Source organism: Piliocolobus tephrosceles, chromosome 8 (genome assembly GCF_002776525.5).
Source record: "Piliocolobus tephrosceles isolate RC106 chromosome 8, ASM277652v3, whole genome shotgun sequence".
Taxonomy (NCBI): Eukaryota; Metazoa; Chordata; class Mammalia; order Primates; family Cercopithecidae; genus Piliocolobus; species Piliocolobus tephrosceles.
Genome location: NC_045441.1, coordinates 64,143,960 through 64,215,889, shown reverse-complemented (window position 1 = coordinate 64,215,889; position 71,930 = coordinate 64,143,960). Strand labels below are relative to the sequence as shown.

The following is a 71,930-nucleotide window of genomic DNA, read 5'->3' as shown; positions in this document are numbered from 1 at the left end:
TGTAGATACTCTCTTCTTCTTTTGAAATGTATATAAATCCTTTTGAAGACTAGATTGAGGTTTCCAGCTTTATGACCTAGGAATGCCTTTTTCAAGGAACTGGGGGCCATCACTTTGAAATGTAAACATCGAGGGAGATAGCACCCTACATGCTGGTTTCAGTGGAGATTATTTAGGTGGGCACCTTGCTTCAAGTTGCACAACTACCTCTTGTCATAAAGAAAGGAGAAGTTTGTTTTTCCTCTGTGATTTTTTTTTTTTTTTTTTTTTTTTTGAGGCGGAATCTCACTCTGATGCCCAGGCTGTGATCTCAGCTCAATGCAACCCCCATGTCCCGGGTTCAGGTGATTCTCTTGCCTCAGTCTCTTGAGTAGGTGGGATTACAGGTATGTGCCACCACACCCGGCTAATTTTTGTACTTTTAGGAGAGGCAGGGTTTCACCATGTTGGCCAAGCTGGTCTCAAACTCCTGACCTCAAGTGATCTGCCTGCCTTGGCCTCCCAGGGCACTGGGATTACAGGCATGAGCCACCATGCCTGGCCTGCCTCTCTGTGATGCTTTTTTTTTTTTTTTAAAAAGAGGGGTTCAAACATCTTGCGATCTGAGACACCAAAACAGATTCCCCTTTATCAACTAAGAGGAACTCTACAGTTGAGGAAACAAAATCACCTATAGGAGTTAAGGGTTCAGGGCTCGGCTGGCAAGGCAGATTTCTAAATCCTTATGGCTCTAAACTTCCTAACAATAGGAGCTACTGGACCTCTCCTAACTGTGATTTATAACCCAAACCACTACACTCTGATTGGACAAAGGATAGACATCTTTTCTGATGAGCTATTGCAGACTTTAAGCTATTTCAGCCTGTTTATGGAGCCTGCACACACACACAAACTGTCTCTGTGTTCATCTTTTGAGATAAAGAGCCAAATTTCACTTCATTTTAATGGTAAAACTTCACCACAAGGTGAACATGGAATGTACATGACATATGTATTTACTCACTGTGCATGCACTCAGCTCCTCTCCTAAATGTGTATAGCTTTCTCTCCCAACCTGTTGAATATGTATGACTCTATTGTGTGATACAGGCCCTGTGAGGCATAAAATCCAACCTGTCCTTCTCCTTTTCCAAGAGAGAACACCTTTGGCACATGCCAGAGAATGTCTCTTCCGAGTCTGCAAACCAGTATTGCCCAAAAAGCTCTCCTTTCTGCCATTTAACCATCCTGGTAGTCTTTTGGATGACATTCTGGATAAAGTCAACTAACTAATACAGATAATGTGATATGGTAAAATACATATTTGGTTTTCTTCCTTGTTTCCTGGCATACAACTCTTAAAATTCTTAGATACTCCGAAGTGATGTCTTTTTGTGTGATAGTGAGTTGACTGATGGCCCCTAGGTAGCTTCAGGATGGGAGTTGGTCACTGGAAATATTAAGGCAGAACTAGAGGACTGGGACTTTCAGCAACACCCCCCGCCTAAATTCTGGGGAGGAGAGAGGGGCTGAAGGTTAAATTGATCACCAATGGCCAATGATTTAATCAATCATGCCTATGTCATGAAGCTTCCACGAACACCCAAAAGGACAGGGTTTGGAAAGCTTCCTGCAGCTGAACAAGTGGAGGCTTACAAGAGGGTGAACAAGAACTTAAGCATGTGCAGGAAGACGCGGCACCCCAAGTCCACGGGGACAGAAGCTCCTGCACTCAGGACACTTCCAGACTTCACCCCATGTGTCTCTTCATCTGGCTGTTCACTTATATCCTTTAAAATATCTTTTATAATAAACTGGTAAATGCAAGTAAATTTCCCTGAGTTCTGTGAGCCACTCTAGCAAATTAATTGAACCCAAAGAGGGGGTCATAAGAACCCCAACTTGAAGCTGGTCAATCAGAAGTTCTGGAAGCCTGGACTTGCAACTAGTGGGAAGGAGGGGATAATCTTGGGGACTGCGCCCTCAACCTATGGGATCTGAGGCTATCTCCAGGTAGATAGCATCAGAATTGAATTAGAGGACATAGAGGACACCCTGCTGGTGTCTGCTGCTTGGTGTAGTGGGGAATCCCCTGCCCCATTTTTTCACAGATGTATTTTGTGTTGATCGTTGTATGAGACCAGAGAAAAAACACAGATGGTCACCCCAATTGCTAGGTAAAGTAGGATAAACTATGGTGTGACAAATGGTGTTGGCAGTCCTCTTATTTGAAAACTACTTGGCTAGGCATGGTGGCTCATCACCATAATCCCAGCACTTTGGGAGGCCAAGGCTGGAGGGTCGCTTGACTGCAGGAGTTCGAGACCAGCCTGGGCAACATAGCGAGACCTCATCTCTACAAAAGCTAAACAAAATTAGCCGGACATAGTGGCACAGACCTATAGTCCCAGCTACTCTGGAGGCTGAGGTGGGAGGCTCTCTTGAGCCCTGGAGGTTGAGTTTGCTGTGAGCCGAGATCATGCCATGGCACTCAAGTCTGGGTAACAGAGTGAGACCCTGTCTCAAAACAAAAGTAAATTATTGCTTATCTTGAAAATATGTATGTAGTGGATGATATCTGGTTGACGATATAAGAGGGTGAGATTACTTTTTGTTTTTGCAATCTCTTAGAAGATTGCCTATGATGTACACCGCATTCTGATTTAATGTTTATTCAGTAATAAAAGTGTTTTCTTTCTTTCTTTATTATCATTGTGATTATTTCTGGTTTGGGAGAACATTTTTTTACTAAGTTGATTTTTTCCCAGTAATTTACACCATGATACAGTAGCCATAGTTTAAAGATAATGTTCAGCTAATTTTAATTCCTTCCTAGTATAATTAGTGGTGCTCACCAATTATTCCATCCATTTGATTCATTCTGGCCAAAGGACTGTGAGCCAAGTTGCATGAATCACTTTTGAGTGGAGGTTTTGACGAGCATGTGTGTGTTCTCCAGGCTCTCTCCCTCTGGTGTGATAAGATAGAAGCTGCTCAGATTGCTGGGTCACTGTACGAAGGAACGCTGCTCTGACTCAATTTTGCACGTGGGAGGAATAAACTTTCTATTACAGCATAGTCTACTGTAACTGACTAATACAGAGCCTAACCCAGGCCTAGGAGTTATAAAGGCCAAGAGTAAAAAGAATATAAGAGAATTAAAGATAGTTTAGTGTGACTGGATTAAAGAGTGCTTGAAGGTCAGTAAGAAGAATTAGGTTGAAAGATAGATAAGGTCCAGGTTTTGAAAAACTTTGTAAACTATGTTAAGGAATCTTTAAGATGGCAAAGAGCCGTTGAGGATTTTAAGCTAGAGTGACAATCAGGTCAAATTTATTTTTTAGAATGATTTCTTTTGTTGAAGGGTAGAGAATAGATGGAAGCAACTAAAGTCTGAGATAAGAAGATGACTTATAGATGCTATCGTAGCATGTCAGAAGAAAGTGATCCTGAAATAGGCAGGAACTGAGGGTATAGAACAGGAAGGCTTTAAAAGATTATAAATAGATCTCTTCCAAGGCCTTGGGAGGGATTCTGGGAATGTGTTCACACAGTCGTATGCTTTTGTAAAATTTGCAAACTTAAGACATTTAAATTTCAAACTGTTAAGGCTGTTGACTCTACTACAACTTCACCTCTGCCAGGTGGCTTTATAGAGGCCATCAACATATTGGGATTTAGTTAGGGGTAAGTTTAGTTAGGGATATATTTAGTTTGGACTTAGTACAATGTAGTTATATAGCCTGCAGTCACTTCCATATATAGTTAATTTGTTGTTGGTCCCAGGTATGAAGGTACTTCCACTGTGTCAGTTCATGTGGTGAAACACAATGGTGCCATGCCAGAGATCATAAAGAAATTTGTTAGGGTGTAGTAACTAGTCTCAAAGATGGCCCCCAATGTTTCCTGGTATTAATGTTGTTGTGTAGTCTTCTCCTCTTGAATCTTGGCTGGCCATAGTACTTTATTTTGACCCAAAAACTGTGGTAGAAGGATTGGGTGACTTCTGAGACTAAGTCCTAAAAAAGTCTTGGAGCTTCTGCCTGGATCTCTTGAAACATGCAGGGGAAGCAAGACATCATATAGGAAGTTCAACTACCCTGAGATTGTCACACGATGAGGAAGGTTAAGCCAATTATGTAGAGAAGGCCAGTATACCCCAGCTATTGCAGCCATCCCAGCTGAGGCTCCAGAGAAGTGGTAAGGAGCCCATCTTCTATGTCCAGCCCATTAGAGCCTTCAGAGGACTCTACCCCCTGCTTCCAAGTAACTGGAGCAGAATGAGGAATCTCAAGTGAGAAACACTGAACTGAGTCCAGGCAATCCACAAAATTGTGAAAGATGATAATAAATTGTAGTTCTAAGATTCTGTGTTTTGAGAGTAGTTTGCTAGGTAGCAGTAGATAACTACAACTGAATCACTGGCCACAAAATCTTTGCTACAACTCCTACCAAGAGGTTGAGTCTATTTCCTCTCTCCTTGGACCTGTGCTGGCCTGTGACTGCTTTGCCCAAAAGAGTACAGCAGAAGTGACCCAATGCCAGTGCTGAGGCCTGTCTTTAAGAGTACTGGCAGCTTCTACTTTGTCTCAGCACAGTGAGCCACTGTGTAAGAAGTCCAACTGTGCTGGAGAAACCACATGGAGAGGTCCTGAGGCTGTATAGAGAGGGAGAAGATCCCAGTTGAACCCCAGCATGTGAGGCTGGACCCTCCAGACCAGCCTGAGTGTCACCTGAATACCACAGAGTGACCCTGTTGACACCATAGGGGTAGCATTGGCCCTCCAAGCCCTGCTCAAATTCCTTACCTACAAAATCGCGATGTATAATAATATGGTTAGCATTTTAAGCTGCTAAATTTGGGGGTAATGTATTATATAGCAATAAATAAATGAGACAAAGAATTTCTGCAAAGTTATATAGTATGACTAATAATGAATTGTGACTACAAGTTGTAAAGAAGAAAACAGTTAACGTAAATTACTGATAATAAATAGCTTTAATTAACCATGCTAGAGGAAAGACTTATTTTTCTATTCTCTCTGGAAAATATTACAAAACTATTGTCATACGAAGAAGATATGAAAAAGTAAGCAGCCGAAAAGGTATTAAATGCTGGATGTGGTGGCTTATGCCTGTAATCCCAGCACTTTGGGAGGCTGAGGAAGGTGGATCGCTTAAGCCCAGGAGTTAGAGACCAACCTGGGCAATGTGGTGAGCAGCCTGGGCAAAATTTCTGAAAAAAAATCAAAAAATTATCTGGCATTGTGGAACATACCTGTAGTTCCACTACTCAAGAGGCTGAGCTAGGAGGGTCACTTGAGTCCAGGAGGTTGAGGTTGCAGTGAGCCGTGACCATGATCTTGTCACTGCAGCCTGGGAGACAGAGTGAGACCCTGTCTCAGAAAGAAAAAAAAGAAAAAAATAAGGTAGGAAAAAATGTATTATAGAGCTATTTGCATATTACAAGGCAGTTAATTAGTACAAACTATATAATATTTTTTCAGGATTTTGTGAAGGAGGCTTGTGGTATATATAATTATATCATTTGTTTTGAATATTTATAATTAGCTGTTTTTTAAATGTAAATATTCACATTTGTACCAAATTTTGTACTTTGTACTTTGTATTCTTTTTCTGCAAGAGCTTCAGCAAATTTTCAGAACACTGCAATCGAAGTCAAGATTCTACAAACTTCCGAAGGGAAGGAAAAAAAAAATAATAAAACCAAACCCAAATCACCGCATACAAAGAATCAACATGGCTTTGGACCTTTCTACACCACTGGAAGATAAAATTTAACAGCCAAAAGCCCTCAAACTTTTAGCAGGAAATAATTTCCAACAGTGTAGAATTTATTACACTGTGAAACCCTTGATCAAAAGAGAGAGAATAAAAATATTTTCTGACGGGTGTATAGGGCTTTAAACATTTCAACCATTCACCTTATTTCAGGAAAGTACTAAACAATGTGTTCCAGTGTATTTGCACTTGTGTAAACAGGATATGACTTAACTCTGACACACTTTTATTTCCAAAACCTCTGTGTCTTTGCCATAGGTTGTATCTAGTAGACTTTGTCAGAAATATGACGAACACACAATTGGTACATTTTGACAGTAACAGCCAATATGCAAAGTCCTCTGAAGTGAAATGAGAAAAGTCACCTCACCATCTGCATTCTTTAATAAACAGCTACTGTTCTAAAGAAAAATGTGTGTAAGAAATTAAGTTTGAAAAAGTACACAGATGATTTTACTATTTTTTTCTATGATAATTTTGTATAATCTAAAACTCAGATTACTGGCACATTAGGCTATAAGTATTTATCTTACCTACTGTGGTCTCTTTTATAGCTTAATCATAAAGTAATCATCTGGGTACATTATCAACATGCAGGGATTCAGACCCTGTGGTCCTTTCCAATTACTATTTTCCCACCCCTGGACCCCTGAAATGCGTGACTCTCCTGACTTTTATGATTATCTGGCCCTCACTTTTATTTATAATTTCACTCTTTAACATTCATCCCTAAACACTGTAAGTTTATATGTTTTTGTTCTGTAAAGAGAATCATACAATATATATTTTTGTACTTCTGGTGTCTTTTTCTCAACTCTATCTTTGTAAGACACATTCATATTGTTGCTGTAGCTACATTTGTTTGTTTGTTTGTTTGTTTCTAGTATTGGATAGGTTTCTGTTATGTGAATGTACCATTATTTAGTTATCCATTTCTACTATTAATGAATATTTGAGTTGTTTCCAGTTTGGAGGATTGCCAGTACACCAGGAGCTGCATTAGACTGATCAATCTCCCTTTTAGGACTCAGAAATTCTTCATAGATAAGAGACAGAAAGATGTTTTTATAACATTTAAGAACATGTAATCACTCTTATAAACGCCAAGGTTACTTTCATTTTCTTAAACACAATGACAGCTTATTTAAATAAACTCAGCCGGTCACTTGAATTGCACTTTCCCCTGTTCGTTCTTACCTATTACTCTCTGATTTATGTGTATTAATTGAGGCAGTATTGATGCAGGATTTTTCTTGGCCACTTTGTCAGCCAGGGACCTCCACAACTTTTGATGGCCCTCTCCCCTCTGTTTTTTTTTTTTTTTTTTGAGATGGAGTCTTGCTCTGTTGCCCAGGCTGGAGTGTAATGGTGCTTTCTCAGCTCACTGCAAGCTCCGCCTCTTGGGTTCACGCCATTCTCCTGCCTCAGCCTCACGAGTAGCTGGGACTACAGGCGCCCGCCACCATGCCTGGCTAATTTTTTGTATTTTTAGTAGAGACAGGGTTTCACCGTGTTAGCCAGGCTGGTCTCAATCTCCTGACATCGTGATCCACCAACCTTGGCCTTCCAAAGTGCTGGGATTACAAGCTTGAGCCACCGGGCCCAGCCCCGCCCCTCTTCCCTCACCTGGGCCTTGCTCAGGCCCAGGCCTGCCACTGGAGGCACTCCACCCACTTGGCCCACCTGTGCTATAGCTTGTACCCATGTTCAGTGGCTCCTGAGCACTTGTCACACGTCCAAGAAGAATGAGGATACACTGACAATTGAAGGGTGAAGATGGGCAGAAAATAATTTTATTGAGCAACGAAACAGCTCCCAGTGGAGAAGGGAAGTGGTGGGGGAGGTGGTCCCACCCCCACAGTCGGGTGATTTATCTCCCAGTGTGGCTGAGGCCAGGACTTCTACGGCCTCAGAATAGGGGAGTGTGTACTGATTGGTTTGTGAGTATGTAGAGAAAGCCTAAAGCAAAGGCACTACTCAAAGGTGGGCACAGCAGGGGAGAAAACAAATTCAGAAAGGGTAGGCATATGTAAAATAGGTGAAGGGTGGAGATCAATCAGAGGAAAGCAAGCCAAATAGCAAGACAGGTTCTCAATCTGGTCTGTGGATTTACCCCGGACTTTTAGCTAGGCTTAAACTGTCTTTGGCTTGAAGGTTGGGTTTCACCGGGGAGCCTCCCCTATCTTCTTAGGCATTTGCCTGCCTCCTGTCACCATCAGCATTATTAGCTTTCAGAGACAAACAACGTGCATCTATTTAAGTGGCCCTTGGACACAACACATTGGCCCACAATATTCAAAATGGAAACAGATTCAAGCCTCAGAATCCAAAGTGAGTAAAAGACCAGTGGGAAGTGAGGATGCAGAGAATAAAGAGGCAAAGAGTAGATGGATTATTCAGTCATTAAAGCTGATTGTCCCCCTCACTGAAGGCAGGTTGTCAGTGGCCAGGCTGGATTTGTCTGGTTTCTGAGCTGGATTTGCTCTTTAGGCTCTGGAATTATATGTAATACTGTAGTAGCTAAATATACCACTAACAATACTCACTTCTAGAAATTTAGAATTGAGATGTTAGTGCTAATATAATCTAACCAGATGGTCAAATAGATATGTATGTTTTACTCTTGATCATATGAAGGAAGGAGAAAAAAAGAATTTACATCCAACATCTGGCTGGTAAAAGCCAGAAAAAAACTTCACATTTAATTTGTGGTTGGAAGAAAAACATTTTCTGAAATTGAATTCTGGTTTGAAGTCCTCTGGTATGAACAGGGATACATCCTGCACAGCAAAAGGGAGACTTAATATTATTGTAGGAGCAATGAATGTGTTGCATTTAATTGCTAATGTTTGGCAATACATTAAAAAGAGTAGGATAACACAGAGAAAATACAGCAAGCCATAGACTTAGAAGGAGAGAGACTTCTGTTGTTGATCAGCTTCTTTGTCTCATTGTCAGCCAAGAAGCTCCCTGCCCATGCTTCGTTCAATCCGAAAGATTACAAATCATTACAAAGGAACGTTTTCAGTTCTTTTCTTTGTTTGCTTAGGAAGCAGAAGAATCAGAGGAAAAATGGAAAAAAAAAGTAATAAAAAATCTCTTTGTCATTAGAAATAATTTAACCAAATCAATCCACTTAAAATCATTGACAGATGTTTTTAAAATTTTCACTTAATTTATTTAATAATAATATTTTATTGGCTAAGGAAATATTACACTGAAGTTTAGCGATAGCAATGTGGACTACAATTGAAGCAATTTAAAATTAACTATACCACTGATATTTTATGCGACTGTAACTTATCTATGATAAACAATTAGATAAGCGATTATAAATTTATCTAATTTCATGTTTATATTTCGGAGAAGTCAGGAAAGTATTTTGGTAGGGTAGGTAACAGTGCTGTATAACAGTTTAGGAGTAAGTTTGCTTAGGATTTATTGGGGACGATCAGATCCTAGTGTTCAATTATTATTATTTTTTTCCTCCTATGGTCTTGTCTGAAAAGGATTGAATAATATTTGGGATTTGTGTGTGTGTGTGTGTGTGTGTGTTTGTTTTTTAGAGAAAGGGTCTCACTATGTTGCCCAGGCTGGGTTCAAACTTCTGGGCTCAAGTGATCCTCCCACCTCAGCCCTCTGATTAACCAGGACTACAGGCATGTGGCACTGCACCTGACTGTCATGTTGAATTCTTTAAAAATAAATGTTGACCTTACGTTTGAATAATAAGAATTTCACAAATTCAAGTTAATGTCAAGCTAAACCTTAACCGTGAAGAGTTTTACAATAAGAATTGTTAAAATTTGGCCAGGTGTGGTGGCTCATGCCTGTAATCCCGGCACTTTGGGAGGCGGAGATGGGCCGATCAACTGAGGTCAGGAGATCAAGACCAGCCTGGCCGAAGTGATGATACCCGTCTCTACTAAAAATACAAAAATTAGGTGGGTGTGGTGGCATGTGCCTGTAATCCCAACTAGGCAGGAGGATAGCTTAAACCTGGGAGGCAGAAGTTGCAGTGAGCCGAGATCGCACCACTGCACTCCAGCCTGAGCGACAGGGCAAGACCCTGTCTCAAAAAAAAAAAGAAAGAAAAGAAAAGAAAAGAAAAAAGAGTTGTTAAAATCTGAAATTGATTACCCAGTGAAGTGAGAGAATTTCTTCCCTGATAAAATGATGAAGACTCCAAAACTGAAAGATGGCTTGAAATGTGACTAGAGAAATCTTTGTAGAATTCAGGGAAAAAATGTAATCAGAATTATTTTTCAAGAAAATACACTTCTAAGATCTATTATGGGGAGCATAAATGAAGCCAGTCCCATGTTATGCTCTGAAATCCATCACAGCATTTGTGCTGATATATCCAGCCTGTGACAGTGTAGCAGGGACACTAAGACAGGGTCATTCCAGGAGAGCATGTGAGATTTCTCTGACATCTGGCTTGGACTCCCAGTTGGCCTTGCCAAATCTCCTTAAAACTGCACTGCAGTCATAGACCCTTTCTTCCTTCCTCTCTCTCCCCTTCCTTTCTTCTCTTCCCTTCTTCTCTCTCTCCTTCATAGAAGTTAAACCTGCATTGTGGTCTTTTAGCTCTCCCAGCCTCCAAGAGCTCCCTTCCTATTTTCCCTCATGGACATTTCTCCTAATTAATTGCTTGCACATCTAACCCAGTTTTGGCATCTGCTTCTCAGAAGATCTGGACCAATGCACAAGAATTCTCTCATTGTCCTGACTCAAAAACATGTATATATATTTTTAAAAATGTATATATTTATATTTGATTATTTTTATATTATTTATTTATTTATTTTTTTGAGAAGAGTTTTGCTCTTGTTACCCAGGCTGGAGTGCAATGGCACTACCTTGGCTCACTGCAACCTCCACCTCCTGGGTTCAAGTGATTCTCCTGCCTCAGCCTCCTGGGTAGCTGGGATCACAGGTGCCCACCACCACACCCTGCTAATTTTTTGTGTTCTTAGTAGAGACAGGTTTTCAGCATGTTGGCTGGGCTGGTCTGGAACTCCTGACCTCAGGCGATCCACCCACCTTGGATCCCTCCCAAAGCGCTGGGATTAAAGGTGTAAATTACCATGCCCAACCTCGAAAACATATTAAATGAGCAGGAAGAGGAAGGAGGAGGAAGAGAAGGAGGAGGGCAGGAAGGGGAGAAGATGGGGGAAAGGAGGAAGAGGGGGAGGAAGGAAGTATACCAATCTCCGAAATTGTTAGAAGGTCATCTCATATTAAAGATTTATTCAGGGCCGGGCGCGGTGGCTCAAGCCTGTAATCCCAGCACTTTGGGAGGCCGAGACGGGCGGATCACGAGGTCAGGAGATCGAGACCATCCTGGCTAACACGGTGAAACCCCGTCTCTACTAAAAAAAAAAATACAAAAAACTAGCCGGGCGTGGTGGCGGGCGCCTGTAGTCCCAGCTACTCGGCAGGCTGAGGCAGGAGAATGGCGTAAACCCGGGAGGCGGAGCTTGCAGTGAGCTGAGATCGCGCCACTGCACCCCAGCCTGGGCGACAGAGCCAGACTCCGTCTCAAAAAAAAAAAAAAAAAAAAAAAAAAAAAAAAAAAAAAAAAAAAAGATTTATTCAGAGACTAAGAAAGTATATGTAAAATGGATGTTTGTCTTTGTTATTCCTAGTTGGAAATTGTTAAAAATAGTTTGCTTATGTAGTACACGTTACAATTTTATGCTGCCATGGCCTACATTTTGAAGTTGGACTCATATCAGAAGCAGGGCTCAGTTTCCAGTTCTACACCTTCCCAGTTTCTCAATGTGGCCAATCCAGACATCCGCCTTATACAACTTCTTCCTGGTGACCACCTCCCAGTGGGACGGCTATTAATAGATGCAGCCTGCCTGACTGGCCCGCTGAGCCTCACACCCTGCATGGACTGTGCAGACATGCCACAGTGACCGCTTGTCAGTCACTGTGTGACCTCCTGGAAGTCGCGCCTGCTTGTTATGAACTCACTAATTAAAACTCCTCATGGGAAACCCCTGGAACCAATAAGGGCATTTGCCCACAGGCCCCCATCTCTCACCCTGCTCAGACTCCCAGATATCTCTGTGTGTGGCCTCCAGGCATGCCAGGTACCCAGTAAGTAATAAAACCTTAATTTCCATCTTGTATCTCTTCTAATCATTGGAGGGGTACTCTGCATCTTAAAGACCTTAAAACAGTTTAGAAGACCCAGTTTTTAAGAAATAAATTTCAATTATCCATTCTATTGATTTTGTGGATAAAGACAACTTTATTGTACAAAAATAAAACCTTGGCCAGGCCTGGCATCTCACGCCTGTAATCCCAGCACTTTGGTAGGCCAAGGTGGGTGGATCATCTGGGGTCAGGAGTTCGAGACCAGCCTGGCCAACATGGTGAAACCCCATCTCTACTAAAAATACAAAAAATTAGCGGGGCTTGGTGGCACGCATCTGTACTCTCAGCTACTTGGGAGGCTGAGGCAGGAGAATTGCTTGATCCCGGGAGGTGGAGGTTGCAGTGAGCCAAGATAATGCCATTGCATTCCAACCTGGGCAACAAGAGTGAAACTCCATCTCAAAATAAAATAAAATAAAAGCTCTCCTTCCACTCAGAAATATGCATAATCTCATAGCTTAGTCTCCAGTATAACTGTAATATAACTGTAGTCCAGGGACCCGTTCTTTTTTTTCACTTTAAAAAAAAGCAGTTTTTCATCAAAGGAGCAATATGGAGGCATAATATGAAATAAGGACATTGCCTATGGCAGATTTTATTTTCTAAAGACATCACAGTATGTTTCATCACATATGCTCTTCCAAAATGTGGCCTTGCACCCTTGAAGGAAAATAGAGCCTGAAGTAAATAATATTTACCCCCAGAAAATGGCACCTCCCTTATTCTGTCAGGCTGCTGGTATGGGTGCCTAAGTCCATCTAAACTAGTTAAGCTGGATAGGGTTTGTTATAGGTTTAATAGATTCAGTTCATTATTGGCTTCAAATATTCTTGAAGTCGTGATCAAGACTTTCCTTTTGCAGAAAGGAGGTCTGCGTAGAGATTTCTTTGTGCTTTGCAGCCTAGCCACCAGCAATCTGAGCCTTGGGAGATCTCTGTGCTTTACAACCTGTTACCTTTTTGTTTGCTGGGGAATAGTCTTTGCTCTCCACTCACATCCTTGGCTTTCTGTATCTTGTGAGCTCTCTTGCTATTCTGTGGTTCTGTTCCAGCCATTGGAGGGCTCTTTCAGTGTACCATAGAGAGAATTTTCTTTTCTGCTGCTATGTTAGCCCTGGAGTTAAAGAGCCAGATTGCTTTATTGGAATTTTTCTCATTTTTCCTCACTTAACCCCAGCTTTTAGCCACTATCTTGCATTTGGGGAAGGCCTACGCACCTTGAAATAGCTGGAGATGAAGAATATCTATTAGAACTTGACACGGTTTGGCTGTGTCCTCACCCAAATCTCAGCTTGAATTCTATCTTCCAGAATTGCCAGATGTTGTGGGAGGGACCCAGGGGAGGTAACTGAATCATGGGGGCTGGTCTTTCTCATGCTATTGTCGTGATAGTGAATAAGTCTCGTGAGATCTGATGAGTTTATCAGGGATTTCTGCTTTTACTTCTTCCTCATTTTTCTCTTGCCACCACTATGTAAGAAGTGCCTTTCGCCTCCCGCCATGGTTCTGAGGCCTCCCCAGCCATGTGGAACTATAAGTCCAATTAAACCTCTTTTTCTTCCCAGTTTTGGGTACATCTTTCTCAGCAGCATGAAAACGAACTAATGCAGCACTCTTGCCTGACCACAGCCTTTGTAGCTTATATTTCCTGTTTTAAAAGAAGGCCTATGGGTTACAGCTGGCAAGTAGTTGCAGAGTCATTCTGTAGCTGGGGCTCTGGATTATAAACTGTCACATAGTCCAGGTAGGGGCATTAGAAGATGCTTAAATAGTCATTTAGTTCCTCCTTATCCCCCTCAAAGGTAGTGTCTCCCTTCCATAGCCAGTCTATAAGAGATGAAAGTGACTATGGGTGTTTTTTCCCCTCTAATAAAGTCTCATCACTTCTTGGATTTTAGTTCCTTTAGATGCCATTAGCCCCTCAGCTCTTCGATAGTTTTTTGTTGTAAGTATGATTTTGTAGCTTATCTAGCTCGTTCTTACTTACCTTGAGACGGGGTCTTGGTCTGCACCCCGGCCGGAGTACGGCGGCACCATCACAGCTCACTGCAGCCTTGATCTCCTGGGTTCAAGCAATCCTTCCCCCTCAGGCTCCTGAGTAGCTGGGATAGCTGGGACTACAGGTCTGCACTACCACACCCAGCTAATTTTTTCAATTTTTAGTAGAGGTGGGGTCTCACTATATTGTCCAGGCTGCTTGTTCTTATTAGGGTGGGAGCAAATGATCTTTTGAAAATTTCTATATCCAAATCACGAGAAATCGCAACACATCCATTTGTTTTCGTTTCCTACTTTCAGTAGTTGTTTTGTTTCCTCTATCAAAAGCCGTATCTCCTATCAGACAACTCTCCTACAATTATAGCTCTTGCCTGGCTTCTGTAACTGTTCCCTTAAATTACCTCCTTAGTCTTAGGGGTAATTAGAACTTCCTGCTCTTACCATCTCTGAGCTGACTCATCATCCTTTGTTGGTTTCCTTTTTTTTTTTTTTTTGAGACAGAATTCCACTCTGCTACCCAGGCTGGAGAGCAGTGGCACGATTTTGGCTCACTGCAACCTCCACCTCCTGGGTTCAAGTGATTCTCCTGCCTCAGCCTCCCAAGTAGCTGGGATTACAGGCACCCGCTATCACGCCCAGCTAATTTTTGTATTTTTAGTAGAGATAGGGGGGTTTCACCATGTTGGTCAGTCTGGTCTCGAACTCCTGAGCTCACATGATTCACTACCCTCGGCCTCCCAAAGTTCTGGGATTACAGGTGTGAACCACTGCACCCGGCCGGTTTCCTTCAACTTCATCCACACTTTTGAAAATAGTCCCTTTATGAAATTCTTCTCAATTATGCTATTTGAATGAGTCATCTCCTTTTTGCTGGGACCCTGACTGATAGGTGGTACTTCTCTGGGAAAAGAAAGTGATTCAGCCTATAGGGAGATAGTAAAGAGTATTATGCAGAAGCCAAAGACAGAGTTGCAATAGTTGGTTGAATAATAGTTGAAGTGGTATTTATATTGGTGACACCTAGGAATAGGAAGAGAATGAACAGATTTCACTGCCAATGCCTCATCTTTCGTAATCCTCTGGCTATGAAAAAGGAAAGTTGAGCATCATCAAAGCATTGCTTGTGTCTGAGGATCATTTTCCAGGTTAGTTTTTGGAATATTTCTAGCTGTATATAAAAAGTGAATGTGGAATACAAAACCTAACAAATCAATGAGGTCTTGTTGGTATGGTGGGGTCAGGGGAGGAAAGGAGAGGCTGCAAGAGGGAGCAGAGAATTCTAAGAAGACAAATTATTTTATTTCATTATTATTATTTTTTTGAGACAGAGTCTCACTCTGTCGCCCAGGCTGGAGTGCAGTGGCGCAATTTCGGCTCACTGCAAGCTCCGCTGCCCGGGTTCACGCCATTCTCCTGCCTCAGCCTCTCCATTGGGACTATAGGCACCCACCACCACACCTGGCTAATTTTTTGTATTTTTAGTAGAGATGGGGTTTCACCGTGTTAGCCAGGATGGTGTCGATCTCCTGGTCTCGTGATCCACCCGCCTCGGCCTCCCAAAGTGCTAGGATTACAGGCATGAGCCACGGCGCCTGGCCGACAAATTATTTTAATCAGCTGCAATGTTTAATACAAATTTAGCATTTGCAATTACATAATTTACTCCATATGAACCTTTAGGTTAGATACAGTATTGTAAACTTGCAAATCTCTTTATAAAACCTTTTTCTTTGGTAGAAGCTACTATAAAATAACTAAACCTCTATTGCCTTAGCTTAGGGCCTGGAACACAGTAGGCCTTTACAAAATGTTAGATCTATGAATACCAGCTGACATTTATTGAGGTCTTACCCTGTGCCAGGCACTATGCAAAAAGTGCTTGACATACTTTTAAAATCCCAATTTATAGGTGAAGAATTAAGGATACAAGATGCATTTCTATAGTAGAGAAGCAGTAAACTGATAACGAATTAATTGGGGTGAAGTCTGAGTTATTTGAAGATTTTCAGTTATTTTTGTGAAAAAGTAAGTTTACCGAAATTCACAACCAGTACATAAACAATCTATCTTGATTTTCTTTTTAAATTTTTTTTAAAAACCTTTTGTTGACACATATAAGTATATATATTTACGGGGTACATGAGATGTTTTGATACAGGCGTGCAATGTGAAATAAGCACATCATGGAGAACGGGGTATCCATCCTCTCAAACATTTATCCTTTGAGTTACAAACAATCCAGTTACATTCTTTAAGTTATTTAAAAATACACAATTAAGTTCTTATTAACGATTGTCTCCTTATTGTGCTGTCAAATAGTGGGTCTTATTCATTGTTTCTATTTTTTTGTACCCATTAACCATCTCCACCTTCTCCCTCTCTTGATTTTCCTTTGCATGCATGTATTCGTAAAGTTTATTAGTATTCTGCAAATCTTTATAGGATACGTCTGACCTGTCACAGGTCACAATTATAGGGCACATATCTTATTTTCTGAGAGAAGCAGGGATTTTATTCTTTTTTAAAAAAATTGTTTCACTTATTTTCTCCCTTTCATTTCCCTCTACTTCGTTCTCTTTTAAATCTTTCACATGTTTTCATTCATTACTTGCTTCCTGCCTTCCTTCCTTGAACAAGACCAGGTGCTTAGTTTTGAAATCTCATTCAAAATGGTGCCACGTCATCTGCCAGGACCAAGAATCCAGAGGTGCTGTCATATTTCTCCTTGCCAGCGTGGATCTCCTCCGAGCCCCGCCCTCCCTCCTCACCTGCTCCTGGGGAAACCACACCGACGCCGCCAACACCAGTTCTGGCCTGGGGCTCCCTCCTACACTGCCTTGGCCCCTTCCCCCTCTCCCGGGGACCGCTCCGCCCCTCCCGGATCCCGGCCGGCGGAGCGCATTTATTTGCATATTTCTACCTTTGTTCCCTGCCAGCGGCCAATCAGCGCGCGGGGCGAGACGAAGGGGCTGGGCGGGGCTAGGGCTCCGGCTCCGATTCAGCTGCGGCGGCCGCAGGTTCCAGAGCTGCTCCGAACGGCCGCGCGCGACCCGCGTATTGCAGCCCCCAGGCCCCGGCCCCGGTCCCCCACCCACGTCCGCGCTGCTGCCCCTCCTGGGCCAGGCCCCAAAGGCAAGGACAAAGCGGCTGTCCGGGAACCTCTGCGGGAGTCGAATTTACGTGCAGCTGCCGGCAACCACAGGTTCCAAGATGGTTTGCGGGGGCTTCGCATGTTCCAAGAACTGCCTGTGCGCCCTCAACCTGCTTTACACCGTGAGTATCCCCAGTTCGTTCCTGCCCGCTTGGGGGTTTTCACCTGCTTGGGCGCTCTTTGGCTTCCCTGTCTGGCCAGCGACTCACTCGTTGCATCCCGCGCCCCCTTCCCGGCTTCCCACGCTCTGCGCGTCTCCGGCCTCACCATCCGTCCCCGCCGGGGACCGGGCGCCGGCGCTTGTCGCAATCTCTTCCTTTCGTTCATTGTGAAGCCGCCGTCTTTCAGGCTCGCTGGCCGCGTCTCTGCCACATTGCTCCACCCTGCCCCCTCACCCACCGCCTTGTTTTTCAAACATTTAACCGGACCTCCCCGCTTTCCCACCCCAACCCTTCTGCCGCTCGCTTCTGGCATCCAAACGCATCTGGGCCAGGCGTGGAGGCGCGAGAGCGGTCCGGGCTTGCGGACAGTTTTGCAGAATGGCGTGGCCTGAAACTGACGAGGCGGCATATGGCTGGTGTGCCTCTGGGTTAGCTCTGGATTTTAATTGAGGCCACTGAGTAGGTTCACAGGATGTCCGCCGCTTCCGAAGTTTGTTTCGTGCTCGCAGTAAAGGGATGTCTTTTTGTTATTGTCAGTTTTGCTCGTACATGGTGCTTTTTCTGCGTGTCTTGTCCATGATCTATAATATCCTAACTCCATTTTAAACCAAGTCCTCCAGGAAATAAGCGAGCCCCCACCCAAGTCGTTTCTTTCCCTGCTAACCAGCTTGGGCCTCTTAGTTTTAACGCTGCAGGCTATCTTTGTGATTTTTTGAGGCGCAATTCTGGGTGAACAGAAGGATGGGCAGGACAGATCGACGTTTATTGAATGCCTATCACGTCCCAGGTTTTACGTACACAATGCTCGTTCATCATGCTGCCAACCTTCAGAGGGAATGGGGCATTGTCTACATTTTATACATAAGGTAAACGACCAAAAAGGTTTTAATAAGTTTATATAGCTGGTAGTTGACGAGTCAGGAGTGGAACCTAGGCTGTGGAATCCAGATCTTTCCACAGGCTGCCTCTACCAGGCGGAAGAAACTTCCTCTTCTGTCATCATCCCTCCATTGTAGTCTAGCTCCCTTCTATAAATATACCTGGCGCTTTGCAGCACCCACCCTGAAAACGAACCCAGCACCCGTGCATTAACAGAGAGCTAGGCCATCTGTGCAAGCTTAGATTACATCCTTGGAATAGAGAGGCTGCCTTGTGGTCACCAACAGGAGAAGGAGGTTGGGTCATTTTACCATTACTCTTCCTTTGTATGTGAACATGATTGCAAGCTTTGAAGTCAAGACAGAAACAGGCGTTGAGTATACTTTTATGGCTAGTTAGTAAGAATATAGTCAATATGGCCATTAATAGTAGACTTGGGGGAAAAAATTTTAGAACACCTGGTGATACAGTTAGTTCCTTGGAGACACATGTCAAGTTTCAGATCAAAATTCATCTGTATCAACCTGAGGCATGCTTATCACCGTAGCTGTTTATTAAGTAAATGCTGACCAGTTCTCTAGTTTTTTTGTTTGTTTGCTTTTGTTTTTTTTTTTAAATCAATGTGAATGGCCTGCTTAGAACTTTAAATTCCTTATTTTGTGCCCTGAGTTCTGTTTTTTTTTTCTGCCAATGATTTAGTCGTCTGTTTGCCAGACACTTAATCTTGCAGTGTCTGCTTACACAGAGTGGAATGTCTACTTTGCATACTTACTTGACTGAAGGGTCTATATAAATTAATGTGTAATTTTTTTAGAAAGGCAAGTTATTTAAAAATGAAGTTCCACTGCTTTCTAGACTTACCATTTTTAGTTGTATTTAGAGTATATCGGGAAAGTGAGGCAAAAGAAAGGTGATTCTAAAGGGACATATTAAGACTATTTAATATCTATTCTAAATCATTGACCTTCAAAGTGTGTATTCTATTGGTTTTAATAGCTGCGCAGTAAAACTTAATGAATTGGAAATTCACAGGACAATAAAAATGGCTAGCCCTTTTAAATCATAGACTTTTTAGACAAAGGGACATTTTTTGAAATGAATTAGTGACTACTTGGTTCTTTTACATTGTAAATAGGCTTAAATAAATGTAACAGTTTAAAGTGGAGGCAAGTGACAGGTAAGGTGGATCAAGTCTTAGATAGATGCTGAAAATGTGCTATGGCCATTATTTAGCTTCTATTTCTCCCCTGATCTCTTTCTCAACATTTTAAGATGAAAAAAATGTGAGGCAGTTGGGGATGGTTTGAGCATGAAGATTTGGGAGACATTTCTTTATAAGTCATGAATAGAAACACTCTTTGTAGGTTCTAATCCCACCCTGGTCACTGTCTCTAAAATGTGCTCAACACTACAGGATTACATTTGAGGTCATTTCTAAAAGTGTTGGTTAAACCAGGATTGCATATGGGAACAGCAGGTGCAAAAACCATGGCTGCCTGAAGCATCATCACTGCTGTGTTGAAGCATTTTCTCGAGGAACTTAGGATTCTATCAGCTGAACTGTCCGCATGCTCTGGTAGCTTGCTAATGAGCCTGAGATTCGTGCCACGTTCATGGTCAGCTCAGAAAGCATGTCACTAAAAACAAGTTGCAAGTCCCAAACAAGGAAATGTGATCACTAGGCAGAATGTTTTTTTTTTTTTTTAAGATGGGGTCTGCTCTCTTGCCCAGGCTGGAGTGCAGTGGCATGATCTTGGCTCACTGCAACCTCTGCCTTCCGGGTTCAAGCGATTCTCCTGCCTCAGCCTCCTGAGTAACTGGGATTATAGGCGTGCACCACCATGCCTAGCTAATTTTTTGATTATTAGTAGAGACAGGCTTTCACAATGTTGACCAGGCTGGTGTTGAACTCCTGACCTCAGGTGATCCACCTGCCTTGGCCTCCCAAAGTGCTGGGATTACAGGCGTGAGCCACAGCGCCCGGCTGGCAGAATGTTAGCAATTGATTTTTGTTGTTGTTCATGGCTTGATTATTTTAGTTAATAGGATCGCCAGTACTGGGCAAGCTTAAATTAGTGTAGTATGTGTTAACAATTTGTAAATATAGAAGAAAAGGGGGAAGCTACATTCCCGAATTCACCTTCACGGCATTCTAAGAATGACTTGCCTCAGAACTTCCTGCATTTAAAGAAACTTTCAGTTTCTTCATTCAACAAATGCTTGAGTACCTACTGTGTGCCAGGTGCTATTCTCAGTTTGGAAAAACAGCAGCAAACCAAACAGGGCTTAAAAATCAATATGCTTTTATGAAGCCTTGTTTTTATTTACTCCCTTTTCTACACATTTTCAGGAGTTGTATTCAGTCAATAAACATTTGCCTACTGTGTGCACTCTTTTGAGAACTGTGGGAAATAAATACCTATAAAGGCAAATGCACTCTGAAGACAGGATCTAGATGAGAGATATGGAGTGGGAAAATTAAATGGCGTATAAGGAATATACTGACGTTAGGCACCATAAAATTTAGGAATGTGGGAGATATTTGTGGGTTAGAGAAGTAGGGGGAATAAAGGAGGTGTGATTGAATCAAGAAAATGTAGAAATAGTGTGTGGGTCTTTTTGATACCATTTAGGATATACATAAAAATGAAAACTATTTGGGAAAATGACTTAATTTTAATAGTTTATAGGAATATTTTAGGCCAAAAAGAGTTTGACAAATAGTGAAAAAACTTTTGAAAATTATGCTTAGCAATTTGTGGGAAATTTTAGAAAATATGAAATAAATTTTGTATGAAAATATGCAATATTTTGAAGCTTTGTAATATGTCTCCTTGTGCTTCTTAACCAGAGAAGAAAGCTCTATTGAAAACACCCAACCAGAAAAAAGGTAGCTGACTTTGTTAAATAGAACCAAACTGAAAAATATGACCAAGCGTCTATTTACTGGGACTTTTTAAGAGTTGCCCTGCCGGTTTTAAAATCAGGAGGGAAATTTCAGAAGTTTCTGTTTTGTTTCTCCTGTGTGTGTTCATTCTTCTAACGTCTGTCCATGTTTGTTTCTTTCTCTTTATCATGATGCTTTTTCCTTATACTTTTGGTTGTTTTGAGAAAAATTCTCATGCAGCATAAAAATTATACCGAATTACATTTTTTTTTTTTTTTTTTGAGACGGAGTCTCGCTCTGTCCCTCGGGCTGGAGTGCAGTGGCCGGATCTCAGCTCACTGCAAGCTCCGCCTCCCGGGTTTACGCCATTCTCCTGCCTCAGCCTCCCGAGTAGCTGGGACTACAGGCGCCAGCCACCTCGCCCGGCTAGCTTTTTTGTATTTTTTAGTAGAGACGGGGTTTCACCGTGTTAGCCAGGATGGTCTCGAACTCCTGACCTCGTGATCCGCCCGTCTCGGTCTCCCAAAGTGCCGGGATTACAGGCTTGAGCCACTGCGCCCGGCCCCCCGAATTACATTATTTTGAAAACACATTAATTTATATTTTTATCATCTCTGAAATTGGGATGCATTTTATTGTTTTTATTTTTATTTTTGAGATGGAGTTTCGCTCTTGTTGCCCAGGCTGGAGTGCAGTGGTGCAATCTCGGCTCACTGCAACCTCCACCTCCTGGATTCCAGCGATTCTCCTGCCTCAGCCTCCTGAGTAGCTGGGATTACAGGTGCCCGCCACCATGTCCAGCTTATTTTTTCTATTTTTAGTGGAGACAGAGTTTCGCCATGTTGGCCAGGCTGGTCTCGAACTCCTGACCTCAGGTGATCCCCCCGCCTCGGCCTCCCAAAGTGCTGGGATTATAGGCATGAGTCACTGCTCCCAGCCTGGGATGCATTTTATGGTAGATAAAGTGTGCCGTATCTATTAGATAAAAAATTATGACCATACAATTTATGGGAAGAAAATTCTGTTTTTTTTTATCTGTTAGATAAAAAAATATGTCCATACAAATTATGGGAAGAAAGATCACTGGATTAATGAAGAAAACTGAAACTTTTCCAACTCTATTACTAGACAAACAGCTTACTTTGAATTTCAGTTTCTTCATGTATAAATTGGTGATGATATTTTTCAGTCTTCCCTCATGAAGCTGTGTACGGATAAAATCAGATAGTATATAAATGCTTTAGATGTATAATAGAAATAAAATTAAGTTGTTACAGCTTCAGGTGGAAAAAGTTGAATTTTGCTGAATTTATAGACTTGGCTGTTTCTTTCCAGCTAGTCTTCACAGGTAAAACTTGCATAAAGAAAATGCATTCAAAACAATGTTTTGTTTCTTTTAGCCTATGGTGATCAAGATTAAATGCAGAAGCACAGCTAAATATTTTAAAGCATGAAAGTTAGCATTAGGTTAAAAAGTAGTAATATTAAGTAGGAATTACTTTTATTTATCCACTGTAGAATCGGATATTTCTTGTAATATCCTTTTTTTTTTCCCATTCTTGGCCAACTTTTCAAACATGTCTGTGGCTTTCCTCTACCCTTTCTCTTGAACAAATATACTTCCTGTAAAATTGTATTATAATTGTAACTGGTTGGGGTTATTTGTGAGTCTAATGTAAGTATAAGATGTGCCCAAGTTATTTTCTTTCTGTTCTTTATTGTAATCATGAATATTAATTGAGTATCAGTAGCAGTGAATGAAACCCCAATGGCTTACCTTCATGGAGGTTACGTTTATGGGGCAGACAGATGATAAATAAGTAAGTAAATTATGTATCATATTAGAAGGGAAATAAGTGCTATGGAGAAAAATAAAGCAGAGTAAAAGGAACGATGGGTGGGGCAGTGGAGTGGATGTGGGAGGATGAGTACACAGCTTCACATGTGGTGGTCACGCTTGGCCTGCATAGAAAGAAAACAGTGTAAGAAAGGTGTTAAACTGTTCTTGCATTGCTATAAAGAAATACCTGAGCCGGGCGTGGTGGCTCAAGCCCGTAATCCCAGCACTTTGGGAGGCTGAGACGGGCGGATCACTAGGTCAGGAGATCGAGACCATCCTGGCTAACACAGTGAAACCCCGTCTCTACTAAAAAATACAAAAAACAAGCTGGGCGAGGTGGCGGGCGCCTGTAGTCCCAGCTACTCGGGAGGCTGAGGCAGGAGAATGGCGTAAACCCGGGAGGCGGGGCTTGCAGTGGGCTGAGACCCGGCCACTGCACTCCAGCCTGGGAGACAGAGCGAGACTCCGTCTCAAAAAAAAAAAAGAAATACCTGAGACTGGATAAAGAAAAGAACTTTAATTGGCTCGTGGTTCTGCAGGAAACATAGTGCTGGCATCTACTTCTGATGAGGGCCCCAGGAAGCTTACAATAATGGCGGAAGGGGAATGGAAGCCTCTGTGTCACATGGGGAGGGTGAGGGGGAGGTGCCAGACACTTTTCAAACACTTTTAAACAACCAGATATCACGTGAACTCAGAGGGAGAGTTCACTTATCACTGACGGGATGGTGCCAAACCATTCATGGGGGATCCACCCCTACGAATCACCTCCCACCAGGCCCTACCTCCAACATTGGGGATTACATTTCGACATGAGATTTAGAGGAGACAAATATCCAAACTGTATCAAAAGGCTTAAAGGAGATGAAGAACAGTTATCTGGGAAAAGTGTTTCAGGTAGAGGAAATGGTCTTTGAAAAGATCCTGATGGAAGAATATTTCTGCTTCTTTTTTTTTTCTTTTCTTTCTTTTTTTTTTTTTGAGATAGGGTATTGCTCTGTTATGCAGTGGCATGATCTCAGGTCACTGCCGGAGAGCTGTCTCCTGGGCTCAAGTGATCCTCCCACATCAGCCTACCGAGTATCTGGGACTACAGGCATGTGCCACCATGCCTGGCTAATTTTAAAAACTATTTTGTAGAGACAGGGTCTGTGTTGTCCGGGCTAGCATTGAACACCTGGCCTCAAGCAATCCTCCCACCTTGACCTCCCAAAGTGCTTGGATTACAGGTGTGAGCAACTGTGCCTGGCCAGGAGGAGTATTGCTGGTTTATGCAAGGGACAGATGAGTCAAATATGAGTGTGACAGAGCAAGCAGGCAGTGCAGTGTAGGAAATGAGGTCAGAGAAGTAATGGGTGGACCCAGGAGAGCACTACAGGGACATGAGCTTTTATACTAAGTGAAATAGGGAGCCAATGGTGTGTTTAGGCTTGAGGGCTGATATAGTCTGATTTTTATATAAAAGGCTATATGACTCGAGTTAAGAATAGATTATAGACGGCACAGGTGGGAGCATTGAGACTAGTTACAAGGCTATTGCTATAATTTGCGCATGAGATGATGGAGGCTTGGATTAGTATGGTGGCAACAAAATTAAAAGAAATAGATTCTGAGACTGTTTTGGAGGTAGGGCGACCTGATTTACTGAAAGAGACAAGTCACAGATTACTTATGATTTGTGGCTCAAGGAACTGGCAGGATAGATTTGCCATTAACTAGGATGGAGAAGATGGTAGGTGGAGCAGGCTTTGGGATGAATTAGAGGATTCAGTATTAGATGCGATGCCAAAGAAACCCAAGTGGAAATGTCAGGTAGCACTTATAGTAACCACACTGTCATTCAGGGGAGAGGACTTTCTGGAGATTTAAGTTCAGGGAGCCATTTAAAGAGTTGGGACTGGATGAAATCAACAAGTTAGTGAGAGTAGATAGAGAAGGGCAGTGGTCCATGGATTGAAGCAGTGCCATTCATACATCAAGAGATGCAGGAGATGAGGAACATTCAGCAAGGGAGCCTGAAAAGGACTGGCCAGTCAGGTAGGAGGAAAATTGCAGAGAGGTTGGTGTCTCAGAAGTCAAGTGCAAACCCTTTCAAGGAGATGGGGACCAAGAGTTGGTTCCTGAATTTGTCAGTGAAGAAGTCATTGAAAAGAGCAATTACCGTTTTATTTTTCTTATAATCCTCTGAACAATAAAGGCCATGTCCCAGTCATTCTGGCTTTCCTGCATGCCCGCCACAGCCCTGGCATGTGGTTGGCATTTAGTTAATTGAATGCAGGAATCAGTACAGGGTTCTTCTACTCATACTTCATTTCTTGACTCCCAGAAATGCTCCAAAGAAGGAAGTGATAGGTGGGGTTGGGACTTTGTTGGCAGCTGTGGAAGTCACCTCAACTAGTTACCCTTGGAAAGTGACAAGTGGAGGTCCTTTACTTTCGTTAGCTTTATCTAATTTCCATATACTTCGTATTTTTTGTTTAGTAAGTATAAAAGCAATGGCATCTTAGAGAACCATAATGAAGAAAAATATTTGCAAGAGCACTTCAGGCTTTCTGTGTCATTTGAAGAATATTCATAAAGCAATCAAAGAACTGAGGTTTTGGCTTCAACACTCAATGTCTGGCTATTTAGCAAAATCTAGATTATTTATAGAGTTTTCACATTTCCATCCAGATGTTTGGCATCGTAGAAACACATGCTTGATCTTTTCTGAATTGCTCTTTAGTTTTCCACATTAAGCAGAAGTTCAGAAGAGAGTTCAGTATTCACACGTAATTCCTCATTGTGAGTATTGAGGCATATTGAGGAAGATAGTCTGGGGCTTTGTTTTCTTTTTTTAGGGGCAAGGTCTCACTCTGTCACCAAGGCTGGAGTGCAGTGTGTGATGATAGCTTACTGCAGCCTTGAACCCCTGGCTCAAGCAATCCTCTCTCCTTCTCTCCTTCTGAGTAGCTAGAACTACAGGCATACTCTACCCTACCCAGCTAATTAAAAAAATTTTTTTTGTAGAGACAGGTCTTGCTATGTTGCCCAGGCTGGTCTTGAACTCCTGACCTCAAGCAATCCTCTTGCATTGGCTTCCCAAAGTACTGAGATTACAGATGTGAGCCATTGAACCTGGCTACCTTTGTTTTCTTTACATGTCTATGGATGCCATATTACGTTTTGTTGGTAGAGTCCTTCTGTATCTTACTGCTGTTTTAAATTTGCTTGCCTTCCACTACCGTCATAACTTCTCTCTTGCTTTAGTGCTAACAAAACATTTTTGAATAATTTACAACATCTAATCTGGCTTTTTCAAATGTTTTAAATTCTTTCATCCTCAAAGCAATTCACTTACCTCGGAAGAATTTTGATACTCAAAAAAAAAGGTAGTTTTCACAATATTAAAATCTGCCTTTTCATCTTGTTTTTGAAATGTGGTGGATATTTGATGAAAGATTGAAGGTTACGTAGACAGAGAATAATATGGAACATCATTAGACTGACTTTCTTCCCCTCCAAATATTTTATAGATTGGAGAATTAGCATTTCCTTGTCCTGAAAGGGTAATGAGCAATATCATATGCTCTTTCATTCAACAGCATGTTTTGAGCACCTCTTCTGCTTCACAGTCTTAGCCAGGTGCTAGGAATATAAGATAACTTGGGCCTTGATTGTCTGGCGCTTAAAGTGTAGAAGGCCCATCAGAAGAATTCCAAGGATGGCTGGGAGGAGGAATGGTGGCTAATGAATAACCTTGGGCGATAATCCAGGCCCTTCACATCTTGGGATTTGTCAGCCTTGGAGTATGGACTTTATCTCGAGATCAGAAACAAAGGACAGCCAGCGACTTGATCTGATTGGCTTTAAAACAGAGACCACAATGTTAGGAATAGAGTTTAGCCCAAAGTAATAGAAACCCAGCTATCACTGCTTAAAATGGTAAGGTTTATTATTTTCATGGAAAAAGAAGTCAAGACCCAGGTAACCCAGGGCATGTGCACAATTCAAGCATATTGTCATGGGCCCGGTCTCCGTCAACTTTCCTGCCCAACTGTCCTTGGCATGCCACCAAATTACATACAAAACTCTAGGTACCATGAATTGTTCCATACCAGGCAGAAGATGGTCTAAAATGTCTTTCCTTGTAAAGCTTTGTCTTTTGGGGGAAACAGATCTATTGAAATATTGACACATTAAGGTGAATATACTTAAAGTGTAACATTTGGTAAGTTTTGGCATATGTATACACCTGTGAACCCATGACCACATTCAAGACCCCTGAAAATCTCCTCATCCTTCTTTGAAATCCCTTTTTCCCACCCCTAAACCCCCCTCCTAGTCTGCAGGCAACCACGGACCTGCTCAGTGGTAAAACTTATATCGGTGTTAAATTTAGGAACGCCAAGGAGGGTATTTGTAGAAAAAAGATGGGACATTCCTCTGGCTCATTGATTCCATTCTTCTTTTGATGGCAGAGTAAGAAGCTTTCGGGATGTCTTTTCAGCTAAAAGGGAGTGCTCATGGTTTTAAAAACTTATTGACAAGGTGAGAATTTAGATTTGGGGTTGGTAAGGAAGGTGGTCTCAATGGTGAAGGTAAATAGGGTCAGTGCAAATTTTCAGGTATTAAAAAATTGTGATAAACACAAGGTGAAGCTTGTATTAATCAGGATACTTCATGGGTTATAGACGTTCTTGAAACAATCATATTGGCTCATATAACTGGGACATCCAATAGTTGGGTCATAAGGTTTTGCGGGATCAAGTGACTCAGAAGTCGCTCACCCCTTTCATCTGCTTTTCAGCGTAGCTTGCCTCTGCTTGGTTTCTTTTGGGGGCTAGATCTTTCCCTGTACATGATGGCCACTGGCAGAATCAGTGTTGTCCTTATAGCTTGCTAGGTCAGACGAACCTGTTGTTTTTTCCTTTCGATATTCCTTTACCGATCTTACAGGACATACCTATTGACCCTGTTGGCTTATGGACCCATCCCTTGGATCAATCACTGTCGATAGAAGGATGGGCAACCATGATTGATTGGTAGGCCAGAATTTTGTGTGTCTGCTGCTGCTGATGGTCAGAGGGGCCAGTCATTAAGGGTCATACTGGAAATATATGTGTTAGGTTGCAAAAACAACACATGTCTAAGACAGAGGTCATTCTTCTTCTGGGCAGCAACTTTCCCAGTTCTTCTATTCTTAATTCTAGCGTATCCTAGCAATTTCTTCATCATCTGCAAGGCTTAGTATAGTGGTTTAATATTTCAACACCTGCATATACTGGATTATAAAGAACATTATGCATATATCTTTCTTTGTTCTTTATTTTTATTTTTATTTATTTATTTTTTTGAGGCAGAGTCTCGTTCTGTTGCCAGGCTGGAATACAGTGGCGCGATCTCAGCTCACTGCAATCTCTGCCTGCCAGGTTCAAGTGATTTTCCTGTCTCAGCCTCCTGAGTAGCTGGGATTACAGGCATGTGCCACCATGCCCGGCTAATTTTTTTTTTTTTCTTTTTATATTTTTAGTAGAGACAGGGTTTCACCATGCTGGCCAGGCTGGTTTCGAACTACTGACCTCGTGATCTGCCCGCCTCAGCCTCCCAAAGTGCTGGGATTAAAGGTGTGAGTCACCGCGACTGGTTCTCTTTGTTCTTTAATACCATTATTGTATATATCAATCCGAAAGATACATAAACACTTGTTGCTTAATGTTAAAACAATGCTGTTTGCTAGAGTGATCTCAAATATATTAAGTTTCTTAATTCCAAGTAGAATTTCTTGTTCTTCTATTCTAGGCAACACACAGTATGCTCTTCTGCTTGTATGTGAATGTACGTGTATGTGACAAAATTTCTGAATCAGATAAAAGTAAAAAAGTACAAAATGAATAAGCTTAACATTTTGTAGTTAACTAATGGAAAGGTCATATGAGTGGAGGGCATTACTGGTGCTTAACACATCACTGTGTGACCAAATCTCATAGGAAGTAAATTAAAGAAATGCTATTCAAATACCTGTTGATATGCCTATAAAGCAGGAACTACAATTTCTTATGCATTATAATAGTGTCTTTAATATTACATCTTAGTGTAAAAAATTTCTTAAATATATTCCTAGGCGCTATGATGCAGTTCTATAGGGAGAAAAAAAGTCACATTACTCCTCACCTATAAAATGAAAGGAACAGATTAGGATCTCTAGCCAGGTACTTCAGTGCCGTGGTGTCCTCTCTCTCTCTCCTTTTGTTTTTGTTTTGAGACAAGGTCTTGCTGAGTTGCTCAGGCTGGTCTCCAAACTCCTGAGCTCAAGTGATCCTGCCTCAGCCTCCCAAAGTGCTAGGATTATAGATGTGAACCACTACGCCCCACCTATGCTGTGGTGTTCTGTGTTTGTGCTGTGAGCAGTGGCTAAAAATTTCTTTCTTTCTTTTTGAGACAAGGTCTTGCTCTGTTGCCCAGGCTGGAGTGCAGTGGCATGAACACAGCTCCCTGCAACCTTGACCTCCTGGGCTGAAGCTATCCTGAGTCAGTCTCCCAAGTAACTGGGACCACAGTTGGTTGCCACTGCACCTGGCAATTTTTTTTATTCTTTTGGTAGAGACAAGGTCTCGCCATGTTTCCTAGGTTGGTTTCAAACTACCTGGGTTCAAGCAATCCTCCTTCCCTGGCATCCCAAAGTGCTAGGGTTACAGGCATGAGCCACTCTGCCTGGCCTGACTGAGAATTTCTATGTTCCTTGCTGTAGCACCTTCCTGTTTATTCACTTTCATTAGACTCTATTCACATGTACACTTGTAGTTTTGCCATTGCCACTTTCTCTTGGGGTTTACTTGAGGAAGAAATGCTAGTTTTAGACACTTTTTATGACCAGTTTTATGATCTTGCTTTCGTGTACCTTTTCCATTACAGCTCCTTTAGTTCTCTTTTTAAAATTCTTTTAATATGATTCGTCTTTCTTTGTCTTAAAGAGAAAACGGGAAAGGTTGGTGCTTCCTTGCTTATATAAACATTACTAGCAATGAATTAACAGATGCTGCATAATTCCTTTTTTATCAGCATTGTATCTCCCAAAGGGAAGGAAACTGTTTGTCATAGGTGTACATTTACTTTCTATTACAGTTGATTTCATAAGGAAACTGTTATTATAATAGAACAAAAGATTCTTTGGAGTCCTTTTGTCTAGCAAATTCTAGTGACAAACTTAGGCTTTTTAATTATGCAGTTAGAGTTAACTATTTGAATCAGCAATTTTTAGATCACTGGTTTGGAAGACCTCATATAGTCTTATTCTCTTCACAGTTACAAACCAACCATAACAAATAATTATCACTACTGAGAAATAAATTGTTTTATTATTATCTTTAAAAGTCTTCTTTTTAGTAAAGTTAAAGATACACTGATAATCAGATCTTATTAGAGGCATATTATAAATCTTTAGGTGTTATAATTTTAAAAATTAAATTGGGTATTTGGGGGATTTTTAAAATACTGTGTTAGAAACACCAGTCATACACAAGAAAACACATTGTTTTTGACTTTTTAAATGAACAAATCCAACATACTTTTGGTTGTTTATTAGAAAATTGGTTAGCACAAACAAGTTTATGATGTACAGTTTCACTGTTGCTGTAATAAGTGCAAAATTTGTTTTGGATTAGACAGTTGAATCTATGTTTTCTTTTACCTTTGGGAATGGCCCTTACAAATGAGAATGTGTATTTGCATGTGCATGTGTGTGCGTATGTGCACCTAGGAGTTGGGCATGAAAATGGGGTAGGGCAGTATCTAGGTTCACATTTGAGACCATCTGAGTGTGATGAACCTAGAGCATTGCCTTCTGTTATAAACATGTGGAGAATCAGCAACTTACTGCCTGTTGCCTTCAGTTGTATACCACCTTCATTCCCAAACCTCCTCTTTCCTAAATAGGAACAAATTATAGGAGGGAATGTGGACTGCACTTGAATATACATAGATGGGAATCGATGTGAAATATTTGAGAGAGAAGTGAGAATGTCTAGATTTAAGTAGCTGGGTTTGGGAGATCGTGGGAGCTAAGGCTGGATGAGGAAAAGTTGGACTAATTTACAGAGGAAAGCAAAGCAGAAGAATTTAGAATTGGTGACTTAGTAAGAAGGGGGTTGTTAGATTTTTCAAGGCTAGTTTTAATTAGGAAATTTCATATGTGCAGGAAATAATGCGGTAGACCCCTCTGAACTCACTGGCTTTATAAATTTCACGTATGCCAGTGTTTTTTTTTTTTTTTTCTCTCTCTTTTGAGATGAGGGTTCTCTATGTTGCCCAGGCTGGAGTGCAGTGGCTATTCCCGGGTGCAGTCACAACGCACTACAGCCCAGGACTCCTGGGCTCAAGCGATCTGCCTCAGCCTCCCGAGTCCCAGCTACTGTTGAGACTATAGGCACACCACTGAACCCAGCTAATCTCTCTTTTAAGAAGTTAAATGTTACTCTATAACTAAAGGTCCACTCTCCAGTCCCTTTCCCATTTTCCCCTCTCAAAGGTAGTCACTGTCCTGAAATCAAGATCTGTCATTTCAGTGAATATGCATGACAGTGTCATATATTACATACATTAATCATCTACAAATAACATATAGTATTGTTTTTTGTGTTTGCAAATTTATATAAATGATATGTTTTATCTGTATTTATGCAACTTGTTGGATTTTCTTTACATTTTTGAAATTTGTCAATTTAATAGAAATAGATAAGTCATTTGTATTCTATTGTGTGATCACACTGGAGTCTGTGAATTCCCTAGTCATGATGTTTGCAAATGTTTTTAATTTTTTACTGTAACAAACAAGGCTTTTTTTGGCAGAATCCTGGTATATGTCTAGTTGGGGACATAGGTGTTCTCTTGGGGATTAACCTAGAAACAGAATTGCTGGGGTAGTAAAGGATACATATCTTTAATTTTCCTAGGTGTTGTTAATTTGTTACATAAAGTGGCTACAACAATTTATATTTCTACTCATACATGAGGTCTAGGTTCTTTACATTCTTGGTGTCATCCAGCTTAGTTTTTGCCAGTCTAGTGCATGTGAGATAGTATTTCCTTGTTTTAATTTTTGTTTTCCTGATTTTTGATGCGATTTAACATTTTTCATGTGTTGGTTGACCTTTCAAATTCTTCTTCAGTGAATTGCTCTACTGCCTTTGACCACTTTTCAGTTTGCTTTTTGTTTTAAGTTCATTTGTAGGCATTTTTATTTTATTTTTATTTTTATTTTTGAGATGGAGTTTCACTCTTGTTGCGCAAGCTGGAGTGCAGTGGTGCCATCTTGGCCCACTGCAACCTCCTCCTCCTGGGTTCAAGCGATTCTCCTGCCTCAGCCTCCCAAGTACTTAGGATTACAGGTGGGTGCCACCACACCCAGCTAATTTTTTGTATTTTTAGTAGAAACGGGGTTTCACCATGTTAGCCAGGCTGGTCTTGAACTCCTGACCTCAGGTGATCTACCTGCCTTGGCCTTCCAAAGTGCTGGGATTACAGGCCTGAGCCACCGTGCCTGGCCTTGTAGGCATTTTTAAATATTCATGTGTGCTGGAAATATATTCTCCTAGTCCTAGGCTTCTCCCACATTTGTCTTGTAGTTTGTACTGTACAGTACAGAAGTTTAAATTTGTAACAGGTAGGATGGTGTGGTAGGCAAAAAACACATATCTACAGCCAGGTAGCCTGGGTTCATATCCCAGCTCTATCCTTTCCTTGCTGTCTGACCGTGAGCAAGTTACTTAAGATCTCACTCTGTGCACAGCTTTTCCCATCTGGAAAATGGAAGCAGTAGTACCTACTTCTTAGGAGTTTTGTGAAGATTAAATTAGTTAATAAATGTAAAATCCTTATAAATCCTTATAATACTTTCTTAAACAGAGTAAATGCCATGTCAGTGTTATATGTGCGTTTTTTGAAACTTGTTTCAAAGACATTTTTCCTTACCCACAAAGTCATTAAAATTTTTTCTATACTTTTAAGTTGTGCTTTTAAGCCCAGAGTTTATGGTTTGAGGTAGGGATAAATAATATCAGTTTTCAAAATGAGAAGGTGATTGTCAGAAGGCTACTTATTAAAGCCCACTCTTTCTCTACTGACTTAGAATCTTGCCTGTCTCAGAGACTACGCTGCTGGCTTATTTAGATCTGTATCAGTTACCTGCTTTAATGACTGAACCATTAAAATGAGGTATTTGTCATATCTCTTATTTTATTTTATTTTTTTGAGACAGAATCTTGCTCTGTCACCCAGGGTGGAGTGCAGTGGTGTGAGTGCAAACTCTGTCCCCCAAGTTCAAGCTATTTCTGGCTAATTTTTGTATTTTTAGTAGAGACGGGGTTTCACTATGTGGGCCAGGCTGGTCTTGAACTCCTGACCTCAAGTGATCTGCCCGCTTTGGCCTCCCAAAGTGCTGGGATTACAAGCATGAGCCACCATGCCCGGTCATTATAATAAGTTCTGATATTTTTAGATGGTTTTTAACTTACTTAGTTTTTAAATTTTATGTATTTAATTTTACTTAAAAAAAAAAGGAAATACATCCAAAATTTGTAGAGTCAGGCTCAAGTTTTACAGACATGGGTGAAAACAACAACAAGGGTGACATTCGGGACAGTTAGATTGAATCACTGACAGGACTTATTTGCTACCCAGGAGCATTTCTTCTTCATGGTTCTGGTGATAGTGCAGCTGGGCTGAGAAAACGTGCAGCAGATACAAGCTTTTGTCCTTAATCTTTATCTCTGTTTATTTTAGGTCTTTTTTCATGTGCTTCAAATACATTTCACAATTTTCTTCATGAAAATCTTGGACTACTTTTGTTGGATTTCTTCATATATACCTTATATTTGAGGGGCATATTACAAATTATAGACTAAAAAGTACATGAAAAAAATTTTTTTGGTGCATCGGCATGTTGTTAATTTTTGTGTATTGATTCTGTTTCTAGCAACTTTGCTGGTTCTTACCAATTTTAATTTTTTTTTTATTTTTTGGATTTCCTTTGTAGATACTCCTAATAATTTGTGAATAATGAAAGCTGTATTTCTCTCCTCCCATTGTTCTTCTGTATTTACACTTAGTTGTCTAAAACCCCACTACAGTGCTGAATAGATGTGGTGAAAGCCCACACCCTGTCTTACTCCTGAGTTTTGGAGAAAATGTTTACGATTTATTTTTATCTTTCCGTTGGCTAGAGTAATCTTTCCTGTCTTTTGTCACTGAGTTTGATTTTTGCTTTGGGTTTTTGATAGGTGTTTATCAGTTTAAAAATTTGGAAGGATTTATTATTAATCTTTCTCTTAAATAATTTTGCCAAGGGCTGTTACTTTTTTCTCCTTCAATGAAGCTTTATGTATTCTTTCTGTTGTAAGTTTCTCTTCTTTCTCCTGCCATTGGGTTTGTTTTATGTGGCTCTTAAGATTGCGTTTGTAAAAATATCATTTTTTAAATAGTTTTTATTCCCCCTTTGACTTTTTATTTTATTTTTTCTTTTTAATATATTTAAATTTTTTATTATTATTATTATTTTTGAAATGGAGTCTCACTCTGTCACCCCGGCTGGAGTGCAGTGGCACGATCTCTGCTCACTGCAACCTCTGCCTCTTGGGTTCAAGCGATTCTTCTGCTTCAGCCTCCCAAGTAGCTGGGATTACAGGTGCCCACCATCACACCCGGCTGTTTTTTAAAAATATTTTGGTACAGACAGAGTTTCACCATGTTGACCAGACTGGTCTTGAACAACTGACCTCAAGTGATCTGCCTGCTTTGGCCTCCCAAAGTATTGGGATTACAAGCGTGAGCGACCACGCCCAGCCCCCTTTGATCTTTTTAGTCAGTTTAAAATGTTTGTTTTAGTCTCCTTCAGTTAGTTCTGTCATCTCAAGTTCCTGGGAGCTTTTATCCTTCTTTTGTTATATTTGTCCTATCTCTCTCATGGTAAATATTTTTCTTAGTCATTTTGTGATTTATTGATTGGCACAATGTTTTTATTTTTTTCTTTGGAAATCCTGTAAGGGCTGGGATTTGGAAGGGTCCATCCTGAGCAAATTTTGGATATGCTTTTATGAGCTTTTCTCCACAAGGTGCCATCAGCTTTTATTTGAAATATTTGTCTTGAGGATTCCTGCATGCCTGAGGCAGTGCACGCTTAGACTGCAAGCATGGGCATGGTAGGCTCTTGTTTGATAGGCTCGTGTTTCTCTTTCTTGCAGACTTTTTGCAGAGACTGACAAGTCTTTACTGTCTTTCTGGATAGATTGTTGTGGTTTTTCTCTAACCCCTGACACTAAAAAGACAGCTTTCTGGACATCCCAGTTATGCACGAGTCTCAGTTACACTTCCTAGCTCTGCTATGAAACCTAAATCCATTCCCATTAGGGACTGTTCTGACGCAGGAACTCCTTCCCCACCTGCTCGTGGAACCCCAGAGCACCAGCTGTATGCTTGCAGTTCTAGCTTTCAGTTCTCCTTTCATTTCTGACCTGTAGGAATTTCCCATAGTTTCTCTGTGCTCAGTTACATATTTAAATAAAATGTTACAATCTTTTCAGTGTTCTAAAATATTTGTAGCTGAAAAGATTCTATGGTAGCTCAGTTGTCCATGTTCCAATAACCCTCTGTGGTGGGCTAACACACTCCAAAAAGTCGTTCATATCCTAATCCTTGAAACCTACAAACATGTTACTTTATGTAACTAAAAGGACTTTGAAGATGTGATTAAATGAAGAATCTTGAGATGGGGAGATTATTCTGGATTACCTGGCTGAGCTTTATGGAATCACACAGGTCCTTAGAAGGGGGAGGAAGGAGGGTCAGAGTCAAAAAAGGATGCGTATATTTGAGGGGTTTGAACATGGTATGCTGCTGGCTTTGAAGACAGAGGAAGGGGTTATATGCCAAGGAATGCGGAAAACCCCCAGATTCTCCCTCTGCAGTTTTCAGGAGTATAACCTGACCAACACGGCCTCCAGAACTGTAAGGCACTACATTTGTGTTGTTTTAAGCCACTACACTTGTGTTAATTTGGAAAAGCAGCGATAGGAAACCCTCTTTGATGGTTTTAGAGGACTGCCTGGTAGTGGTAATTAGGGTGGATGGAAAATTATATAGAAGACACAGCAGAATCAACTTGGTGAGGAATGCCCTTGACAGAGGGTTATATAGAAGGAAGCAGCCTCTTTTTTCCCCCTATCTGCAGGAAAAGAAAAAAACAGAACAGAGGTACTTGTGAATATTCTAGATAACATTCTCAATAATAGCATAATGCCTAATCTGAGAATTAAACTAGTGCTCTCTTCCCTCTTTTTGGTTGTAGAGATCTTTTTTTTTGTTTACATTTACATTAATAGATTCTCATTATTAATGAGCCTATTAGTTGGCAACTGAGTGAGCATTGAAGAGTTTCCTCATTTTGCCGAAACGATGAGGCAAATAGTGTATTTGCTTTCCTGGGAGGATGCTGATGAGGGCACCAGAACACTTGACCCCAGCTACATGGTAAGGATTCCACTGATGGTAAGATTCCAGGCAGGTTCTATAAGAGTGAGAGGTTCCTGATTTGTCAAACTCCAAATAGGTGAATTGTTCTGTATTTCTTTTCTAGGACTGCTGTAGCAAATTACCACAAACATGGTGACTCAAAACAACAGAAATTTATCCTCTCTGGACCTGGAGACCAGGAGTCCAAAATCAAGGTGTCCACAGAGTCAGGCTCTCTCAGGGACCTCAAGGAGAATCTGTTCTTGCGTCATTCATTTTCTGGTGGCTGCTGGCATTCCTTGTGGCTGCATTAGTCTCTGCCTCTTTTTTTTATGTAACTTTCTACATTGTGTGTCTCTCTTTCTAATTTCCCTGTGCCTCTCTCTTAAGGATACCTGTTATGACATTTAGGGCCCACCTCATAAAAGGATACAGCATTTAGGACCCACCTCATAATCTAGGATAAGCACCTCCTTTAAAGATCTTTAATTTAGTTCTATCTTTTACCATATATGATAATATTTATTCTTGGCCAGGCATGGTGGCTCATGCCTATAATCCCAGCACTTTGGGAGGCTGAGGCAGGTGGATCACCTGAGGTCAGGAGTTCGAGACCAGCCTGGCCAACATGGTAAAACCCCATCTCTACTAAAAATACAAAAATTAGCTGGGTGTGGTGGCATATGCCTGTAATCTCAGCTACTGGGGAAGCTGAGGTGGGAGAATCACTTGAATCCGGGAGGCGGAGGTGGCCCTGAGCCAAAATTGCACCATTGCGAAAGAGAAAACTCTGTCTCCAAAAAATGAAATGAAATGAAATGAAATGAAATAAACAAAATAAAATAAAATTTATTCTTTTACTATTTAAGGTTACTACTGACCACAGAGGGGTCAGCTGGCCTATTCTATTTTTCTGGATTTTTTTTTGTGTGTGTGTGTGGGAGATTATTGTCCTCTACTCTGACTCACCTTATAAAAAATCTCTGGTGTAGCAAATATTTGTCCTATTGTAATTTTTCATTTTCTTCTATACTGACTTCTAGAGCAAGGGTCCAAAGACTATAGGTCACAGCCAGATCCATCTCATTGACTATTTTTATACAGCCTGCTAGCTTAGAATGGTTTCACATTTTTGAATGTTAAAAAAAAAGGAGGAATGATATTTTGTGATACATTGAAATTATATGAATTCAAATTTTGCTATGAATAAATAAAGTGTTATTGGAACACAGCCCTGCCTGCTCATTTGTTCACATATTGTCTGTCACTGCTGTTGTGTACAGTGGCAGAGTTGAATAGTTGTGGCAGAGACCATGTAATCTGCAAAGCCTGATAATAAATATCTGGCCCTTTGCAGAGAAAGTTTGCCAAGCCCTGTTCTAATAGGGATGTCTTGTCTCTGGCGTTTAACACATAGTCAGCATCAAGTACTTGTTGATGAATAATTAGCTTTTAATTTAACATTTAAGCATGTGTAACTTTTAATATTCTCATATTTAAGAATTTCAGTAATATGGTAAGGTTGTAGTATAATTCCCAAAAGGATTTAAAGAATCTTTTAAAGATCTTAAAGAACTATGGGGTTAGAAGAATTTTATTAATAATACCAGGTTGTTCATGCTTCTTATCTTTTTGGCTCTAAGACTTAAAGGATACAATGTAGTTCTCCCTGTGAATTTAACTGAATTAGGATATGCATCACACCCAGGACTTGGATGTTGGCAAATGTGATGGTTAATTTTATATGTGAACTTGGCTAGGCTATGGTGTCCAATTGTTTGGTCAAGCACTAGACTAGATGTTGCTGTGAAATAATTTGTAGATGTGACTAACATTTACAGTCAGTTGACTTTAAATCATATTACCTTCCATCATGTGGGTGGGCCTTATCCCATCAGTTGAAGAGCTTAAGAACAGAGATTAAGATTTTCTGAGGAAGAAGGAATTCTGCTTGAGTTTCCAGCCTGCTGGCCAGCCCTACAAATTTCTGACTTGCCAGTCACGACAATCATGTGAGCCAGTTCTTTAAAATCTCTCTGTCTCTGTCTGTTTCACTGTTGGTTTTTCACTCAGTAGACAGATAGATATAGATATAGATATATTTCCTATTGGTTCTGTTTCTCTGGAAACAGAAATACAGCAAGCTGCTCTGATATCTTGCACATGTGGACCGTCTTCAGTGTTTGGTACCATGATGCAGCAAGGATGCTAAGCATAGCCCTCCTGCCGCGCATCATCCAGCTCTCCTTCTTCCTTCGCACCTCCTTCAGGCTTCTGTCTTGTACAGCTCCCGAAAGGAAATGTGTTAAATTTGAATACCACAGAGTCAGAAATAAGCTCACTTGTGAAGGGGCAGAGGACTTTTTCTCAGTCCAAGACTGTTTGAAGTTGTGAGAAGACTGTCAGTGTGTATGATAAAATGAAACAGAGGCAAATGGGCCTGCTGATAAGGAGCAGTTGGGAAAATGAGAAGGACTAGGTGAATTTCTGAGTGGCAAAATTTGTGAAAACTTTTGCCTCTCCTTGTCCCTCTGAAAAGAAAAGCTTGCTGGGTGTACCAACTGCAGTGGAGCCCACCAAGTCCATGTAACTCTCTAATTTGATTCTATTATGCTGTAGATGGTTCCTTTTATTTTCAAGTTTTGTCTCTTTGGCAATAAAATACCAAAAAAATTTTCTGTAAGAGTACAAATAGACACTCATGTAGCAGTTTTGCTTGTATCTCTACATATGTAAGAAGGTTTACTATACCAGTAGATGTTAAATTTGCCTGATAAACTATTATATTACATATGAAAATTTATACATTTGAGCAGAAAAAGATCCATTTGAGTAAGTGGTAATTTATGTTTATATTTCTAAGCAAAGTTTATCAGGCTTTTAAATGGTGCTAGAAAGTAGATATTTTGTGTTTTGGTTCTTCCTAATTGAGTATTATGCTGTCAGATTCCTCCAGGAAATGGTTGATCCACGATTGAAGTGAAGATACTGTTTCCTTCCTGTTCAACAACCTGTCCCCCATTCCTTCCCTAATATCTATGTAAGCTTCATCTTCTATAAGTGAATTATCATCTTTATGTGGCATACTATTTTTAAGTGGGATTTTAAAGAAGTAATGTCATTTTGAGTTTTACAGGTCATAACCACTAGGCGTGTGCTCTTCAGCCAGTGTTGTTTTATAAATATATGGATAAAACAATTGGAATATCAAATAATTTTTTTGCTCAGAATACTGGTTCACTTTAAATAGCTAAAGTCTCTTACATTCTTTTTATTCTGCTAAGAGTTTTAATGATCTGTCTATATATGATTTTTAATAAAATAGATGATGACATTTAAAGCAATTAATTTCAGCAGCAATTCTATGAGCAGTTTTTGAGTATTCCCCAGGTACCTGGTCTTGTGATAGATTCTGGGGCTATATAGCCAGGTGAAAAGATGTGGGTCCTTGCTCTCAAGTTGCTGCCAGCCTTCTGGAGAGTCAAGCTTGGAAACACAGTGTGTGATGAAGGGAACGAGAGAACCATGTTCCAGGAACAGAGATCGACCAGACAATGGAGGGATTTATTTCGTCTGCTGGGGACTGGGAGGGCTTCACAGAGAAAATTACAGTGCATTTGGGCTTTGAAGGATAGATAGGGGATGTCCATTTGAAGAGATCAGTATGTTGGACTGAGATTGGCATCTGGAAGTTTTTGCGTGTATGATTTCTTCAAAATCTTAAGTAGCATGCATTTAGGCTCTACAAACAGATGACTTCTGAGGCTTTGTGAGAATTTTGGGTGTTAGTATATTAGTCTTTTTTTTTTTCTTTTGCAAGAATAAAGCACGACTGGGGATTAATGTAAGTTGTTAGGAAAATACTGCCTACTGAGATCTTGTGTGTGCTCTTGTATTGAGTTTTAGGTGCTTATTTGTAAGAGACTAAGTAGGCGCCTGAAGGATGTTGTTGATATTTAATTAACTGGAGTTTTCCCCATTCTCTCTCTTCTCCCTTGTCCTGTACCCCTGTCCCCGGTGTTTTTGCAGTTGGTTAGTCTGCTGCTAATTGGAATCGCTGCGTGGGGCATTGGCTTTGGGCTGATTTCCAGCCTCCGAGTGGTCGGCGTGGTCATTGCAGTGGGCATCTTCTTGTTCCTGATTGCTTTAGTGGGACTGATTGGAGCTGTAAAACATCATCAGGTGTTGCTATTTTTTGTATCCTTTTTAAAAATCAAGATTTTACCCTTGATGACTATTTTGATGGTTACAACTAATTTAATATTATCACCAGGAAATTTATTGCCAGAAAGCAACTCCAAGCAAGCCTTATGCATATTTGTTCAAGAACTGTTTGAAACATTTCTTAGGGTAATGTTATTGTATGTTTTCATATTCTCACCCTGCCCTTGTGACATCCTGAAGAATATATTCTGCAAGTTCAGTGTAGTCCTATTTATCATGTATTGTAAATTCAGAGTTAAATTGAATTGATTTGGTGACTTCTAGGCCCTTTTTTACACGTTCATGTTTGGTTGAGAATTTCAGTGTTTTTTAGACTTAATATTAAAAAGCTTACATATATTTATCTATACTTATTTCTGTTTTGTATATGTAAGAATTTTTATTTTATTCTGAATGAAATTCTAATCTATTTTTAGTTATGTAATTATCATGACTAGTATTTTTCTATATAAATTTGATGCAACTGTGTATTACCAAAATAATAATATGTGTATCCTTTTTGAACTTTCTTTAAGTGCCCTCTGTTCTGTATTCTGGGTTAATTGCTTCTCGTGCAATCTGAAGTTGTCGGTAACTCTGTACCTCTGTTTTATGCCATTTTAAGAATATTTAGAAGTATCCTTAACTTCTAACTCTCAGTATATGATTATTCTCTTACTTGTATTTATTGTTCAGTTTTCTGTATCTTGTGCTTGTTTAGCCCTGAACCAGGAGCAACAGGTAAGCTAAGACTTTTTTCTTCTACTTTATTATACTACATAGCATGAGTATGAAAAAAAGGAGAGAAATGATTAGAATATAAAATAATTTCATCTTGCACAGAATGCCGCCTTCACTCTGGGTAGCAAAACTCTCTTGTTGCCTTTGCATTAGTGCAGCAGGTTGGAGCCGGACACCATCAGGTGTTACTATTTTCTGTATCTTTTAAATTGGATTTTGCTCTCACTGGGTTAAAAAGTGCTGTGGCTATAAGATGTTCCCCCAATCTCTTCCCACCATTATGCAATGAAATATTTGCTCCAGAATGTTTGCGGCTCCATTCTAGCAATGACTGTTTTCAAGCTCTAATTTGTAGACAAATTAAGGTTTCTGTCATGGAGCAACAGAACTTTTGCCTTGTTAACACTCTGAGAATTATGCCTTTGAACCAAGTGCTTCTTTTAAATTGCATGTAAATTCTTTTAAATGCATGTAAAAATTAGGAGTTTTTCATCCTTGGGATAGAAAGAGTGCCTTAATTTTTGCTGCAAACTAAGGAATAAGCCTTTGAAAAATTTTACTGATTTTTAAAATAAAAATTATTTTAGGTACACAGTACCAAAAGTTACAGGCTCCAGCTTTATACATTTTCTGCAGGGATGACACATTTTATATATTAAATACATTTGCTAGGGTCAGCTTCTGGAAGTTGGTTGGAATAGTACGGCAAGCGCTCGAAATGACATCCAGAGAAATCTAAACTGCTGTGGGTTCCGAAGTTTTAACCCAAATGACACCTGTCTGGCTGTAAGTACGTTGTATATTATATGTTTTTGGAAATGTATTACATACAGATAAATAATGATTAACATGGAAGAAATGGACTTTCTGATGCTGAGTTGTATTTCAGAATTATGATATATATATATTTACATTATTTTTCCATGTCCTCTGTTATATCATTTGCCTGTTCTCAAATACCCACTCCAGAGAGTGCTGAGAATTTCAAGGCCCTGTTGGACACAGATGCTAACGGTTTATTGTCCCTAATTTCTTCCCATTCTTCTCTTCATAGAACAGGTTATTAAAGAAATAACATTAGGTCAGTTCATGTGTTCATATTTTGGGGAAGCTCCTGTTATCACCTCCCTGAGCCCTAAGCTGAATATTTCCTCAGTGAGGCTTCTTTTGTGAGATTATCTCCTTGTATGGGGTCTGTGTTATGTTTCTGTTGCTGCATAACACATTATTACACAGCAATAGAAACACACTGGCTTTACAGTTTAGTGGCTTTAATATCCATTTAGTGGCTTTAAATACCCATTTATTATCTCACAGTTTCCCTGAGTCAGGCTTGGCTGGGTCCTCTGCTCACCTGGCTGAAATCAAGGTGTCCCATCTGAGGCTGCAGCCTCATCTGAAGCTTGAGGTCCTCTCCCCACGCTCAGTGGTTATTGGAAGAATTCAGTCCTTGTGTCTCTGGGACCACACCTGTTTTTTTTGCTGCCTGTTGGCTGGAGGTCTCTCTCTGCAACTAGAAGCTGCTCTCAGGGACTATGTTACTCTTTCACAATGTGGCAGCATCAAAGTCACCATGAGAATCTCTCCATTCTGTTAAGATGGAGTCTTATGTAATGCATAATGGAGTCTTATCTAATGTAACGTAACACAGAAGTGACTGTCCTATCATATTCACAAGGTCCACCCATACTCAAGAGCAGTGATTGTACAGGGTGTGTACACCGTTGGGGTGGGAGTGCAGGAGTCTTGGGGGCCATCTTAGAGATCTGCACACTAAAAAACAAAGGCCTCAAAGTGGATATAATACTCTTAGACACTAATTTTGTGTGTATGCAGTTTTTATGTGCTTTTTATGAATGTATTTTGAAGTAAAAGTTTTTAACTTTAATTGGTGCAGAGCTGTTTTAAAAGTGGCCACCCGTGCTCGCCGTGTGCTCCAATCATAGGCGAATATGCTGGAGAGGTTTTGAGATTTGTTGGTGGCATTGGCCTGTTTTTCAGTTTTACAGAGGTATGTGCAAATAATATTTTTCCTCCTTTGTCACAGAGGTTTCTGTTTTGTATGGCAAAGAGCCTTGATTCTTGTAATGTTATCAATGAGCATTTTCATTGAGAACTAGCACTGTAAAAAGAGGAACCTTGGTTTAGAATTAGAAGATCTTACAAGTCTATTAATAGCGCCAACTTTAGGACCGGGTGAAATGCTTGATCCGTCTCCTCTTATGTAAAATTTAATGAACTAATGAGTGAGATTAGACTGAATTATCTCTAGGATCTCTTCTATTTCTAGAGTTGTATGATGAATTATAATTTTAAATTTAATTTGGAAAAGGTAGGAGATTCACATTCTTTAATATGTATGTTAGTATCTATAATACACAGACATACTTACATAAAAAGATATGCTTTGAAAAATTACCTTCTTACACCATTTTTCATTCCCCTGTTCCTAGCCTTCTAAAACCTATGCATAATGTCTATATGTGTATAATGTACTGTGCATAATATGCAATTAATATATAGTACATTATATATATATGTGTATTTATCATATATTTTATTCAAGTTTAGTTTCTTTTTTTCCTCATCAGGAATGAAATATGCACATTTGGCTGTCATTAACAGCATAAGAAAAAAGAAGACCAAGATTAGTATTCATTTTTAATTTTTATTTATTTATTTTATTTATTTGTTTTGAGACAGAGTCTTGCTCTGTCGCTTAGGCTGGAGTGTAGTGGTACGATCTCGGCTTACTGGAAGCTCCACCTCTTGGGTTCAAGTGATTCTCCCACCTCAGCCTCCTGAGTAGCTGGGGTTACAGGCATGCACCACTACACCCAGCTAATTTTTGTATTTTTAGTAGAGACAGGGATTTACCAGGCTGGTCTGGAACCCCTGGCCTCAAATGATCTGCCGACCTCAACCTTGCGCCTGGCCCAGTATTCATTTTTTTAAAGTTCCCTCTGACTTCCATTTTTAGTCTGACTATTTTTTCATTTCACTTTTTCTCAGAAAAGAGCTATCTGATTTGTGAGTTGGTTGTGACATTAATTCTAGAAAAATGATATACAGCTTGAAAAGAATTCTGTGCCTTTCCCTTTTTTTTTGTTTAAAAACCATAGATTTTTGTCATGAAAACTAAAAAACACAGATAGAGAAAAACTGGAGTGAGTAATGTCTCTCCACACACCAGCTAGAGTCAGCAGTTATCAGAATTTTGGCACGTGGCTTCTTTTTTATATCTGGAATTTATTTTGAGAATTTAGTTCTTTTGAGCAGCCCAGTTTTCTTGTCATCAGATCACACTGCCTTCAGTTATGCTATTTTTTAAAATAGGAGTTCTTTAAAAATAGAACTCATGAGTCTTAGATTTCTAAAGTGTTCTTTCATGTAATCCTGCTTTATATCTTACATACTATCTCCTTTGGAAACCTGGCTAGAGATTTTTATAACTTCTGCAACCTGATATTTTTTGGTTAGTGATAATGGTAGGCTCTCTCGCTTTTTAAGTTTATATTTTGCTCAGTATTTCACAGAATCAAAGATTCTCAGAATTTGAAGGGATGCAGTTACTTAGCTGATGACTTCTCGTAGGTGAAATAGAAAGATTTGATTTGAACTATTTATTATACCTTTAAACAAACCAAACCATGAGAGAAACATTGATTTCAAATCTGAAAAAAGGTATGATGATTAATATATGTTCTTTGTAGTAACTTGAGAAAATACAAAAAATTATGAAGACGAAAAATTAGATGTAGCTACTAAAATTACCTACTCAGAAATAATCATTTATATTTTGGCATATTTCCTTCTGCCTGTTCTATATTTAATAAAATGAGTACCAACTTATTGCCTGTTCTACATATACTTTATTTTTCTACATATACGTTTTCATGTTATGAGCAATATATTTTGGTGACCTACTGCACACTGGGCGTAGGTTCTAGAGACCACATAGTTGATGATGATGTTTAATCAAAGTTACCTTTGAAAAGTGCCCCCTTAATTATGAGCGCTTTTGTAAGCTTGAAGTTCAATAATTATCCAGTTTTGATCTTCTTGCATTTTGGATGTGGCCCCCCCTACCATCCCTCTCTGAACAATGGGGCAAGGAAGGAGAGAGATTTTCCTCTTTTGTCACTTACAGCCGAGTTGAAGGAATACAATTCTGGTAAAATGTGGCTCTAGATTATGAGTATTTAGTATGTTTGACTGCTTTGCTTCCCCTAAGGACTGTGATTTACACTCTCAGCGTATATCCAGGGGTGATAGTCAAAATATTAACATCCTCAAAAATTCTGACCAGAAACTCCCTGTGCCAAAAATTTCCAAGGTGGGGAGCTTTGGCAAATGATGGTTGGGCAGGTTGACATGGGGGCGGGGGGTCTCAAAGAAGTAGTTGTTTAACAACAGATATGTAAGTCTTTCCGTGTTGTAAATCTGGTGTGGTTGAGAACAGCCAGTGACATGTCAGATTGCTGAATAAAACCACAAAAGTGGGGTAGTTTATGGACTCCAGGTTTGAACATGGGCTCAACCACTGAGGACCTGTGTGATTATTCTGTTTAACCTCTTGTTGCCTCAGTTTCCTCACTGATAAAATGACAATATTGTATCTATTTTATGAAAGCTGTTGGGAGGATTATATGAATTTGTAGTTTGTAGAATGGTACCTTTCATAAAGAACTCTTTATTATGTTTGTTAAATCAATTTCTTTTCCCCCGTTAGATGGATTCCAAAAGAGATGACTTTCCACATCTTCAAATCAGGCTTACCTTTCCTTGATTCAACCTGCAGACCTCAGTCCACCAGCCCATACATGTTGTAGCTATAAACACTGCCAGTTGTGAACCTTACAGTAATTTGTGGATTCATATTGTGGTCAATGGAGAGAATCTGGGAGTTAGCTAATTCTCTAGAAGTAGTTTAAAAGGGCTAATGGTGGCTACAAAGTCACATAAACAAAATTTAGGTTAAAAGTTGGCACACATGTAAAGTGGAAGATACAGTTTAAAATTCATTTTATTCTATTAAAATTTTGTATCTTTTTTAGTCTAAAAAGTTAGAATTTTCATTTATTTAAAGTAAACCAACTTTGAAATAGAAACAGCAAACGTTTCTTAATTTAAAAAACTGTACTGGCTAACAATTTAGTGAACTTGGTGTGGGAAATGGCACAGTAACAGTTGAATCGCTTCCTACCTCTGAGGTAGGAATTATAACATTTTAAATTTCTGTGTTGGAAAATTTATTCATTTTAAGATTTTTGCTGTTGCTTACATTTTACTGAATCTAGTTGATTTCCTGAATTATCCAAATATATGCTATTTTAGCTATTTAGACTACTGAGACTTTAGTTTTCCATATTTCTGCTGTAACAAGTTACCTTGCACTTAGTTGCCTAAAACAACACAAATGTATTGTCTTACAGTTCTGGAGATCAAAAGTTTAAAATAAAGGCACCTTCTGGAGGCCCGGATCACCAGCCCATCTTTTACATCTTCAAAGCCAGCCGAGTTGCAGCTTCTCTGTTTCCCTTTACTTCTGCTATCACGGTGCCTTCTCTCCATGTTTCTGCCTCTGTCCTTCCGGCCTCCCTCATATAAGGCCCTCTGTGATTATGTCATTGAGCCCACCTGGGTAATAATCTCTTTGTCTTGAGCCGCTTAACCACACCCATGAAGTCCCTGTTAATCTGTAAGGTACCATATTTGCAGGTTATAGGGGCTAGGACATGGACATCTTTGGGGCCAGTCATTCAGTTTACCACAGTGTTCATTTTAATTTTTTCTTAGAGTGCCTCATGTGGTTTACTTCATTTCAAAAAGAAAAAAAAATGCCTCCCTGTTGAACAAAAGATGCAAAGCAATTCACATGTTCCAGAGTTATTTTATCGATAAACTGAATAAATATACATAAATGCTGCTTTCTTTTTCTTCATTTTTTTTTTTTTTCCCCATTCCAGATCCTGGGTGTTTGGCTGACCTATAGATACAGGAACCAGAAAGATCCCCGTGCGAATCCTAGTGCATTCCTTTGATGAGAAAGCAAGGAAGATTTTCTTTCGTATTATGATCTTGTTCACTTTCTGTAATTTTCTGTTAAGCGTGATTTGCCAGTTTAAGGAAGGAAACACCATCTGGAAAATTACATTATTGATAGTGGAATTATATATTTTTACTCTGTGTTTCTCTAAATGTTGTTTTCTTTTTCCGTTGCTGAAAAATATTTGAAACTTGTGGTCTCTGAAGCTCAGTGGCACCTGGAATTTACTGTATTCAGTGTCGGGCGCTGTCCACTGTGGCCTTTCTTAGCATTTTTACCTGCAGAAAACCTTTGTATGGCACCACTGTGTTGGTCATGTGGTAAATCTAAATGTTCATCTCACTGGTATAATTATATGGAACACTGTGCTGTGTAGATAGTTCCTGCTGGAAAAAGAGTTGAAGTTTATTAAAATCAGAAAGTATGAGATTTTATTATGTTAAGGGAAATCCAAATTCCCATTTTTTTTTTTTTTTTGTCTTTTTAGGAAAGATGTGTGGTGGTAAAATGTGTTAGTATAAAAACGATAATTTACTTGTAGTAGTCTTTTATGATGACACCAATGTATTCTAGAAATAGTTATGTCTTAGGAAATTGTGGTTTAGTTTTTGACTTTTATAGGTAAGTGCAAAGGAGAAGTGGTTTCATGAAATGTTCTAATGTATAACATTTACCTTCAGCCTCCGTCAGGATGGAACGAGTTTTGAGTAATCAGGAAGTATATCTATATAATCTTGATATTGTTTTATAATAATTTGAAGTCTAAAAGACTGCATTTTTAAACAAGATACTATTAATGCATTGGCCCACGTAGCAAAAAGATACTTGATTATCTTAAAAATTGTTAAATACCTTTTTCATGAAATTTCTCGGCATTGTAACAGCAACTTGTCAAACCTAAGCATATTTGAATGTGATCTCCCATAATTTGAAATTGAAATCATATTGTGTGGCTCTGGATATTCTGTTAAAAAATTAAAGGACAGAAACCTTTCTTTGTGTATGCATGTTTAAATTAAAAGAAAGTAATGGAAGAATTGATCGATGAACTAAGTGAGGTGGAATTCTTTTCTTTGTCCTTTAGGTTCTCTCTATTGGACTTAGAGCTGGGTACTGCTATTTTAGTGTATAATCAAGCTGTGGAAATACATTTCCAGCATTAATGTCTATTGGTAGTCATCCTCAAATCCTTTCTTGAAATGTTTCAGTGGCTAATGTTATCTCCATAGTGAGAAAGAGTTTTTCTAAAAAGAGAAACCATTAATATTTATTTGGGAAAAATATGTAAGTTCTTTCCCATTACTAAAAATTACTAATTTCTTGTTTTACATTCTAGTTAGCATGTGGTATTTTATTGTCTTACTGGGTTTTTAGACTGAGAGAGGGTAAATGGTTGATCTATAGAATTTTAGAGCATTTTGTAGGTTTGTCACTTCTATGACTTTGCAACACTAGCTAATCTTCCAAGGAAACAGAATTGTGCCGTTTTCATGATGTCATATGAGCTCTGGGGTAGCCCTGACAGTGTCCCCACTTATACCATAAGATGAGATTATAAGTGACGCATGAAGGGAGATTTTATTATTATTTTGTGTTGTTATACTTTAAGTTCTGGGATACATATGCAGAATGTACAGGTTTGTTACACAGGTATACATGTGCCATGGGAGTTTGCTGCACCTATCAACCTGCCATCTAGGTGGGAGATTTTAAAATTCTGTTTTCTTTTGAGGCATTTGGCATTTTCCATGTTTGTTTTGTTACATTTTGAAATTCTTATAATGCTCTGGAATCTCCTAATGTGATACTTTCCTTGGTACAAATGATTATATGTGGAAAGCGCTATTCCATAGAGAATCAGCCCTTACCTTGGTTTGTGCTCTAATTGCAGTGCCCTTATTTGGGTCAACCCAGTATGCTTTATGCATCATCTGAAGTTAAATGATGCATCCTGGAAATTCTAACAAAGGAAGGTCTCTCTTCTGTTCAAATATAGATTGACTGATGTCAACCCGCCTCAAGTGTGTTACTTAAAAAGCAAGGTGCAAAGAGAACAGCTGTCAGGGTGAGAAGTCTAAACACATTTTTGAAAGTAGCCTGGTGCTGACAAAATGCATTTAATCATGCTCAAGACTTCATGAAATTGAGTTCATTAAATTAGGATTTTAAATCATTATGGCTAAGCAAAACATGTGTATCTAAATATTAAATAAAACAAAATGTAAAGATATCTAAGATGTTAAGATTTTAGTAAAATAAGTTAATGAAAAAGAAAGTCAGGGTCTGGGAAGTATGAATATTTAGGACTACTAAACTATAGGATTATAAGAGTGGGTATTGACAGCCACTCAAGAAATACACATTTTCAAGCACCAAGGTTGTCCCTATCAAATGAGTCTGGGCTTTCTGTTTTCTCAGGCAGATCTGAAGGTGATAGATTACCTAACACCTTCTGTGATGCTTCCTGTGATCTTTGTGTCTGGGTGCATATTTAGTGGAAATAACCTCTGAATAAGTCCGTCCTGAATTCCAGATGGCCCTGCTATGATCCTGCAAAGGTCATCCTGATCCCAGGATTAGAGAGGGCCACTGCCCACGTGCACAGAAAATGCTGCCACAAACACGTAGTGTCAGAGGAGGATGAGTTTCAGATCAGGGTCTGTCCTTGAATTACAACAAAGGGCTGTAAGGCAAACCAAGACCCTTGATGTCCTTTTTTCCCAAACCTAGCATTTCTTTAAAAAGGAACTGTACTACTTTAAAAAAAAAAAAAAAAAAAAATCTCTTATTCTCTATTTGCACATTCCATTTAGAGGAATATTTTTTGGAACCTTTGCCGAGTCAGCCTTGATGTTAAGGGTTAAATTTTATATAGAGAATATAATACTGATGCAAAGGAAAAAAGAGTTCAGCTATAATTTCTAAAATCTGAGCTCGTTGTAGCTTAAATTCATCTCAGATAGTCTGTTATCTAAGCAACAATGTGTTTGGTGTGAAAACCAGTTTTGCATGTTCAGCCTAAGTTACATGCTGCTGAATGGAACCTTTCAGAGAAGGAAAGGAAACCAGAAGTGTGGCTTTTAGTTCTTAGTTTCCTTGAGCCAAAACCTCCTCCTACAGTTTTTCTAAATATTTGTTTAACTCTGTTAAAGTTTATTCATTATTTTGCAAATACACTAAATACGTGAAGCTGTTTCAATTTTTAGCTGGTACTAAAAAAGTTAAAACTAAATTTTTCCATAGTATTTCATAGGAGAAAAACACTTTCAGTCATTGTGATTGTACACACATGATCATTCACATGTGAATTGTTTTTTATTAGAGATGGCAATAAAGTTAAAACCCAGCTTTTCCGGGGACCTGGATAAGTGGGGGGATTGATATAAAGTTTTGCTCTATATTTGGTACGTTTGGGGCTAACAGATAATTTTTAGACCAGGCTTTCTATGCCAAATGAAATTATAATATGTGTTAGTGAATGTGTTTTAAATAAGTTTAAGGGAGCAACCCACCCTTTCCCCAATACCTCCACTCCACAAGAAGAGGAGAGGGAGACAAGGGAACGGGGCTTGTCACATTGATGTTTTTCTTAAAAATGTCATAACTGAGCGATTGTAGTCATTGGAATATTTCCTGAAAATATGAGCAAGGGGAAAATCAAACTCCTCTGCCATGTGCCAGGCCACTTCTCATCCCTCTCCTTAGGAAAACCAGCTTTTGGAATTCATTCTCAAATGAGGATTTGAGGCCTGTGAGTTAAAATATATGTCAAAGAATGGACTTTGACATCCCTTGGAGGGAGAAACCACTTTGCTTACTTTTAGGGTCTTGCTTTTCATAGGTCATGGAGTCCTAACTTGACAGATAGTAGCCTTTTAATAGGTTAAGCTGACTTGAATTGGACTTTGAAGTCAAGGTCCTTGAACTGAAGGAAGTTCTATTCTTGCCTTAGAGCTTTTAATGATTTTCTCCTGACTGGTATTCTTATCAGTGATTGCTAGAGGGTTCTCAGTAGACTACTTAGGATTACTGAATTAAAGAAAGGAAGAAAACAGAGTTAGACAGTCACAGAAGATCATTTGAAGAAGATTGTTGCTCTGAAATCAGCAAAAATGGTTTAATTAGGCATGTTGACCGTCTGTGTAAATGACTTTTACAGATGATTTATGTTAGCTACATTTTTTTTTAACATTTAATTCCTGTTTTTTTCTCCCTAAGCTGTTGGATCTCAGATAAAACTGAAATTTTTGTTATTGTGATAAATACATATAGCATAAAAGCTATCATTTTAACCATTTGTAAGCTTGTAGTTCAGTGGCAGTATGTTCATATTGTTATGCAACCATCGCCACCACGCATTTCCATAACTTTTTATCTTCTGTAACCATTAAGCAATAACTCCTCATTCCCCTCTTCCCCTGGCGACCTCCACTCCACTTTCTATATGAAAACTATTCTGAGTACCCCATATAGGTGAAATTGTATAGTAGCTGTCCTTTTGTAACTGGCTTATTTACTGAACATAATGTCCTTAAGGTTCATACACGTTGTTACAGGCTGGCCTTGAACTCCTGGACTCAATCAGTTCTCCCACCTCCGCCTCCCAAAATGCTGGGATTACAGGCATGAACCACCGCGCCCAGCCATGAATTTTCTTCTTTAAGATTAGATAATATTTCATTGTATGTATATGTCACATTTTGTTTATCCATTCATCCATTGGTGGACACTTGAGTTGCTTCCACTTTTTAGCTATTGTGAATAATGCTATGAGCGTGGGTGTATAAATATCCGTTCCCTGCTTTTAGTTCATAAGCATATACCCAAGAGTGGAATTACTGGGTTGGATGGTAGTTCTATGTTTAATTGTTTGAGGGACCACCATATTGTTTTCCACAAAACAAAAATGGCTGCACCATTTTATATTCCCACTATGTTATTAACATTTTTATTTGGCTGTTTGAAATAGCACTCTTCAGTCTTCTAGTACTCTTCTACTTCTCTGTAGTCAGAGAAATAGTCAAGATATACTTTCACTTGAAATTTATTTAAACGCAAATGAAAGATTGTGAGATGACATAAGAGGGATTTGGTAGAAAGAACAGGCATTGCTAATATTTCAATGAGTTTAGAACAACCATTTCCATGTTCGTATCTTCTATGTTTTAAGTTTTGTTTTTTTGGAGACAGAGTCTCTCTTTGTCACCCAGGGTGGACTGCAGTGGTATGATCTCAGCTTACTGCGACTTCTGCCTCTCTTGGTTTCTCATGCCTCAGCCTCCCAAGTAGCTGGGATTACAGGCATTGGCCACCGTGCTCGGCTAATTTTTTTGTATTTCAAGTAGAGTCGGGGTTTCTCCATGTTGGCCAGGCTGGTTTCACACTTCTGGGCTCAAGTGATATGCCTGCCTCAGCCTCCCAAAGTGCTGGGATTACATGTGTGAGCCACCACGACTGACCTCAATTCTGTTTTTAACTGTGTGTGTACACATTTCCTGTAGTTGCAATTATAGCATAGAAGGTCTTAAATTCTTTTTTACTTAGGCCTTTTCTGTTTCACCGTTATGTTTATTATTTTTGTAGATGACAACATAATGCATTTCATCTTAATATACCATGTAGCCATTATGTTTTCCGGAGGTTGCTTTTCTTTGGTGTATTTAAATAATGTTACCATTGGCCTCTTGACAGAACTGTTTCTGTTGAATGATTTCCTTAGAATAAATTCTCCGTAGTAGAGGAGACTGATGGGACAAAGTCAATTAATGACTCATGCTTTGTGTTTCTCCAGTGCTTTTAAAAGGGGGACTTATTTTCCTTACAGCTGTAACATTTGATTTCCTAAATATTTATTTATATTTTAAAAGTATTTGTATGTGTTAAGATGTTTTGCCATTCAATACATTTTAAATTAATCTTACTTCACGTCAGCCCAATGAAAAAAATATTTTGCTATACTATAGGAGAAACTTGAATCACTTAGAAGTTGTCATTTAAAATATTTGTTTATGGAAGGGAAACCTCTTTTTCCTCTTGTTATCCCTCAGAGAGCTTTGTAAATGGAATGTGTTACCTTTTTCAGTACGTGTAAGTTATCTACTTGTGAGAAGGGAGCTGATAAACCTGTGATATTTTTGCTGAAGATTTGTATGTCATTAAATCAGCAGTATATGCTCAGCACCTACTAATGATAGTAGTCACTATGAGAGAGAGAAAAGATTGAAAATATATCCCTGGAAAAATTAATAATGCCAAAAGATCTGTTCAAAAAAGGATCTATCCAAAAAAAGTTAATCAAGACAAGTGACAGATACTGCGAAGCGTTATACAGAGCCCCATAGTCCAGGGGCCAAAGAAATCAGTGGGGGCTGGGCAGTAGAGGAATTCCATATATTAATGAATGTGAGATTAAGTATATAGTGAAGAAGTTAACACACAATTCTAATTTCTGTTAGGCAGAATGCTCCCCTACCCCGATGCCACCGCCTTTCACGTTTCCTAAACCCTAGTGACCTCTGATCTCCATCTGCCTCATCAACACGTCACCACCCTTTGCTCTTCGTCCAGTTAGTCACATGTTGGCTGAATGTATTTCACTCCGGTACTTTAGGACCTTGACACGCAAATCGATTACAAGGCCAATTCCCAGCATTTCTTTAGGGTGTGTTCAGGGGTACAGATGTTCTTTGGATGACCTTTCTACTAAATTAGACTTCTGAAGGAGAAAGCTACCCTGAGAGAGGCTTTCCCTGAGAGCATTAAGTGGGGCAAAATCTGACTAAAATTTAATTACTAAATGAAAATGTGTACATTAGAGTCCTGGCCAGAGTTGACTCCAGGTAGTGACATGATTTTCTTGGGATGTTTTTCTAAATATTCTTTTATGCTAAAGCACATGGCTTGATACTTCTGTTGATTAAGCTCAGGTCTACTTATAGTCATCTACTGAGAACCTGTGGTGTGGTGAAATAACTTGGTCTTTGGTCTTCATCATTTGAAGTAGTTTTGGTTTTGTCTTGTCCCTTCCTTGAGCATTTTGTGTGTGTTTAATCCTATTTGGTAAACGAACCACTGTGAAAGACCAAGTTGGAAAAAACAGAACACCCCCAAAAGGATTTATTTTTTTAAGAAAATCATGGCTCACTATAGTAGTATACAATATTGCTTTCACACATGTACACTTGAAACCAGATTTCTAAAACTTGTTTTTCTTAAAAAATAGTTGTTGTAACATTAAACCATAACCTAATCAGTGTGTTCACTATGCTTCCACACTTGCCAGTCTTCTCACACTTCTTCTGATTTCAAGTCTCAAGGCCTGACATAGACAGAAGGGCTTGCAGACTTTTTTCTTTACAATTCGGTCTTCAGCAACTTGAGAGCTTTCTTCATGTTGTCAAGCACTAATGGGGGATAAAAGCAGGAGAGTCAAGACACCGTTATACATTATATCGATATAATAACCCCAAACTTGGATGCTTAATTCATTATTTAATGGGGTGCTTTTTTTGTGAGACAAGGTCTCACTCCTGCTCAGGCTGGCGTGCAGTGGAGCAATCTCCTCTCAGTGCAACCTCTGCCTCCTGGGTTCAAGTGATTCTTTAGCCTTAGCCTCCTGAGTAGCTGGGATTACAGGTGTGCTTCACCATGCCCAGCTAATTTTTGTATTTTTTGGACAGACGGGGTTTTGGCCAGGCTGGTCTCGAACTCCTGAGCTCAAGTGATCCACACACCTTGACCTCCCAAAGTGCTGGGATTACAGGCGTGAGCCACTGTGCCCAGCCTGATAGGATGCTTTTTAATCATGAGGTGAATAATTGGTAATCTTACTGTAATTTAAAAACATTATATGAAATGGCTTTTGTGACAATCTAGTTTTCTACTGTATTAATTCCTTCCCAGATCCTTCATCTCCAATCCTCACTTCCAAAATATTCCTTTAATAAGCTCTATCAGCAGAAAATAATTTTGGCTCATTTAGAAGTAAATTTAAATCACATTTAAAAGCATTGTCTATTAGTAGGTGTGTGCATCTACTGTAAGTTGTTTTAGAAGTAGGGGAAATATAAATAATAGCAAATCAAGTGCTTTATGCACATGAATTATTTAATCCTCATACAAACATGATTAGAACTTTACATATACATAATGAAACAGGCAGAGAGAGGCTGAGTAGCTTGCTCAAGGTCACACAGCTAACAAATAATGGAGCTACTGTTCCAGAGCCCTAACTCTGGGTCACTGTTTCTTCAACAGCAATTCATCAAAATGAGGTATGTGATCTACTAAAAATAAGATGTCCACGCGACAGGCACTGAACAGCTGCTTATTCACTCTTCCTACAAATATTTATTAAGTGCCTGTTCTACAAGGCATTGTGATATTACCTGTGTAGGACACCTGCCTTTAAAGAGCTTAGTCTTATTAAAATGTACGGTATTATCTCAAGAATGGCTGACACTACTTGGAATGTGCTTCCCCTGGTCCAGCACACACTGGAAACGTTGCTAATGGACCACGATGATCTCTCCTGCTTCCTAGACATGGCCTCATTTCTCTTCACAAAATGACGTTCTAAGTCAGCACTGGCTAATAGAAATTTCTGTGATGATGGAAATGTTCAGTGTCTGGGCATTGAGCACTTGGAATGTGGCTAGTGTGGAGAAACGAATTTCTAACTTGAACTTAAATAGCAGCATGTGGTGAATGGTTAACATATTGGACAGTGCAGTTCTAGGCAGCCACTACTAATTGATCAGAGTTGGTTCCTAGGATAAAACCCACTTTTCTTCCCAGAGGACTAATCAGATGTCACAGCTAGCTACAGCCTTGCATTGAGGTACCTCATCTGCCTTAAGTCAGTCTCTCCCTCTCTCTCTCTTCCATTCATGGCAACCACAGGGAAGGTGAGTTTCTTGGCAGTCATTTGGATCATTTTTCCTGCTGATCTTTACATTGAACCTGAATTTAATTTTAAGCTGACTGCACATTCTTTCACTTTTGTTATTTAAAACGTTAAGACATGCAGATTATTACAATTATTACACTCAGTTCTGTGATAGAAGGAGTGTGTGCTAGTGTACCTAACAGAAAACCTGAAAATCAGGTAATGTGGTCATAGAATTCTCCTAGAGAGAAAGATACCTAATCTAAATAATTCCTCTTCAATTGAGATTAAAAACAAACCTGAGATGGAAAGAGAGTGTGATTTGCCTGAGGATGCAAGGCTAGTTAGGGTCAAACTGAGTCTGAGGCATCCCTAAGCCTAGCTTTCTCTCACCTCACCATGCAGCCTCTAGTCCCATCACTACAGCAATCGAAGTGTTCAACTCTTGGGCAACATCCAGATTGAAGGTAACACTTACACAGAGCTGTATCTGCAGGTTCGTAAGCATAGAGACGATTTGAATATCTTCCAGTGATATCGGCTCTAACTGTCAGAGATGGGTCTGCAAAGATAAACGAAGCAAAAGGGAATGGAATGGTTTGTTTTCAAAAAAAACCTCTATTTAATGCCACGGGGAGCTGCAGTTCACGTATTCATGTCCCGTGAAGGAATGAAGTGTGTCTGCACTCACAGGAGCTCTGATCCATCCACTCTACTACCCAGCCCCTGGCCGTTAGTAGCAAATGCAGGGCTGGAAACATCAACAGCTGTGCAGTGCTATTTGTGGAAAATGTTATGAACCCTTCTGTTCTATCTGTGGCAACCTGAAAACAGAATAATATATATTTAGGGGTGACATGGTGTTTAGTTTTTTGGTGAAAACATTAACATTCTGTACTGCAAAATTATTTTAAATTCTTGAAATGATTATGTTGTAGTTTACATGTTTCTAGATCATTGGAAACCCACATCCAATGCTAGTTTTCAAAACAGTTTTTTTTTTTTTAATTAATAGAGGAATACAAGTCCTTAACAGCAAAGTTCAAATAAACATATAGTACCTTCACTATGTTTTACTTTATTGTTAATTAACTGCATTTTTAAAAGTAGAGATTGGTCTTCTCTTATGTGTACATATATCCCTCTAAATTTAAATCCATCTTGCCATGTTTTATATTTAACTTGAAGTGATCTAATTAATGAGAAAAAGGGATATTTTAAAATTAAGATGCATCCGAAAGGGCAGCGTGAGGATACAGAGAGATCTGGAAACCTTGCCTTGAGAGACGTAATCGAAAGAACCTAGGACACGTGCCCTGAAAACGAGACAAGGAGGACATGTGAGAACCATCTGCATGTTTGCAAAGTCTGTCGCTGGTACTGGAGTGGGCAATCTGTCATTTCAGAATGTTGGACTAAGGCCAGACACATAAATTACAAGAAACAGATGCACATTTATTCACCAGATTTGAGACCGACCATACTTCTGTTTGGTGCAGAGGATACAAAGACACGGTCCAATCTTTGTAAGAAATTAACCTAAGAAGGGCCTTTTAAATACCCAACTAGCAGCTCACAACCCTGGCTGCACATTGGAATCATCTGGAGCACTGTAAGCACTACGGATGCCTGCGTCCCACCCCCAGAGATTCTGACTTCATTGGTTTGAGGTGTGGCCTGGACAACTTGATCGTTAAAATCCTCCAGCTGATTCAAACACGTAGTCAGCGTGGCTGCTGCGGAGCTAGAAGAGCAAGCTGCCTTGGAGCTGGTTCTTAGGACTGAAGGAATTGAATGTGGGTTAAGATGCCCTTCCACAGGGATGCTGTAAAAAGAATTCCTGTACAAGGTATGACCGGACAATCTATAAATTCCCTTTCACTGTTAGGATGCCAAATGTTCTAAATTCTAACAAAACTAAACCTATAAAATTAATGCTTTAGTTCAGCCTTCCTTTTTTCTGTCTCTCGTTTTTCTTTGCCCTGCTTTATACATTCAGTGTAAACTTTAATGAACTACACAGGTGAATCATATGATTAGCTTGCGTTCTTGTAAGTGATAGATTTCATTATGGATTGTCCTTAAATCAGTATGACTTTGAACAAAGCCAAACTCAGTACAATCATCGAATAATTCAGCACATATTGATGGAGAGCCTACTGCAGGGTCATGTTGGGAATAGCATGGTGAGCAGAAATAGGTACAGTCCCTGCCATAGGGGCTTATAGTCCATGGTGGGATTTATTACATAACCACCCCCAAAATGCAAAATTATACCTGAGGAAAGTATGACTAAAAAGAGAGACATGGTGCCACAAGAGCATGTAGTAGGGATTTGACCGGGTCAATGAATGATGATGACTGGGGAGTTAATGATGTGAAATTGGGGGACAGAGAAGGAAGTGGAAAAAGCACATGAAAAAAGTACCAGTGGCAGGAAGGAGCATGTGGCTCCTTTCATTTCTTTTTCCCACTTCATATTCCTTTTTTTTTTTTTGAGATGGAGTCTCCCTCTGTCACGCAGGCTGGATTGCAGTGGTGCTATCTCGGCTCACTGCAACCTCCACCACCCGGGTTCAAGCAATTCTCGTGCCTCAGCCTCCCAGGTAGCTGGAATTACAGGCTCCTGCAACCACGCCTGGCTAATTTTTTTGTATTTTTAGTAGAGATGGGGTTTCACCATGTTGGCCAGGCTGGTTTCAAACTCCTGACCTCAAGTGATGTGCCGGCTTCAGCCTCCCAAAGTGCTAGGATTACAGGCGCGAGCCACCCAGCCTTATTCCTAACTTTCTTAAAAATAATAATAAAAAATGTCGGATAGAAAAATCTAATACACAAAGTGAAAGTTTGCTGGGTTAAAAAATAAATATTTGCAGGCCTCTTGTATTCAGGAAATGTATCAATATGTTTAAATTGCGAATAGGGTGCTTTGTTATCAGATGTATCATAGCAGAAGATGAAAAGTTACAATTAGCACGTGAGAAAAGAAAGTGTAGTGTGGAAATAGGTAAAAGCTCACATTTTCTAAAGAAAATATGTTGTGGAACTTAAAGGAATGTCATACTCCTTGCTAGAGCTTAGTGATGACATGGGCCATGGCAAAGTGGCAAGGGACAGTGGGGAGGAGAGAAGGAAGATGGCAGCACTAGTATGAGCTTCCGAGTTATCTCATTGTCACTTCCACTTACCAACAAACATAATCCTGGGGACATACTGGCCATCAGGAGAAAGGTGTTTGTCAGTTGTTTCATACTAAGATAAAAAGAAAAACGTCTTTTAGTTTACTTTTCCTTTTCAGTCATTTTCAAACTTGTTAATACAAGAATCCGTCCATTTCTGGCCAGGCATCTTACAATATCATAAGGTACCTCTCTTCCACAAAGAGTTTATTGTGTAGATGAGGAGACAAGTTGCAAGCATGAAATAATAAATAAGATAGAGCAGAACATGAGATAAAGTGCTGAATGGATGTGATACAGAGCAAAAAAATTAAGGGAGAATTTGGAAGGAGTTATTGTGTTTGGGGAAGACATTTTGGATGAAATAAGAGGTTATTAAGGAAAAAAGCAGATGTAATTTCTAGAGAAATTACAGAGACAAATACAGGATTTTCTTGAGTATTCATTTATCCATTTACCAATTTTTATTTAGAACTGTATTTAGCAAGGCACAGTGCTAATCTTTAATGAATGCACACTCTATTGAGAGATACAGGTAGGAAAATGAATATTGAGGACTCAGTGGGTGAAATGTTATGGTGTAGGATATGCAGATTTGGTGGTTGCCTTGGGGAAGACATTTAGCCCAGAATGCAGATTCCACCCCGACTAGGACTTTCTGAAGTGGATAAGGAGGAATCTTTAAAAATGAACAGGAGTCAGTTATGTGGAAAAGAAAGACACTTCATGCAGGAGGAAGAGTATGGAGAGGACAGGCGGAGCATTTTCTTCTATGGCCAAGTGCTGGGGAAGGACTGAGTTAGGGGAATGCATGAGGACAGTGGCGAGAAAAGGTGCCTAGAGCTGCTTCAGGGGCCAGCTTAGGAATGACTTTTCACACCTGCCATGGTGTTTTCCTTTGTTCAGAAATAGTTAAGAACCACTGGAGGTATGTTAGAAGAGACACTGTGACCCCAGTTTGGTCTGTAAAGCAACTACTCTGACAGCCATGTGGGATTAGACAGGGTTTATCTTGTAGACTGGGAGCCATTTAGCAGTATTACAGTAAGCTAGGGAAAGTGAAAGAGGCTTACTAAAATAGTGGTCCTGAGTTTATAGAGAAGTGACTAATAGCAGGAATACATGGAATTTAGAAGCACAGGGCTTACTGAATGCTGTAGGTGAGTAGGAGAGTCCAATCTAGCACAGTACCACTATCAGTAAAGTAGGGAATAGAGAAAGAAGAGCTATTGGAAAAGCGCAAACCAAGATGATTAATGTGCAGTGAGGAACATTCTGAGTTTAAGGTGATAATAAGATATCTGGAATATGGTTGGATAGACAAGTTGGAAGTTGTTTCATGTTTGGGTAAGATGTAGGAATTATTAGTGTGTCAGAATTGATTAAAGGCAGTTGTAGATGAAGTTGTTCACTGAATACAAAATATGGAAAGAGAAAAGGATCAAGTAGAGATTCATCATGTCACTCACATTAAGGAGTGGGAAGAGGAACCCATGGAAGAGAGGCAAGGAAGAACTACTGGTGTGAAGTGCTCTTTCAGGAAGCCAACCTGTGAAGAGGAAGGGCAGCGGGGCTCAAAAGGACATATGACTAGGTAGAGTCATTTTTTGTTGGCTTGCTTTTAGAGGGAAAACGAAATGTTTGTATACAGTAAAAAGAACTTGCCGAGACAGAAAGCTTGAGCACCATGAGGGGTGGTGATGGTGAAGTAAGGTGGGAATGCATAAAGCTAAAGCACGAGAAGCATGATTAGAGTTGGAAAGCCAGAGAGCCGTCTCTTCCTGAGAGGTGACCAGGATCAAGAATGGGTGTAGAGAAGCCAGGACTATAGAGGGATGGGCACAGCAAGTGACAAAAACCTTCTAGCAACAGAAAAATTCTGACTACAGGATAGAATTTTCAGACAAACTGAGATGATTAATTACTAAATAAAAACAGACATGCCAAATGGATTGTTAACAAAATGAAATATCTTTTTTTCTCTCTAATCTATGAGATGGGATATTTGGAAGCAATCCCAGTTAATGCGGTATGACTAAGATGTATAGGAAAAATGAATCATCTATTTCAAGTAATGAGCCATAGAGAAATGTTAGTAATGATGAAAAGGAAACTTACAACCAGATTGAGGAGGACAAACTCCTCTGCCAATTTCTGGATTTCTTTATTTTCAGCAAACACTTTCTTTAAAGCTATAATATAAAGAAAAATCATTAAGCATCCATCTTAGCATTGGTTAAAAGCTTTGTTCTATTTTAAGTTAAATTGCATTTTATTTATTTATTGAATTGCATTTTAAATACAATATTCTACTTTGGCCTTTTAGCAAATGATTAGTGAAGTAATATCTATGGCATTGACTACCTCTGCTTTTTATTCACTCATTCATCCATTCATTCATCCATTTATTTTTTCTCCAGCTCATATTTATTGAATGGCTGCCATGTATTAAGCACTGTGTTATGCGCTAGGGATAGTGCAGTAAAAAAAAAAAAAAAAAAAAAAAAAAAAAAAGCATGTGTTTTTTTCATAGAGCTCAAATACTTGTGTGGGAGATAAACCATAAACAAAGAAATAAGTAGATGATAATTTCAGGTAGAGATACATACTTTGAAGAAAAATAAAGCAAAGGGTTTAAAAACTGTGAGCGGTCCAGGCAGATCTTCCTGAGGGGCTAACATTGAAGTGAGGGAGTGATCCATTTTGGGCTAGGCCACTGGGCAGCGGAACTGCAAAGCAATAGCTGTGAGGTGGGAATGAGCTCAGATTTGGGAGGAACAGCATGAAGGCCAGGCTGGACAGAGTGAAGAAAGCAAGAGGAGAGTGGTAGGAGGGGAGAGATAGCCATTGGTCTGATCCTGTCAGCCTCATAGCTTGTGGTCAGGAATCCGGATTTAATTCTGTGATAAGAAGCCACTTGAGCACGTGAGTGATAGGATCTGATTTACGTCTACCAGCCTCACTCTGGCTTCTGTGTGGACTTGGCTGTAGGGTGGCCAGTTAGGTGACTGTAATGGTAGTCTAGACAAGATCTGATCTTGGCTTGGACCAGGGCAGTAGCATGGAGGCCATAGGAAGTGGTTGGATTTGGGTCTAGTGCAAAATGAAAGTGTAGAGCCCCTTGTTGAAGAATTACTAAGGCTTTGAAGACAATGACAGCAGAGTTTAAACCAAGTGTGGGAACCTTCTAAGCTCGGGGCCCTGTGAGATGGCACAGGCTTCATGCCTGTGGATCTGGGGCTGGTTTAAGGATATATTTTGAAGATAAAGCCAGTATTTCCTGGTGTATTGAATGTGGACTGTAAGAGAAATCAAGAAGTTGAAGATGAATCCTAAAGCTAGTTTTTCAAAATATGTACCAATGGTTATCACAAAACGTGGAGATATTTGAAGTCACTTTTAGATATATTTTTACTATAGGAAATATTCTTTTTTTTAAATGCAACTGTGGTTCTAAAGATACAAACATGTGTGATCTGAACCCTGGCCCTAAGGCTAAAAGCCTGTAAAGGAAATCATATTTAGAAGAACAAATTACCTTGACTGTGTGGGCATTCATCCAAGTGATGAATAATCATCAAGGGTTTGTTGCTTTAAAAGACAAAGAGAGATTAGACAAATTTTATTGAGTAAGATTTCACATATATCTAGATGTCACTAGGTGGTGCTCTTGAGAGCTTTGAGGGACCTCTGAGTAACCCTGATCTTTACCTTGTCTTGGATTTGTATAAAGCTTCTTCATATGTCTGAGTCCAGATGAGTTGGTCACCCCAACCTAGAATGAAATGAATCAGTATATTTGAAGCTTTTCTAAATTCAGACCCAAAGCTGTTGCAAAGCAATGGTAAAGACTGGGATAATAGACCTGATACTAAAGAAGAAGAAAAACCCCTGGAGAAAGTAGAAATAATTATAAACAATGATATATCTAGAGGGAACACAGCCCAAAATAACCTGGCACCAGGTTAGCACCAGGTTTAAGCACCAAGAGAGAGGAAATCTTTTCCAATTAAGTAGCAGTTGGAAGCCAACAAGAAGCTGACTCCTACCTCTGGAGAGGGTCTGGGGCAGCTTGGGTCGAGAGTCCTTTGTGTCCTTTTTAGCTCCAGGTTTGACTGTGGTATCTCTGGCCAGAGTGTAGGAGAGGGCCACAAGGAGCAAGAATGCTGACACTGAAATTTTCTCCATGGCAACTCTAGTATGGAAAACCAACCAAAATCAGTAAACAAAAATGAACTAGCAGTCTTCAGGGTCTGCAAGTTGCCCCACAACGGTGGAATATACCAGAAACAGGCTCTGCTGAGACTGAACATATGAGATTGGAGTAAACAGCTCTGTTCCATGGGATTTTCCTAAGAATACAGGTGGTCTTTGACTTACAATCGAGTAATGTTCCAATAAACCCACTGTTAGCTGAAAATATTGTAAGTCAAAATGCATTCAGAGTAGTCTCTCCTTTCCCAGAGTTTTACTTTCTGAGGTTTCAGCTATCCACGGTCAACTGCATCCAAAATAGGTGAGCACAGTGCAATAAGATATTTTGAGAGAGAGAGCAAATTCACCTAACATTTGTTATAAGATACTGTTGTAATTGTTCTGTTTTATTATTAGCTCTTGTTAATCTCTTATTGTGCTTAATTTATAATTTCAACTTTATCATAGGTATGTATAGGAAAAAACATAGCATATGTAGTGTTTGGTACTAATCTGTGGTTTCAGGCATCCCCTGAGGGTTATGGACCATAACCCCCACAGATAATGGGGGAACTACTGTAATACACCTAACCTAATGATCACCACAGCTGAACCTACCTTAAATGTACTCAGAACACTCACATCAGCTTGCGGTTGGGAAACGACATCCAACACAAAGCCCATTTTATAGTAAAGTGTTGAATATCTCAAGGAATTTTTATGAATACTGTATTGGAAGTAAAAACCAGAATGGTTATATGGATACTTGAAATACAGTTTCTACTGAATGTGTATTGCTTTTGCACCATCATAAAGTCAAAAAATTAAGTCAAACTACTGTAAGTTGGGACTGTCTGTATATAGTATGGATAGCTTGATCCACATAGATACAGACAAAAAGATAAAGATCTCTATAGCTATAGAGTTATCTATATAGATATACATCTATATAGAAATAATATAGTTATATTTTAAGAAAATAGATGTATGTACTCTAGTAGCTAAGGAAATTTACATTTACTTTTTTTGGAGACAAGGTGTCACTGTGTTGCCCAGGCTGGAGTGCAGTGGCACAATCTTGGCTCACTGCAACCTCCACCTTCTGGGTTCAAGTGATCCTCCCTCCTCAGCCTCCCAAGGAGCTAGGACTACAGGCAGGTGCCCCCATACTTGGCTATGTTTTTGTATTTTTTAGTAGAGATGGCGTTTTGTCATGTTGCCCAGGCTGGTCTCAAATTCCTGACTTCAAGTGATCCTCCTGCCTTGGCCTCCCAAAGTGCTGGGATTACAGGAGTGAGCCACCACACCTAGCCGATATCTTAGTTAAATTACTTTTTCTTTCTAGTATTCCACAGTTGATTCCCAGGAAAAGCTAAAGCCTATGAACAGGAAAATAAATGACAAGATAAGTTTAATGAGTGAGGAGGAGGAGAGGGAGCAAAGTGAGTTCCTCTAGCAAGTCAGTAAGGTTGTCCACCGAGCTGTAACATGGAAGGCTGGAGATTTGGGATTCTGATAAAACCAAACACTGAAAGTGCTAAAAAGGAAATATGAAACCACAGCACCTAACTCTAGTATTGGTGAATGGTTCTGAATGAAGTCAAATAAACTCTGCAATGAATGACTATTGTTAAGCGGGAAGTTTTTCATAATCTAATATCTTGAGTGGAAACCTTTGCTAAGCATTAGCTGATTTTTTTTTAACGGTGTTGCTAAGTTACCAGATCGAAATGTCATTTTGTATTTAACTGACCAATTATTAACTAATTCATAGTACATAAGCACAAAATGTCTTACTCAGAAAAGATGTAAGCAAAAATCAGGGGTATACTTTGTTCATTTTCTATACCCATAAAGATGTGGAAATGCCAGTAACTTTTGTCTTCTAGAGTTTTGCAAAAACAACCTAAGTGTACACTGTAAGTCAACAATTCTCAGCCTTCTTTGTATAAAGACTTCTTTTTAATGTTAAAAAAATCAAGAACTTTTACATGAGAATAATTATACTTTTAGAATACTGATTGGTTCAGAAACATAATGGCAAATAACTTCTTTGAATCTACCAACAAACATTTGATTTTGTCTTTTATTTATAACAGCATCTATGTATATTCTAAAAAATAGTAAATTGATGGTAAAGCATTTTTATTTACTTAGCCCATTTACAGTTCTTGTTTTACAAGTAGCTATTAGGACCTTGCAATATCTCCAAAGATTACAGATTGGAACTATTGATATATTGCTTGTGTTTTACGGCAGGATGACTCAAGGAAGGCTAATATAACTCCTGCTGTACAAACATCCTGCTTCGAGGTGACTTTCCGAGATTCACTCCACTGGGTTTTTGTAATATGAATAGATTCTGCTCTGCAAATTTCCTGCATAAACCACCTCAAAACACAATTCCAACTATGGAAAATATTGATAATTTGGAGACACACAGACACACACACATAGGAACACACACACACACACACACACACTATGTGAAGCCAGCACTTTTTACTCGTCACCATATCCCTGTCTTCTCATCTTTAGCAAAGAATGAACTTGCAAGACATTTTAGTGTCCGTGTTTGTAAATGCTTCAGGAAAGCAACCAGCCCTCTCCTTTAACAGCCTATCCCATGAATTTAAAGATTGCAGAGGCAACAAGAATGTCTTTGCACCAAAAAGAGAAAGAAAATGTTTTCTGATTTGCAATAATATATTCCAAGCGGACAATCCGGGCTGAGGTGTCATAGTGGAGATGCCTACGGGGCTTTGCTTTAGCCTGTGGGAAAGAAAGCTTTAGATGGTGACAGACGAAAATCCCTGGACCCTGTCCCAGGCTTGAAAAATCCTAGGATTCACCTACTCTTGGAAATTTTGTTTCCCAAAGGAGAAAGCCTTTCTCTGAACTAACTCAGGAACGTCACACTGTGCCAGCTCTAGCCAAAGAAAGGCCCCAGTAAGCCTTTGGTGGAAATTCCATATTTCCCTTCCAAATTCTACTTCATTGCCCTTGGAAACTTTCAGTTCTCTGTTGCTTGATTGCCTACAACTTTATATAGCAATCAGAGGCCAAAATTCACTCCAGCAAGTGCCCATCTAAAGCTGCTGTCAGGAGCCTTACCTGGATCTCCTCACCCACCTGTCTTGTGTGAGCCGGCGGCTAGGATGCGGTCCAAGCTTCTGAGTGTGCCAGCACAGCTGAGTCTCTATTTATGCACCAGGGCACACCTCAATCCCACCCACTAGTGCTGCATTTACTTGTTGCTAACTCAGAAACGAACCTTCTTTTTCCCAAGTGATTATCTTCCCTGGGTTAAAGAGTTCCTTGTTTTTAAAAATAACATTGTAAAAGTAGGCTTTTCAGTATACATGCTTTTAACTATTTGTGAAGTGTATTGTTAAGAGGTTTTGAAACGATGGGCAGAGTGCCAAATCCAGGTAGACTTTGAATGAAGACATTTGATTTGCCTGAAGGCTGATTTGTCTTTATGTGATTGGACGGAGTTTGTAGTTTGTAGATTTTTTTTTTTTTTCTGCCCCGTGGGCAGATTGCCTTTATTTACTTGAAAACACACAAGAGATGATTCACAATTCTGATCCTCACAGTCACATAACCTGCCATACTCCATTATGATAAAAAATTATTTTCTACAATACTTCCCCACTCCTGTCAAAAAAATGCACCCTAACTTCTGCAGGTATGAAAAAAATACAAATCAAGTAATCCATGTAATATTTCAAAACTGAGGAAGTATTGGAAAAAAAACAGCCTAATACTGTGAGCTTGTAATAACTACCTTGCCATTGAATATATGCAGCAACTTCCCTCCCAGAGTTCAAAGGTATTTCACAGATAATTTCTTACTTAAAGGCAAACTTTCCTGCTACGCAAGCAGGAAGCCATTTACTCCATTTTTTCAGACCTAAAAACTAAGATCTGCAACTAATTTTTTTTTCCACTCAAGATTATTTAATTACTCCCTGAAGATTTTATTATTTTTTTATTTTTTTATTTTTTTATTTTTTTTGAGACGGAGTCTCGCTCTGTCGCCCGGACTGGAGTGCAGTGGCCGGATCTCAGCTCACTGCAAGCTCTGCCTCCCGGGTTTATGCCATTCTCCTGCCTCAGCCTCCGGAGTAGCTGGGACTACAGGCGCCCGCCACCTCGCCCGGCTAGTTTTTGTATTTTTAGTAGAGACGGGGTTTCACCGTGTTAGCCAGGATGGTCTCGATCTCCTGACCTCGTGATCCGCCCGTCTCGGCCTCCCAAAGTGCTGGGATTACAGGCTTGAGCCACCGCGCCCGGCCTTCCCTGAAGATTTTAAAACTGGAATTTAAATTTTCTGTCAGAAAATGTTAATCCTGTATTTTGTTCATGAAGTTGCGTGCAGTCTTTAAAATCTCAGAATGGAGAAAATTTTAACAACAGAAAGTTAATGAATGGGATGCAAGCTCTATATAAATGACTTTTTAAAATGAGTTAAGGTCATAATATTTCAAAAACATTTGCAAGTATGTATATTTTTCCAATAAATCCTTGAATTCTGTGAGCAAAATTTTTATTCTCCAAATACTGAATTTCCTTTCAATTCTAAATGAATTTACAGAAATAATTTCTTCAGGAGTTTGAAAACGATGATTTGAGCAAAATTCTTAAAACTAGCAGGTCCTTATATAGACCCTTGGAATGTTCAGTTCCATTCCCTCATTTTACAGATGAATAAATGAATAGCAAAAAATTCACAACTTTTTGAAGGTCTCACAACTAGTTTAGGGCAGAGTTGGGACCAAACTCCATCAGCCCCTTATCCCCTGAAAGTAACAAGTAGATGGGATTTGGAGTCACGAGATTCCCATCTGAGTCCTGCATCCTGGTGCGTGCTCATAGAAGGATCTGAGATCCCATTTAACATCCCCAAAACTTCAGCTTCTCCATCTATAATATGGGGATAATATTAATGTATGGAACCATTTTGAATATTAAATGACTTAAGGAATATTAAATGTTTTGAATATTAGATGACTTAAGGAATATTAAATGTTTTGAATATTAAATGACTTAAGGAATATTAAATGTTTTGAATATTAAATGACTTAGGGAATATGAAATGTTTTGAATATTAAATGACTTCAGGAATATGAAATGTTTTGAATATTAAATGACTTCAGGAATATTAGATGTTTTGAATGTTAAATGACTTCAGGGATATTAAATGTTTTGAATATTAAATGACCAGGAGTATTAAATGTTTTGAATATTAAATGACTTCAGGAATATTAAATGACTTCAGGAATATTAAATGTTTTGAATATTAAATGACTTTTCCCTGTGTTGCCACATGGTTTTTCCCTCTGTACCTGTCTGTGTCATTTTTTTCTTTTTCTTTTCTTTTTTTTTTTTTTGAGACGGAGTCTGGTTCTGTCGCCTGGGCTGGAGTACAGTGGCCGGATCTCAGCTCACTGCAAGCTCCGCCTCCCGGGTTTACGCCATTCTCCTGCCTCAGCCTCCCGAGGAGCTGGGACTACAGGCGCCCGCCACCTCGCCCGGCTAGTTTTTTGTATTTTTTAGTAGAGACGGGGTTTCACCGTGTTAGCCAGGATGGTCTCTATCTCCTGACCTCGTGATCCGTCCGTCTCGGCCTCCCAAAGTGCTGGGATTACAAGCTTGAGCCACTGCGCCCGGCTTATTTTTTATTTTTCTTATAAGGACACCAGTCATATTGTATTTGGGTCCAGCTAATGACCTACTTTGACTTAATTACCTCCTTAAAGACCCTATTCTGAAGTTCTGGGGATTAAGACTTCGACATACGAGTTTTTGGGGGAACACAATCCAGCCCATAACATTTGATAAAAATAGCTAATGCATGCTGGCTTAATACCTAGGTGTTGGGTTGATCTGTGCAACAAACCACCGTGGCACACATTTACCGATGTAACAAACCTGCACATCCTACACATGTACTCTGGAACTTAAAGTCTCTGATTTGTTATAATTAATTATAGTGATATAATTATTCTATGCTCCTGTGCCTAATCTCATGTCAGGAAAAATCCAGAGTTTGTCATAGTGGCTGAGGGATGGCAAGGAGGAGGTAATTATTAGAACATATCCTACACATGCCATTGTGGCTGTGGAATCTTTGGCATATCTGTCTTGGTGTGAGGTAACTAGGGTTCTGTAGATGGTACATATAGTATGCTTTGAGACAAGCAAAGGAGGGATTTTTCTTTTATGCTATTAAACTTCATCACTTTTAACAGTGATGCCATGTGATCAGTCCTTCACGTTTGCCTGATATTGTAAAAATATGTTGCTATCAGGTAGATATTTTGGATAATACCTGAGTAGGACTTCCTGAAGTAGGATTTGATAATTTAATATACAGGTCTAATGTTTAGTAAGTAAAACTAAGCTTGGTATCAGGGACCCTGACAATGGTTGTAATTAAGTGGATATTATACCTTTGTGTTTTAAACATTTATGTCATTATAAGTTTAGAGGCATTTGTTCAAGCATATTTTATTTTATTTTTTAATTCAACTTTAATTTAGGGGGTACATGTGCAGGTTTGTTACATGGGTATATTGCGTGATGCTAAGGTTTGGGGTATGTGATCCTGTCACCCAGGTAGTGAGCATAGCACCCAATAGGTGGTTTTTCAGCCCTTTCTTCCTTCTTTCCCTCTACCCTTTTGGGGTCCTCAGTGTCTATTGTTCCCATCTTTGTGCCCATGTGTACCTAATGTTTAACTACTACTAAGGGAGAACATGTGGTATTTGGTTTTCCATTTCTGCATCAATTTGATTAGGATAATGACCTCCAGCTGCATCCATATTCAAGCATATTTTAAAGTGGATTATATCCTATTTTTGAGTTAAATCAGGAGACTTATAACTGGTAATTATTGTGTGTCTAGTATGCCTGAGTAGTTGACTCTTGTGTCTCATTTATTCACTCATTCATTTATTTTCTTCACCAAGTATCATCAGTTCTGTTTATGTAGCAAATATTGTGCCAGGCATTAAAAATATAAAAATGAAAAAGTGATGGTCAGTTATTGAAGTAGCCAGACAATCATACATAGATAATTGCAACTTGGAGTGATGGGCAATGCTATGGGGAAAACACATAGCAGTTTACAACACTGTTGCTGCTCTAAGGTTTCTTACGATCTGATTGAAGAATTAAGATGGAACAACACTAAAAATCAGCCATTCACATGAGAATGGCATGCAACAAGAAACAAGTAAGTGGGATAGACATCAGGTGTGATTATTTTTTCAGAGACAGTAGAGATGGTGACCTACTAGAGTGCTCAACTTGATGGCAGAAAGCAAGATTTCCAAATAGAGACAGTGATATAAAATTTGCAAAATATATTTGTGGGATATTTAAGGACCAGCCTAGCTGAAGTGAGAGCCATCTGGGTAGCTCATAGACAATAGGGTTGGAGAGATGCTTTGGGGCTATTAGCCTGGGCCTTTAATGCCATTCTGAGTTTAGACTTTACCATCAAGAGGAAGAATGTGAGGGTTAAGAGGGCAAGTTGTAGATTCAGATTGGTTCAAGTTTGAATCAAGTTTCCTGACTATTACATACTTTACTAATCCTGGCAACTTACTTAACTTCTCTGTGCTTCAGTCGTATCACTTGTAGGTCTTCCTACCCCCACTTTTTTACTATATAGGATCTGTGAAAGATTACGTAAGATTATATATATACACACACACATAGTGCTTAGAATGGTACATAGCACATAATAAGCACTCAAAAATATAAGTTATTAATACAGAATGTATTACTTCTCTGTATTATGATCATTTAGGTCTCAGTCTATGACAGCAGAATCTTTGTTTGATTACCCTTTGATTATAGCCTATCACAAGGTTTAAACTTTTAACACATATTTATTGGAAAAATTAATTTGTCATTAGAACAATCTCACCAGACTTCATTATTTTCTTTTTTTTTTTTTTTTTTTTACTTTTTTTTTTTTTTTTTTTTTTTTTTGAGACGGAGTCTTGCTCTGTCGCCCAGGCTGGAGTGCAGTGGCCGGATCTCAGCTCACTGCAAGCTCCGCCTCCCGGGTTTATGCCATTCTCCTGCCTCAGCCTCCCGAGTAGCTGGGACTACAGGCGCCCACCACTTCGCCCAGCTAGTTTTTTTTTTGTATTTTTAGTAGAGACGGGGTTTCACCGTGTTAGCCAGGATGGTCTCGATCTCCTGACCTCGTGATCCGCCCGTCTCGGCCTCCCAAAGTGCTGGGATTACAGGCTTGAGCCACCGCGCCCGGCCCAGACTTCATTATTTTCTTATAAAAAAGTGAAAAGG

At 39.5% G+C, this 71,930-nt stretch overlaps 2 protein-coding genes across 3 annotated transcripts; one reads left to right on the top strand and one right to left on the bottom strand.

The window, feature by feature from the left end:
• The first annotated feature begins 16,896 nt into the window (after positions 1-16,896).
• On the top strand, positions 16,897-48,382 carry TSPAN13 (tetraspanin 13). The gene is made up of 6 exons (XM_023215911.2): positions 16,897-17,222; positions 40,379-40,546; positions 41,213-41,293; positions 41,966-42,079; positions 43,191-43,304; positions 47,263-48,382. The coding sequence occupies exons 1-6, from the start codon at positions 17,160-17,162 to the stop codon at positions 47,335-47,337; spliced, it is 615 nt and encodes a 204-aa protein (XP_023071679.1). The 5' UTR covers positions 16,897-17,159; the 3' UTR covers positions 47,338-48,382.
• A 5,219-nt stretch (positions 48,383-53,601) lies between these two features.
• On the bottom strand, positions 53,602-66,888 carry AGR2 (anterior gradient 2, protein disulphide isomerase family member). 2 transcript variants are annotated; one of them, XM_023215912.2, is made up of 8 exons: positions 66,717-66,856; positions 63,458-63,603; positions 63,120-63,183; positions 62,947-62,999; positions 61,527-61,600; positions 59,418-59,481; positions 56,708-56,791; positions 53,602-54,745 (listed from the first exon to the last, which is right to left on the bottom strand). In XM_023215912.2, exons 2-8 carry the CDS (start codon positions 63,594-63,596, stop codon positions 54,696-54,698), a joined length of 528 nt encoding a protein of 175 aa, XP_023071680.1. In that variant the 5' UTR covers positions 63,597-63,603; positions 66,717-66,856; the 3' UTR covers positions 53,602-54,695. The 2 variants fall into 2 exon arrangements, with proteins under 2 accessions (XP_023071680.1, XP_023071681.1); XM_023215913.1 differs by having other exon boundaries at positions 54,429-54,745; positions 66,735-66,888.
• Positions 66,889-71,930: the final 5,042 nt, after the last annotated feature.

What these genes read in the sequence shown, in the direction of transcription:
- TSPAN13 (XM_023215911.2), top strand. Translation starts at nt 17,160, where the DNA reads ATGGTTTGCGGGGGCTTCGCATGTTCCAAGAACTGCCTGTGCGCCCTC. An exon ending in ATCAGGTGTTGCTATTTTTT is followed by an intron (nt 40,547 to 41,212) that starts GTATCCTTTTTA and finishes TCTAACTCTCAG; the next exon opens with TATATGATTATTCTCTTACT. An exon ending in CCCTGAACCAGGAGCAACAG is followed by an intron (nt 41,294 to 41,965) that starts GTAAGCTAAGAC and finishes TACATTTGCTAG; the next exon opens with GGTCAGCTTCTGGAAGTTGG.
- AGR2 (XM_023215913.1), bottom strand. Translation starts at nt 63,596, where the DNA reads ATGGAGAAAATTTCAGTGTCAGCATTCTTGCTCCTTGTGGCCCTCTCC. An exon ending in TTATACAAATCCAAGACAAG is followed by an intron (nt 63,000 to 63,119) that starts GTAAAGATCAGG and finishes TGTCTTTTAAAG; the next exon opens with CAACAAACCCTTGATGATTA. An exon ending in ACCTGCAGATACAGCTCTGT is followed by an intron (nt 54,746 to 56,707) that starts GTAAGTGTTACC and finishes ATCCCCCATTAG; the next exon opens with TGCTTGACAACATGAAGAAA.